Source organism: Bombus affinis, chromosome 5 (genome assembly GCF_024516045.1).
Source record: "Bombus affinis isolate iyBomAffi1 chromosome 5, iyBomAffi1.2, whole genome shotgun sequence".
NCBI lineage: Eukaryota > Metazoa > Arthropoda > Insecta > Hymenoptera > Apidae > Bombus > Bombus affinis.
In genome coordinates, this window is record NC_066348.1 from 16176786 (window position 1) to 16248874 (window position 72089).

The 72089-nt window shown below is 46.6% G+C and overlaps 1 protein-coding gene across 1 annotated transcript; it reads right to left on the reverse strand.

The window, feature by feature from the left end:
- Nucleotides 1–338: 338 nt before the first annotated feature.
- LOC126916980 (homeobox protein B-H2-like) lies at nucleotides 339–27023 on the reverse strand. Its single transcript, XM_050723357.1, has 3 exons — nucleotides 25026–27023; nucleotides 12964–13186; nucleotides 339–3192 (listed from the first exon to the last, which is right to left on the reverse strand). The coding sequence occupies exons 1-3, from the start codon at nucleotides 25474–25476 to the stop codon at nucleotides 2286–2288; spliced, it is 1581 nt and encodes a 526-aa protein (XP_050579314.1). The 5' UTR covers nucleotides 25477–27023; the 3' UTR covers nucleotides 339–2285.
- Nucleotides 27024–72089: the final 45066 nt, after the last annotated feature.

Consider the following 72089-nt stretch of genomic DNA (forward strand, 5'->3'; position numbering starts at 1 on the left):
TCGTTTTCGTCTAACGATCCAGTTAATTTTAATTGTAATCTACGATCGCTTCCGGCTCGTCGTTAAGTTTCGCGAACTAAGAAGAAAGTGTTAATTCGAGAATTCAATTAAATTCTATACCAGCCGCTGTGCAAGATAATGCTGGAAATAATGAAATTCGCTAAATCTCCGAGTTACGAGTGGTTGGTCGCGCGGACAGGCAATCAAAATGTTTCTTGCTACATTGCTCGCCTCGATAACATCTATAACCTTATGAATACTAACGAACTTATTACCAGCGAAAGGATAGGATATTCCGTTTAATAGAAAGATGAGAGAGAAGTAAGAGAGGCTGAGCGTTAAATTTAGTATAATATATTTTCCATATAATAATTCTCGCTATACAGACATTATTTTACAAAGCATGATTTATACTATGTACTTCTTGCTGCATTACTTAACGTTAAGTCACACGATACCGTGAGACTCTCCGATCGCGTCTCGTCGGATTTACAACAAACGTCGTCATTCCTTTAAAGTGTTCCTTTACTTCGTACAACAGCTGTTCTCGCCATCGTACAGCCTAATTTTATGCATTCGTAATACTGGTATTTCATCGCTGAACACGCAACAACCGTGTCTGCACCGTCGAACTTGATCTTTTCCCCCTATTCAACCAGCCGTCTGAAACATCTTTCCACGTATCGCGTATCTCTGAACGCTCCACGCGACCATCAAACGATTCTAAACGATACGACACCTTCCGACGGTTCAAACACGTCCCGCGCGTTCTTCTACGTATACTGGAATCTGAAAAATACTTCGGAATACCTTGTTATCACGGTTGGCTTCGACTTACGCCTTACAAGTATCTGCGATTTCGACTCGTCCAACCGGCCTACTATTCGACTTACATACGATTTCATCCTCGAACGTAGCTATTTACAACAGTTGTCGGTGAAATTATATGGACGATGCGTCGCGGCGAATCGCGCCGATCGAGTTCTAATCGTATTTACAACGGGAATTTATTCCCTACGCCGCGAGCTCGTCGCGTGGTAGAATCGAGGAGCCGCGCCGATATCAATCGGCCAATTTTCTGTTGGCGTTTCGCAAACCAACCAACGGTGAGCAAAAATGTCGCGTGGCGAGAAACGCTGTTTGATTGTTCGAACAGCCCAGCGGTCCCTCAACGCTATGTATATACCGAAATTCTCCGGCGTCTTCTTCTTTTCCGACCGTCCTTTTTTCCTTTCTTTTCTTTTTTTTTTCTTTTTTTTTTTTTTTTTTGTTCAGCGACCGCGTGTAATTTCGTGTCATTTCGGATTTCTTCCCCCGCAGGCAGGTCCCCCTAATGTCATATTAATTGTAGATTCGCGTTCGTGCGCGATTGGCTCGTTTCCTGGCGCGACTCCAGTCGTTCTCGATGGTAGGTCTAGCCGGCTCTCTAACCTATTCTTTATCCTTCCCCTTTCCCAGACAGGTGAACAGTTTTTATTTACACCGCGAAAAGTAGCCGCCTCGCGTCGTTCAACGACGTTTCTACCAATTAACAACCGTTTCCTTTTGGCGTTTACGTCCACACGCGCATTCGTACATGCACACACACACACACACACATGCACTCATGGATATACAGACAGGCACACACGATCGACGAACCGTGTGAGCGTTACGATAAATCTGTCGAGACGTCGTCGATTAGTCGATTCGCTCTCTTCCGATCTACCGGTATAACGATTATTACATCGAGTATGAATACTGTGTTTCAGCGTACCGTTGGTTCGCTAAATGTTCCAATCGCGAAACTTTGGTTAACCACATAACGCTTCCTCTGCTCATTCTCATTATCTAGGAAATCCCGGACGTCCCGTGCCATGTCACTTCCTGTGTTCCACCTCACGAAATTCATTGCCAGTTCCATTGGACACCGAACCGGCGAGAAAATTTTTTATATGCGCGTTCTTGCTTACGTAACGTAGTAAGGATTCGAGTAACTGCTATAAACCAACGTGCGTTGGTCTATTAACTCGATCGCTTCTCTCCGCTTTGCCCCTCGATAGACGTTCGACCTCGCGTTCAGTTGGTCTGACGCGAGAGACTGAAACGCGTTGTCGATAAAGCTCGTATCCGCGTTAAATATCGCAAGTTCGTGGAAGTTGAATCTCTGCGTCGAACGCGCCAACCTTTCCAGAGGATTAATCGTCCTCCTCTTGGAAAGAGCCTGATCGATCCTCCTCGATCTCGACGTAGCTGCTTCCTAATGGTTCTCTTAGGTCGTCGAACCTTCCTTCGGCATCTATACCCTAGATATCGTGTATACTTTCATCGTCGCTGTCCGCTCTTATACTCTGAGGACTGTCTTCTCTTTTCGGCGAACGACTGCTGCTCCTATCCCTCTGTCTGGTCGCTCTCAAGTGTTCTCTCTCCCTTCCCTCGATCATGTCGGGACTATCTCTGTAGTAGCTGCCCAAACTCGACAGACCCGAATTCGCCGTCAATGATCCAATGGTATTACTAGGCCCTGCCTGAAGCATCGTAGGTGGATAGAGTCTATCGTCTTTGCATATAGGAGATCTTTCCCTCAACGCGGGACTCTTGCTCCTGTCCCTCTGTCTCGATGCTCTGTTCATGTTCTCCCTTTCTCGTCCGTCCACCGCTTCCGGACTGTCTCTGTAATAGTTGCTGAGATTCGAGAGGCTGGAACTCGCCGTGAGAGTTCCAAGGTTGTTACTCGAACCGGCTTGCACCATCGTTGGCGCGTACAGTCTTTCCTCTTTCATCAATGGCGATCTGTCGCTGAGCACGGGACTTTTGCTTCTGTCCCTCTGCCTGGACGATCTCTCCATGTTCTCTCTGTCTCTTCCATCCGGCATCTCTGGACTGTCTCTGTAATAGTTGCTAAGATTCGACAGGCTGGAGCTGGCTGTCAGAGATCCAAGGGGATTGCTAGGCCCTGCCAGGATCATCGTCGGAGGATACAGTCTGTAGGGAAGGGGTTTCTGCAGGGTGACAGCCGCTGACGCTTGCTGGTAAAAGAGACCGTTGGTTGGTAACGCGTGTGCACTAGGATACGGCCAGTATCGTCCTGCAGCAGGATGCGCAGGAACCGCTGCCGCTCCGCTTCCGTACAGCTGCTGGAAAGCCGCCACCGCGAAATTGTTCTCCGCCATTATTTCGAAGCCCACGATCGTCTGCCTCTTCCACTTCGTTCTGCAAAGAGAATACAGGGAGGAACTTAATTTCGATCGTACGATTCCTCGCCGCTCTGTACGACGTTTATATTTTATCGACGTGCCTCTTGCAATTTATTCGCGAATGGTCAGGAATTTTGTCGTTGATCGTTCGTAGCTACCGCTTGACAAGTCAACGCCTCAACGATATTCAAAGGCATTTACAGGGGAAAAATTCTTCGTGGATTTTTACGATTTCTTCGAATTCACCCCTAACTGTTCCCCGGTTGATTCGATCGCCTCCCAATCTCTGTCCGCGTATGTAAATCTCGATCTGGGACAATTACGCTAAAACGGGATGGCGTGCCGTCGAGTGGTTACGTTGGCCACACTGTTGGCGAGCTTATTATACTAACAAATAGCCCGTGGAGTTTCACCGCCTAATCATCGCGTATCATGCCACGCGCGCAACTTCCTACGCCGTGGTTGCGAACGTTAAAGCGCCTTTGGACGTGCCTGGAGATGTGTCGGTGTGTCTTTTCCACGGGTTACCAGCCGATGGACAACGCGCACGGCCCGATAAAGGCAAAGTGCACGGAGAGGTTAGAGAGTGAACTATCGCGTGGGGTGAAAAAAACAATGAACGATCCCGCGATACGTGTGTACGCAGTCGTGAGTCGCGAGACCAGCACGATGACTCGAGGAAAATTGCGATCATTTGTAAAATAAAAGGGTAGCATTCGTTCGATCCCGGTTAAAGATAGGGAAATGTTTCCGACTATGAACTTGGAAGAAAAAAAAAAAAAAAAAAAGAAAAAAGGAAAGAAAAGGAGGGGCGCGATTTCGTGCTATACGCTTTTCACCAGCGTTATTATGGAAATGCGGGATAAACGAAAAGGGCGAAACGCGTCCGTGAGGCTTGCGACGATGATAGCAGTGCACCGATTGAACCAATTACGCAACTCGTTGCATCGCGCGTAATTATCAAAGAGCGGAGTGGAAAATTATAGTCTCGCGTCTGAACCGACACGTGGTGATTTAGCTCTCTCGCTCGAGTTGCAGCGTATTACTCGTTTGTTATTACTGTAAACATAATGTTACGTCTCATTGTCTGGTGGACTATACACGCGCGGTGGTGTACACGATGGTAAAATGTCCCCGACGTAGCAGCGCGTCGTAGGCGAAAACGAAGATCAACGTTGTTAGTCGACAACGTTGGAAAAATTAGCGGAACACGAGCAAAGTACAGACGAGTATCTATGCGTATAATTTGGTGCACGCGAACGGTTGATAAAACAATTTTTCATCGATGCAAAAATAATTTGGCCGTGCATGCTGGTTATAATAATTAACGGCAGTTATACGCGTAATCGATTCCCGTTTAAATATGGATTCATGCTCCAGTAATCGAGGATCGATCGACCCGTTCGAGGTAATTACCGCGAGATAATTAGAAAACTTGGCAGCATCGAATCGCGAATTCGGGAATAGAATTTCGGGCAATCTCGACCGGCTCGACGTTGCGCCGTCAAACGTCACGATTATCTACGACGATAAATCAGCTCGGCGGTCCGCTACCCTCTCAATTAAAAGCCGACGATCCGCTAGCTGCGGAATTCGGGACGATAATTAACGAGCCCCCCAACGGTCGACGGGGACATTCGTTACGTTTTTCCATAAAAACCGGCGGCACGGGATAAAAATTAAAAAAATGAAAAAAAATAGCAGAGGAAAAACGTTGTGCCTTCGAAACGAGGCCGCGAATTTCACGGGAGGCCAGGCGAGAGGGGGCGAGCAGGGGGACGAAGTTGGTTGTCAGGGTAATTAATAATCAGGAGATCCGTGGCTGGCAAGGGACAAAGCGGCTCTAACGGATATGCAGCTCGCACGGAAAATTCGACAATTAATATATTTCGTGGGGTGCATGCCTCCCTGTTCGCCGCCCCTCCCGTCCACGACTTGTCTCTCTTACTCTGCACGCGTTGTGTGCATCGCTCGAAAATGTGGGCCACTCTCTCTCTCGATATGCCCCCTAGCTTTCGGCCTTTTGTGACGCTCGACGATAGGGGAGGTAGCAGTAAAATCGTTCATGAATTTTAAACAGGGCCCTGCCCGAATCGAGCCACGATCATTTCTCATTTTTCCGCTGGCATGCTGGCGAAAAGGAGACCGGCCGATGCACAGGCACGAGAGAACGAAACGGCAGAGAGGAAGAGAGAAACAGAGAAGGCTGCCGTGTAACCGAGAGAAGAGGGTGAGTTACGGGCTGAAGAACGGAGACGACAAGTTGCAATGAAAACCACTCGTGCGATTATATGATGAGTAATGTTTTTTAATACCGCCGCTAGGGGTGGCCGGTCATTTTCGAGTGCAGCCACTCTAAAACACCCTTAATTGCTGTGCCTGCTCTTTGTAGCGGCGGTTGAATAACCGCGAGAGCGAGCGAGACAGGCCAAGGGTCGGAAGTAGCTGCGGAAAGAGCAAGAGTCATTGATTTATCGTTCTCGAAAGGTTCCCGCGAGCTGCCTTCGCGTCTTGCCTCGAATAAAACCAAGGGTAAACTGGGGAGAGAGGTCCGAGGGAAGTGTTAAGAAAAGTGTAACGATCGCTTCCATCGGGCTTAATGATCGTCGACTTTTCGGAGACGAAGGATACCCCAACCATCAGGGTTCCTTCGGTGACTCTGTCAAACGTTTCTCCGATCGTTGCATCTTTTCAGACTCTTCCAGAGATTCAATCGGCAAATGTCTTGCTATTTTTTCTTCGATAACGCGCGACTCGTAACGATACGACGAATAAAGAATTACGCGAACGACGCGCGTTTAAAAGGTGTGTGGGGGAGGGGAGGAGGGGAAGGATAAAGCCAAGGGAGAGAGTTAATGCATTTATAATGGTGTTTGGGACTGGTCGGTGGTTTTGTGGTTACGAGTCCTCGCGACACTAATGCAACCAAGCTGTCGGCTCGGTTTGCGATAATAATGGCGACAGACAGAGAACGGAGGCAAAGAATAGGGCGACATATTTTCAAATTATTATTTGCTCGACTGACTATGGAACACATGTTCCACCGGATAGACGGCTGTAATATACGTATCAATTTTCATTCGCGATACAAAGGGATAAAAGGAGAAGAACTCGAATTAGCATTTGCCATTACGAAACGCGTTTACGTTCTGCAACGCTCGATCGTCGCTATTATCGAGTCGTGTTCACCCTTTAGAAGTGTACGAAGTTTAGAAAAAGAGAGAAAGAGAGAGGGAGAGAAAAAATGACCGCCTAAAGGGTAGGTTGTAACGAGCCGAGAAAATAACGATAGAATTGTACGAGACACGCTTTCTCAGGCAAGATTGCCGTGCTATTTAGTATTTTTAGATGGAAAACTTAGCTGGAACGTTACAGGTACCATATAGGCGAACAAACGCGCATGCAAATATATCGTTACACCGCAAACTCCCCTCGGTTATCGGGTACCGGCCGGTTAGCCTCGTTTTTCTAGCTATTTCGCGAAATTCCTCGGCCACCGCCCATTCCGTACTTGAAATCGTGTCGGTGCTCGGTGGTTTCGTGACACGAATTTTTCTTCAATCACGCCGACCGTGGATGGCTGGTTGCCTCGGCAAAAGATCGCCTCGAAACCAGTGCATTTGACTAGCCGAGAAATCAAGACGATCCGTTATAAAGCGGTTTGCTAGAGGCGTGGGAAGCTCGTGTGTTCTTCCGGCTGGTGTCGAGAAGCCTCAAGAAACAACGAAGCCGGATTCTCACGATTGCGATGTATCACGACGCGTTAGCGATGTCGCCATGCTGTTACGGCGCCGTGGCTTCGAGAAAAGAGGAGAGAAGAGAGAAAAAGAAACGAGAGAAAAAACTGCTGTTTCTTCGTTGCATTTCTCCTCGTGTTTCTTTCAGCCGGTCCCGCGGTTAAATTTGCACCTAATTTACCGTTTCAATGGAAATGTTTTGCGCGCGTCTCTAATTAACAGATCGCCTCGGGTGAGCCTGTTCGTGTTTAGCAGCGCCTCGATCCGACGCTTTAGGTAATTGCTATATTTACGAGAACTTTCTCTTCGTTGATCGTGTCCTTTTCCGTGTACCCTTGTTTGCGGCACGTTGAATAATTGGTTCGTTAATTCGAAACACGGACGGTGTAACGGTACGATCGGAACGAGACGCCGGCTACAAGGAAAAAATATTAAACGATGAAACGTCGTATTTACCGTTTATATAGATGAAACGGAATATTCATATACGCGCGATACATAGACGTTCGAACGATATTCCTTATCGTTTCGTTGAATAACTGGAGGACAAAGGAAAAACAAATTTCGATTCGTTTCGAGTCCTTGGACGAGTCGTTTAGTCGTAACTTAACCAGCGGGGCACTAACATCGTCGCGTTATTAGTTTTGTACGTCGTAAAATTCTATACCGTTCTGTTTCGTTTCGTTTTAACGACCATTATATACCATACTTCGTTAGCGTAATGTTCTCAAGTACGTGACTCACTGTTTTAGTTTTACATCTAAATTTAGCGTCAAACGTTCAATGTTTCGCTGGAAGATGGAAGATGGTCGATAATCCCTTCCTTGACCGACCAAAAGGTAAGAGAATAAACACGTAATTAGTCTTAAAGCGTAGAATCGAACTCTTGGATAGACGTAAACGCGTAGCGTGTTGGAGGGCAATTTTTAATTTCCTCTTGACTTATCGGTATCTTATTATCGTACCGGCATCTCTATTGCGCGGCCCGTTATACGCGTATCACTCTTGCTTCTTATCCAATGTGTGTATGAGGTATTACTTCTAGATAGCCATGTAGTAAAATATTATAGCGTGTTCATGGTTGATGGTGTTTAGCGTTGATGGCATATAACGAGCGCAAAACCGTGTGAAGGACTCTTGCCTCCCTCTCGCGATGATCCTGCTCGCTCGTGACGTTTTCACTTGCTCGTATTTTCATTTAACGCGCGATAGTTTCGTCTCTCTTAACGCAACGGAATTCTTTTCCACTTGAGATTCTTCTTCGTCGTTCTTCTCTCTGCAAAGCGTGCTTCTCAAACGGTACGATACAGCGGCTGAGAAAAGCGACGATGATAAACCGTTTATAAATTTCATTACCACCGTAACGAGCCACGACCGCCGTATTTACATCGACAATAACTCGAAAACTTACATTTGCACATTCCCTTGCATCTCCGTTGACGTCATATCTCGCGTAACGCGTTCGCGAGAGATTTCTGTCAATGCACGAATACTTCAACGAGCAACTATTTTGAGTGAGAAAAATTTGGACTTTTCTATTTTTTGAAAAAAAAAAAAAAAAAAGAAAAAAAACGATAGATTCGAAGATATCTGCTTTTTATCGTAGATGTGGTCGAAACTTTATTGTCTGAGATGACGTTCTGCGCGTACGCGCGTACCGTCTACCGTAAAGGCAAAGTCTCAGCTTCGGCGGATTCGGCAGCGCGGCAGATTCGTGTGCGTGCGAGGGAATACTACCCTCGGGACGTGACTCGTAATTCTAGAGTATTACGCGGTGGCTCGATGCTGCTTTCCAGCTCGGCTTACAGTTTTTCGAAATCGTTACCCGTGCACCACCCTCTTTTACCTGCGCGTCATGCTGCAACTTCTCCTCCACGATCGAATCTACACGTTCATGGAATATTTCCTACCTCTGGTGTTCTCAATTCCACGTAAGAAGAACGTCAAAGCGTTCCATGTCCATCGATTTGGAAACGATTAGATTACAACTAATCCGGATAGACGTAACGTTGCGTCGATGCGAATAGAATTTTCCGCTAAGAAGGGTAAACGTCATCGAGGAGGGTTAAGGCCGCGATTCGAACTAATTAAAGTAGCAGGGCTTCCGTAGTGGATTTGTAGCGATAAATCCAACCACGAGCGCATAAATCCGCCGCGGATACATAAATCTACGTGTCCGAATACATAAATCTCGATGCGCGTCGCGAATTACATAAACGAGCGAGCGAGCGGGTCTTGTGGCGTTTCATTAGAATGCAGTTTCTGAACGCGGAGGTAAGTGTGCCGAGGGGACGCTAAAGACCGAAAGCGCGCCAACGATCGGCCGTACGGCGTGTGTGCGCGCCACTTATGGATCCACCGATGCACCGACCCGTGTACGGCTGTGTACGTAATTAGCCGATAAGTAGGGACTGTGCGCGGTGAGTAACGTAACGAGTCCTAATGACTTCTAAATAACCAACTTCGCCGTTGCGTATGGCCGGCATCCAGCGAAGAAAAAGTGGCGAGCGTATCGCTTATCGGGACTCGACGAGGCAATTTAACCGAAGCTGCCGGGCCACGATCGATTTCGCGGAAAATACGTCCACCGCGAGAAAATCACCGCGACTCGACGACGGTTTTAGACGGCGATCCTGCTACCGTAGATTCAAGAACGGGGTAAATACCGGTCGAGCCGAGCATTCATTACCGGCAACGACCTGTTCCGTTTTGCCTCGTTTCTTTTTCTTCTTCTCGTTCTCTCTCGATCTCGTTACGAACGATCTGCCAATTGCTGCACAGTCGCGCAGGCTCGCGTCAGGCTCGAAACGGTTAATTAATCGTCGATCACCGCTCGTTTTCCAGTAGAAATTAACTGAAAACGCAGGTACGCGTATACGAAGAGACGGCTGAAGGTAGTAATCGCGTTGAAAAATCGTTTGCCACCTTTCGAAGGTGATAGTTTAGCCGAGAAAAAGGGATCCGAAATGCGTCTAGGTGGCGCCCGAGGTGTGGTCGGCGCCTCCGCGAAAAGGCGCCGAGTCACTGTGGCCGCGTACACCGAGCAACAAAAGTTTAAGCGGGCACTTAAGAAGCCGGCTGACAGAAGCGTCACTAATTTTCCCGGCTTTTTGCGCCCTCTTACCAGCCTTTCGTTCTTTCATCCATACCGGCGATAATCATGGCACGCGTATCATCATCGTCCTTCTTCTCCTCCGTTAATTAATCCTTTTCGATCATTCGTGAATATATTTCTGTGTCATACATGTACGTATATGTATATAATTAAACGAAAGTTACACTTAAGTATCTTGAACGTCGTAGATCGCCGTGTCTTCTCACGGCTTCTCTCGCCAAGTGGCAACGATTCTTAACAAATTGTCAGGTTGCCGGATAGACGCGTAATACGCGGCCAGTTTGCTCACAAGATGGGAAACGATTTCAGGCTGGCCGCAATTAGATCCGAGAGACTGAATGGACACCGAAATACAGGTCGATGCAATAGCTGACAGCGTGCACGTCTGTGATTACGGCGTTCGGTCGCCTCGTAATTGACAGTCTAATGGCACGGTTTAGAGTCTAAGATTTGCCCCCCTTGTCCCGCGTTCTTCGCTTTTTGTTCGCCGCTATACGCGAACCATCACGAGCCTCGGAGATTCTCATTAACGATTCGCTTTCTTTGAGCTCGATGGGCCGCTTGTCCAAACTAAACGGCCACAGAAGTCGCGTAGTCACGAGTTGTGGGTGTTTCGAAGCTAATCACCCTCGGAGGGCACCGAGCCACCGGGAACTAACGACGGGGTGGAAATTGGCGTGAAGCCATTTCCAGGACAGAAAGTCATTGGAAAGAAATTTTGTTCGTGATAAACGAAACGTGTATTCCGACGAGGCGATGATTCAGGCAACTTTCAACCCTTAAACGTCCAGGCAACTGATTTGTTCGTCGCGTGACACCCTGGGCTCGAGCTTTCGCGTTCTCTCGGCTCTTTGAATATTCCTTTGTGCATTAACCACGGGCGCTTTGAAATTCACATTTTCTATAAATTTGGAGGTCTTTGAACGCGCTCAAACAACTGGAGGACAAAAAGAGCGGATCCTCGAGGCACGTTCGTTTCAATGGCTTCGTTTTAAAATGCAAGCAGCGTCGAGTTTAATTGAATTCGCTTTGATTAGAAATTCTTCTTCCACCGTTGAGAACGCCGTTAGACTCTGGAAGGATTATTTACTGGTCCAAAGAAGTTTCAACCGAACAGTTTGTCGGATGGAAATTATTTTCGAAGCCCGTTTGCAGCCGGTTGAAAAGCGATCACAGCGTGGACGGATTGCTGCGAAAGACAATACGAAGCCTACGAATTTAATTTTCCTCGCTCGATCTTAAATACCGGATTCTCGTGACTAACGAGCGTGATGATCGAGGAAAGATAGGACCGCGAAGTATCGACAGGACGAAATTGCAGGCGCCACTGAATGACTCGGTAGAAACGTTGTTCGAATACAAAGGATGCCGCCGAGGATTCGAAAATCGAACCTTCGATTACATGTATTGGCCTATACCCTCGTTCTTCCGATTTTTCTTCCTCCGTTTAATATTAGATTCTCGAGTAATGGAATTTTTTTGAATCTCTGAACGTTTGAACTCTTAAATTTCCAAACGTTCGAGTCTTGCAACTATTTTTTCTCTTTAAGATTCGAAAATTTCTAAATCTTCGAGCGTCTGAAATTTCTAAATTTTCATCTGAGACTTAAATTCTCCAATGTATCAAAGTTGAATTACCGAAACGGTATTTTGGTCGATTCGTGAGATCCGTGAGATTCGTGAGCAACGACTTAGGTGGTGAATTTCATTTTTGTCAAGTGCCCGAAATGTATCACTCTTTCGCGGTAAAAAGCCACGGTTCCCAAGAGTCGCTGTTTTTTAAAGGATCGTTCACGCTGCTACGATTATCGACGTTCGCGAAGCTCGCCAGAAGAGCTACATGACTTTCGAAATATTGGAGCAGAAACGTCCGTATGGCCGGTGATCCTTGCGTTTAACCACGTAAACAGCGCCTTTGTTGGCCGCCGCGATTTCCATTTACGGATTCGATACGGGTTGTCACGAAAGGCCTCGCCGCTATGCTACTCATTCCGAGATGCCTTGATGAGGAGCATCCTCCGATTGACATGCACAGAGTAACGAAAGTGTCGAACCACCCCTCGATCGATCGCCTTCTTCGCCCGCTTCTTACTTTGCTCCTTTAAACGTTTTATAAAGTAAATTCTCCATTGTCTGTCCGGTTTCTTCGTTCATCACGTATCGAACACGGTCGTGATTCGCGCGTTTCTTTGTTACGTGCCAATAGGATCTTGGTAGTTTATTAAAACGTCGGAACCACAACATCCTCCTCTGTCTGCTTGCCTTCTCTTTAGAACTCTACGAAGCTCGCTCTCGTCCGAGGTTATCCAAGTCCGACCTACTCGAAACAGTTGGCGTATCGTTCTTCGCGTCATGTCGATTTTTCTACCTATTCTTCGTGTCATTGTACGTTTCTTCGACGATCTTCTTAAAGTCAACGATGCTTATCATCGTGAATTTGTATTTATAGGGAACATAGAAATGCGTATTATCGCGCGAATGATACGAAATTTTGTAACATTCAAAGCAGAATATTCGTTATATCATCTAGCGAAAGAAATAAATCACTATCTAGATTCCGATGGCTTATGAATTTGCATAAATATTCACGATCCAGTAGTTACGATATTATAGCTAGGCATAACGCGTCAATCGATCAAGATTTCTTCGCTCGATGCGATAAAAACCTTTCACAGCAATGATTCTCTAATTGTTTCGCGCGGTATATTATTACGCGAGGCAGTTTATTATTAACCAATTTAGACTCGGCGGAGGCTTGTTTCGTATCGCACGATTCTAAAGGAAGAAGAATGATATTTTCCATTATATCTTCGTACAGCGTTATCACGTCACAGGGGGTTGTTTACCGCTTCCGAAGATTATCCACCGCCATTCTCATCCTAGACAGCTGTAATCTGTCAAACGAACGATACATTTTTGCGAGTGGTAATCCTACCTTCTATTCTGGTACCACGTCTTCACTTGGGTGTCGGTCAACTGCAACTTTGCCGCCAGTTCCATCCTGTCTTGCACGCTCAGATACTTTTGTCGCTCGAAACTCTTCTCCAGAGTTTGAAGCTGATGATCCGTGAAAGCCGTGCGCGCCTTTCGCTGTTTCTTGCTCTGCGCCGAGCTGAGCGTGCTGGACGAGGAACTCTTTGGATCGTCCTCCTTGCCACCTGAAACCCCGACAATGTTCGATTAAGTCTCGCGGCGAATCAAGCGGTTCGTTACTTAATTGATTAGCCACGTTAAAAACTAGATGCTTTCTATTTATCGAGTGAAAGGTCTATATCCTTTCTTCTTACTCGAACGACATTATCTTCTGTATTCTCGTTTTCTTGCACTCCGAACGAGTCAGCTTTCCGTCAGTTAGGCTAAGGACGGAGGAAGCAAATGACAACTTCGCTGTTGCTATATGTTTAATGTTGTTTATTACTCGTTTTTTTTATATTAATACATAGAAATACATGCTTTCCGTATCAACGGTTAAAATTGTATTTCAATTCAAATATTCGCTTACGGTTATAATGGAAAAAGGCAGCGAACAAAATCAATATTTCGTTTAAGTACGCGATACCCGGTCGATCGACATTTTCGGATATCAATTTTTATGTTTGTTCCGATAGAATCGATCACACGTAGTTATTATATACCACCCTGTATATTATTAATCGAACAGCAAGATTCTTTTGTTATTTTCTAAATTGAAGATATTCCGCCTGGACGATTAAAAATTCAGTTTCTTATAATCTAACTTTCACAACGCATTAACTTTCACGATACAGAATCTACGAAATGTTTCATTATCCTAAGTTATTTCGAAATGCTGTAGGAACTAGTAGGAACGCCTACCATCCATTCTAAAATCCTAATTACACGCAATCAGAGATGAACTCGTATCTGGGAAGAGAGTAAACGTGGAGATTCCATGAGCCGGGCCGTGGAAGTTTGTCAGGTCGGAGTTCGAAGAGGCTTTATTGCAACCCGTAGGGGAAGTAATCGATGCCGTGGTGCGCTCCGTATATACGTAGCTGGCGTTTTTGCTGGTCCCTGCATGGCGATCACGGCCGCCTCTCTCTCTATCGGCAGAGATCCTTTTGTTCTCCGTTCGAGTCCGCGCAGCCGTGAGCCGATTGGCTGGTATCGCGGATTGGACCACGCAGCCGCGTCGAGACGCCGCAAATTATCCCCCCGGTTCGCTGGCACCCACGGAGAGGGTGGGATTCCCCGAGGAAACCGATTACACTCGATACACGTCGGCAAGTTGCGCTTCTCCACGCACACACGCTCGTTTCCCGGATCAAATCTGACGCGAACCACGCAACAACCCCTCCTCTCTATTCGTCTCTCCCTCGAATCTCGTTAACGCTGCTCCTCTATTTTTCTCATCGTCCGGGAGACGCAATTCGCCCGTCTCGATCGCAGGAAAACGCGTATCAAGCGATATTAACTCGATCGAGATAAACGCGAATCTACGACGAATGGAAAAATTGTTTCGCTGGTTCGGAGATCGCCTACGTCTTCCGGCAGACGTTTCTAGCGATGAAAGGCGATCGTTGTCCGTCGTTCGTGGATGCTTTGACAGGTTGATACGAAAATGCAGCTCGATAGACGGGATTACGGTCGGAAGAGCGTACGTTCCGGTGCAGAAGCGAAGGATCGGTTGGCGAAGTTCGGGGGAATCCCGTCAGGGGACCGATCAGCCGGCTGCAACCCCACGGGAGATGTTCTGCGGGCTTCTAAAAGTATCTAAAGGACTGTTGTCGCGAGCTCATCGATTGGAACGGTCGTGGGTGGTGCGGAAGAAACAGCACCGAAGGGCTGCAGTAGGGGAAAGGATGTGGAGAAACGAAAAGAAGAAAGAGAGACTGGTGGGGTGGGGAGGACTAGGAAGAGAGAAGTGCAGGCGCGAAAGGGACAGAGAAAGAGAGGGAGGGAAAAGTGGGATGGTAGAGAGCCAGTGGATTGAGTTAACTCGAACGAAAGCGTGGCTCTTAGCCTCCGTTTGATCGGCCAGATTCGCTCGAACGGATCCAGGACTGGTCCGCCATGTTGGGAAACATGGCCGACGATCCCCGAGGAAAAGCTCGTGGAGGAATTTCATCGTAGACTGCAGCTCGAGGTCGACTCGCGAGATTCGAGAGAAAGGGAAAAAGAGGGAAGACGATAAAACGGAGGTTGGAAAACTAAATTTACTATGTGATACACTTAGAGCCCGGGTCTCAACCAACGCAGTTCTCTTTTTTACACACTTCCGAGATGTTGGGCTGGAACTTTTTCAGCCCCTCTGCTCTATCCTCTCGTGTACACAGTTTGAAGTAACTCGAGAACTATCGCGAAACACACGGTCGTTCCTTTTCGTCTCCTTCGTCACCATCGTATTCCGCTCCTTTCTCTTCTTCTCGTTTCCGCGTAAAAGCGCTTCTGCTACTACGTTTCTTCCACCGCTTACTCCCACAGCACGTACTTGCAAGCTTTGTCCGTGTGTTGGCTCGTCTTTACGAGCCTGTTCTCCGCTTTGTAAGTATGTTTCACTTTGCCTCGACCGGTAATAGGAGCCGATGCTCTCGAAGGGGATTCGCAAAAACGTTTTCTGCGATGTACGATCGCGATCGAAACGACGACGACTTCTCGAAATGAAAACGATCAACGTCAAGCCGGACGTTGAAAGATATCTTTACTGCTTATCCTTTTATCTTCCTCCTCTTCTTTCTCCTCCTCTGATCAACCATCGGTTTAATTCGATGAAAAATGAAGAGACTCTTTTCTACCATGGAAGCACGAGTGTACACCGACTCCGCAACCGTTCCAAAGTACTCATTTTTCTTCCTTTCTCCGGTGACAGTATTCTTTTGACTTTTCCACCACCTCTTTCTGTTACAAGATGCTCCGAGTTTCATCCACTTTTTCCTCGAGAACCGGCCACCGTCTTCTTCGCGACTTTCCAACAAACAACATACATCTCGCGCTGTCCACCTAGCACACGTTCTCCATAAACTTTATTGTTTTCGTCGTACGAATTTGAAATCTAAGCGACGAAACTCTCGAGATTATTTAGCGACATGTTTGCCACGAAAATGTTATCCTCCTCGCTGTTTAAGTCAATTTTTCATCGCGTAAGTTCGCTTCGAAATTAATGGATCGCAGCGTCGAAACTCTCGAAAATGTCACTTAGCGGTCTGTCCCTCTTTTCCGTAAAGACAAGAGGAAGATTACACGGCCGTCGTAGAATCGCGTTACTTTAATTAAGTTTGTACAGGTAATTGTCGCAACGGACATAAAAAAACATGCCGGTGTACCGGATACACGGCGTGTATGCGCCAATGAAAATTGTCGTGTTTCGTGTGCGAAAAACAGAGAGGGAAATCGAGGCCCTCGCGTGCTACATCAGCACGCCGACGCCGTACAATGTATGGAACATAAAAGTGAGATTAACAGGATGTTTATCGAGCAATTATTCGCTGCCGTAATTAGTGCCAGCACGGTCGCGTCCACGTCGTTGACCAGGTATCGTCTTCGTTTAAGTCCATGCGAAGTACTGTTTGTCCGGTTTACAACGAAACGCGACACCTGCAGGATGTACAGACGATTACGGCGGAACGGACATACTCGGGCGGCCGACTACGTCGCCCTGAGAGGCCAACCACGCGTATTTTTCACCGATCCACCGCGATCGATTAAATCCGTCTACCGTGAGACTTTGTAGGTTACGTTCGGCAATTTCACATTTCCGACTTTGGTCTTGGAATTGCCGATTATTTGTCGGATAGATTAGTCTGCATTGGTATAGATTATATGCTCGAATTCGTGCAAAAATTTAGGAGGAGCGTGTCGATCGTTCAACGACTTTGGTATTGGGATTCGATAACGATCTATTAATTAGACCGTTGTATAGTAAATTAAAAATTGTAAAATTGTATTCCGCCTGGATATGGCAAAAAAAGAATTTATTTCAAAGATAGATCAAAGATCAACTATCGAGACAACGATACTGCAAAGTACAAATTAAGACAAATACTAGACGTATCATCGCGTAGCAATTAAAATCTACGAACCACGTTATGCCTCGATATTACTAAAATAAAAGCGTGAAAGAGACGAGTTAAGCGTTTCTGATCGAAGGCGACGATCGCAGCCTCTGCCGCGTGGCGGTTTTTATCGCGCACTGTTACGTGCGGTTTACATCCACATTCCGCGAATGTTAACGGCATTGCGCCAGCTTTGCGGGTAAAAACGCACACCTGCGGACTAGTTAGCCGCGCGGCTCAGCCCGCGACGAAATAAAGCAATAAGCAAATGAAATCGTAGCTACCGGCGCACAATGGAGGACTTTCCACCCTTCCGTGCCGCCCCCCATACGTCCGCCCTCTTTTCTCCGCTTTGTTCCTCGTCTTTCTTTCCAGCTATCTCCGCCAGTCATAAAGCAACGCGGAGCAACGGTTTGCGAAACTTTTATTATCGCTGCTTTTACGATCTGTCCAGGTTAACTCGAAGCTATACCGAGTTCTGCCAGCACGTCGAATTTTCACGTTGCGATCTCGTCGTTTATTCTTCGTACACGTATAATCGTTCGTACATGCGCAAATCGTTTAGTTGGCCGTACAGTATTTAGTTAAAGTTTAGTCATTGACAATTAACAGGTCGTGAGGAGGATATTTGATAAAAATGGAGCAGAGAGATTCCGGGAATTTAGCGTAGGAATTTAGCTTTCTCCATTCGAGTCACACACCTCCTTTCTTACTTTGCCCTGTACGCACCCTCTTTCGTATCGTGTACGAGGGTGGTGGTCCCCGACGGGGGTAGAATTTGACCCCTCTTGTGTATTGTGTTACCGTGTCACCACCTTTGGGGGTAGAGAACACCGGAGATAATGTTATAGGGTTAACGTTTTATTGCCTGCCCACTCTATTTGCAGTCACCCCGGCGGGGATAAATCGTCAGGGCGAGAATTTGAAAAACAAATTACGCCGATGCTGGTGTCGAATTAGTATCCTAACGTACATAGTCGAATTTTTAATTGCCATGGTAAACACGGTGGAAAATAAATCTAGGAACGCCTCTCGTCTTCTTTTATCGTTTGACGAACAATTTTGTTCGCGCGAAGCCTCGCGCTCGTTTTTAAAGGGATCTCAGCGGTGGAATAAGGACGGCGAGGTGTCGAGTGTCGGCTCGCAGAACGATCTGTCGCAGCGTGGAAACATTATAGGGAAAAATGCAATCGGGAGTTACTGTCAGATCGAATTATGCGAGCCTAAGGTTTCGCGGGGTCCATAACGAACGCGTTTCTCGAATTTCATCGGTGCATTCCGCGTGACCGGTGAATAGGAATACGACTACTGCACCATGCGATCGTTCCGAGGTAATTAGCTAGGACACCGGAGAAGTTTTACGCAGTTTCGTCGACCGCACATATTTTCTCTTATTCGTTACGGACCGGCGATATTATCGTTTCGAACGTCGATGTAACGTCGACGATTCGATCGACGAGGTTTTCGAACGCAGTCCCCGGAAGAGGCCAGGGGCAAATTAATTCCATCGCCGGAGAAACATCGTTTGCGATACACGAGGCCGTGGACGATGAAAAGGCAGGAACAAGATGGAGGGTGAAACGGGGACACCGGGTCCGCAGAGTTGCGAGCGGAACAAAGTACAGAGCAACGAGCAGGTTACCTTAATTGCGAGTGGCCGTCGGGAAAGTACATAGTTGCGACTCGTTTCAACTTCAAATCGGATTTACTTGTATCGAAAAATCGAACGTTCTGCGTGCGTTGACCGAAAACCGGTAGGAGCTTGATCTTCCTAAAATTTGGATCGTTCGTTTAATCGTAACAGAGACTCGAGCTAGAAGAGTCGAAGCGTGGACGTCGAAGAAACAGAAGGGGAGCATCGGGGACGCGGTTGCGGCGATCCCTAGAAGGTGTTAGCGTGTAAAAATTCGTAAGGCAAAGTACAGGTGGAATAATGGAAAGTTGGTCGCTGAAATGGCAGCACGTAGACACTCGTTGCTCGTTCCTGCCACGCCGAAACTCGGTCCTTGTGATATCAAGGCCGGCCTCCTGGTCACGCAAAAGTCGTGTTAGCGACTCGCCAAGTGGCCTCCTAGCAGTCGTCAACGTTGCTCTAGGGGGTTCGTGTACACGTGTCCACCTTCCTACCTTCCTGTACGTAGTCAGTGGTACACATTGGCGACAGTGGTTGTGTGGGTGTGTTACGTTCGTGACTATACTCGCGTGTTAATTGCGACTGCATTGGGCGTAATACGTGGAAGGAAATTTCGGCAAACCGAGATACCGGTGCCAATTAACCTCGGTGACGTCGACGAATGGGGCGTTCTTTTCTCTTTCTTTTTTTTTTCTTTTTTCTTGCGGCGCCGAGCTCCGCTCGGTTCGAGAATGGCTGTTCCTCGTTATTGAGTTAATAATAAGCCCGTCAGAGAATGGAGGAGCCGAAAATTACCGGAAGAGGTAGTTAGAAATTTCTGTAAGGTGTCGAGGAAAGGAAGGCACACCGTTTAGCGATTCGCCCGATAGTAAATAAACTCTTGGGTTGAAAAATGATCATAGCGTTATAGAGTTTTCACGATACATAGAAATATCGCGAGATATGTAATCAGGCTGGACTATCGGTACGGTTAATTCGCAACACGTGGAAAGCGTCCAGTGTTTACAAAGTGGCCGATCCTAGATTAAGCGAGCATGATTAATTATTCGAGCGCTTGCGAAGTCAGCCGTTTGAAACAATACACCCTGACCCGATTAAGTTGGCGAGATGTTCGTGTACAATGACGTTCCACGAAGTCGTTATGCTTGTACGATGCGACGACAGTTTAACCTTACCCCTCTCGCGATCAACGTTCCCGCTCGCGTCCTTCAAAGTTCAAGCACCATGACGGCGGTGCCTTTGCACCCTCGTGTTCGCAACGTTTCTTTTCACCGATCTCGATTCGTTCGATTTATACTTTTTATGGATGATTTACTTAGCAGGTTGCATCGTCTGGACGATCGCTTTACTTCCAGTCGTATAATTTCCAGTGCACCAAACAATGTAGAAGTTGGCTGTTTAAAGGTAGCGCAAAGCGAGGTCAGCGTTGTCAACGTTGGAACAAGCTAGTTAAGAGGATTTGCGATCGCGAATCTCATTAAGAGAACGTTGAAAACCAACCGCACGAATCCCAACGACAGCAATGTAGCTCACTGGCGTTTCAGTGCTAAGGAATGTTTAGGAAATCTGACAATTCGTCGTCCGCCTGTGCTACCATAGTTGGAGAAGTATAGAATCCACGACGATGTTTCTTACGCATCGACTAACTAGTTTCCAACGATCTAGTTTCCAAGATGGAATTTCTCACTGATATTTACGCGAATTTATGCTTCTTTGGCTAGAACTAACCAATAAAATAGCGGCATCGAGTCAGACGTTCTTTCCACCCGTTAAAATACCACTTTGCACATTTTTTAATTTCCCATCAATGCGCAAACACAACGTACTTCGATGCAGGAAATCTCACTTCTTCGGGTAAGAAATCGTTGCGTGGAACAGACTGAAACTTTTCCTAATCTCGAAATCTACGCCATTCCATTTTCTCGCAATTAATTCTTCTCGATTCGAATCGTTGAGAATCGAATTCGAAAGGCTCCTTCGGTTACCCTTTTCCCTTTTGATTCTTTCAGAAATCTCAAGCCCGTTCCTACGATGTTCATGGCGATATCCTTTGACGTTTCTATAAAGAAGCGCGTACCAGGCCTCGATTATTCGGAGCACGGATTAATCCTGGGCAGATAGTCTCGTCAGAAAGGTGACAGCCGGTTCTCGTTTGTCAGGCTGTTCTCGTATGGGGCGCAAAAAAAAAAAAAAAAAAAAAGAGAAAGAAATAGCAAAGAGGAACGAAGAAGTCAAAGTCGCCTTTCGTCTCGGCGTCTACGACGCCTCTCATAGAATTCCTAATCCGCGCCGAGATCTAAACGGTTGCCAATCATTTCCGGTTCTCGGATTAGTCGCGCGCGAAAAGTCGGTTCCCTTTTAAGGGCGTGAAACTGGCTGGCCCCCGGATCCTTCCGGCCCGACGCCAGAAACCAACAACAATGAGTCCCAGAAACGAATGTTGGCTTTGTAAGCCGATTACAAACGATTTGTACACGCGCTCGAGAAACTCTCTATTTCGCGAAGCATTTCACGCGTTTGCCCGCTCTCCGAAGATTCCATCGAACGCACCGCTGTACTCGATATCTCGCGAGCAGATCGCTGATGCTTATGCATTTATGGGAAATTAAAAATGTAAAGATATACGGAAGGCGCACAACGCGCAAAAATATTTAAATATCTAAAGTGGAACAACGATCGTTACGATGTCTATCGAGTGGAACTGTACCATAATTATAGGTTCCATCTTTTTAGTTGCTTTTATAAAAATATGAAATTGCATAAACGTGACAGAAGTCGAGTTACGAGGTATGATTTACCATCGAATCTATCTCTATTTTCATAGTAAAATTACGCGTAATAGGTGGCAGGGAGGAAAGTGGAACTAGAAGGAAAGACGAACATAGAAGCTGCAGAGAATACGAGTTTGATTTTTGATTTCGCAGCGTCTTATCGTATAGGTTCTATCGGAAAGGATAATAGAGGCGCAGAGGCGTATAAAAATGTACGATTGATCGAGGAAAATTGTGGAGCCCGACGCGGTGCGAGCGTGTCCGACGGCAATTACATCGGCGTTACTCTTCTTAATTGGCTTTCATTAATTCTTTATTGGAATGAACGAGCAAGATGGACAACGGCGCATGTACCGACAATTACTCCCGCGAGATTAGATATGCACACAAAACAGCTGTACGAGATAACACATCGCGTCGACAACGACGGGTTTTTTCAGTATTAAAGAGGAATTCTGCTTTGATATCGTCGCGAACGTATCTCGATACTCGTTCTTCCTCGTTGAACCAGGTGTTGAGGATGGTTGGTCGTGTTTAGTTTAGGTCGTGGTAGTTTAATGACGAGATTACTCGATGTTAAAACCGTCAAATATATTTTTAAATAATTATAAATACAGAGTCAACCGTAGATTGCTCGCTACGGATCGTTAAAAGAATGTTCGCCAAGACGATCGGTACTAACCGATACGCTAAACGACTGTGCGTTGATCGCTACTAAAATCGTTCGAGACTGAGACTGAAAAATTGCTCGTCTTACGATCGTGTTCTTTCATTTATACTGTTTTACACGATTGACATTGTTTTACCCGGAGTTGGTTTATTATTACACGGTGTTTATCCTAACGACGTCGATACTCCGAGGCAAAACAACAACGTGATACGTATTGTCCTTTAGCTCGCGCGCAGCTACACAGGCAACGAAAAAGTAAAAGAAATTATAGGAAAAAGACAAACAAATCCTATTAAGGGATATACGGGTTAAGCGAAATAATTACGAATCGACGTTTTGTAGGAAGATCGGCGCGCCTGTTAAACGATCGGGGTGGAAAAAGTTGATCAGGCGAGAAAAGATATGGGAAGAAAGGATGTTGGCGTCGAAAGCGCTGATAGATCAAGAGGATGGATCGTGTATAATCACCGGTTCGATCATCCGGAAAGCATGTTCACCGGCAATTACAACGGCGTTACTCCTTCTAATTGGCCTTCATTAATTCTTTAGTCGACGCCGGGGCGACGATTAGCCGCGTGTGAGGTTAACCGCGACTGATAACGGCCCCCGAGCATACGTTATTCGGTCGAGAGAAAAACGTCGACCACGATATATCGGCCAGCTATCGCGACACACGCTTTCCCAGGAATATTTCAACTTTGCGAATCGCGATCTACGATCGTACGGTGCGTTAGAGTAGACGAGACAGCGGAGGTTGCTCTGCTGTTGTTTTATCGCGAATCGCACGCTTCGGTTCAGGTACGCGGGTCCGGCAACGACGACGACGACTATCGGCGATTCGGTCACGTTGAGGATCGCCGACGAAGGAATCGCGAAACGGCGGATAAATTCGCAGGTGTCCCGATTTCTTGCAATTTCTCGTAGTATATAACACGGTTAGACGACGAGAGATCGATGTCGAGGGAAGAAACGAGGGATCCGTGATTTTACCTAGCGAGAGTAATTGTTTAGAGGAGGATAAAAGGCTGTTTCCGTTTTTGCGAGAAACTGTCTATTCGGTTCTCACAGTCAGAAGCAGTATTAGTGCTCGGAACCGTGTCTCTAATCACGTAGCCGTAGTCATGCGCGTAATTGTTCTTAATGTACTTTTTGTGCAAAATAAGCCGATTACGATGTAAGCGTATGAACTTAGCCTCGAAGGAAAGTACCGTGGAGCGCCGATCGACGGCAAACGTAAAACGGGAATGTACAACGCGGAGAGAAGGGTAAAAAGCTGGTTGTAAATTGACGGAAATCGTCTCGAGATGATTGGTATTAGCCGTGCTCTCCCAATGCCTCTGTCAATGCGGCTCCGAAGCTAGCTGGAAACTGACAAATGCCTGTAATTAGCGTTTTTCTTCCCTTTTTCTCTAATAATCGTAACTAGAGAAATATCACCGTGTACCCGACGTTTAATCGCTAACGCGGCTCGAAACATTCTCCCTGGGAGGAAGTGGCGTTCGATGTTTGTATAAACAAAGGAGAACACGATCTCGCGATTACGGCTGTAATTTCGAGTTACGGGTCGGTGAATCGGTGGAAATAAAAAACAGATACGTCATAGTATCTATAAAGGAGAACGAGCGTAGAATAATGGACGGAAGTGTCGAAATGGTAAGCTTCGACCGGGTAACGATTATTCGGGATTCCATTAACTCGAAAAAACCGCGATGGCCTCTAATTAGCGGACGAGGGCCGAAAACGAAAAATCATTGGATCGTTAAAAACCGCGGCGTTCTATGAAATTTCGAAAGGCAAATCGATCACGGCAGTAGGTACGTATTACGCAGTGGCCGATGCCTCGGCATCCTTAAGGGTCAATAGCCGTGAAGCATCGGTCAATTAAAGGATAGGACCGAGGTAAACTCGCGATAGGTCCGTAACAGGTCAGAAATGATGAATGAAGGAAGCGTTAGACACCGACTGCCCGTTCCCTCTCTTTTTTCTTCTCTTAAGAATTGATTGTAATTTAACCGTGGAGATTTATCTCGTGGAAAATGGTTCCTTTAACACGGAACGTACACGTATACGCGGCGTTTCCCTTTCCGGTAAAAAGATTTTCTTGCGCGTCCCCTCTCTAGCGGTCGTCTCGCGGAGAAAACGTTTACCTACTTGCCTCTCTGAACGGATCGGCAGAGTGCGAGCGAGAACGGTAAATTCACTTGGCACTAGGAGGCCCCGAGGGTGCTAAACGGCGGAAGGCGGCGGCTCACGAATACAAGAGTTAAAGGAAACAAACGAGGGTAACGTAATTAAAGCGTTGGAGCGCCCAAGTCCAAGATTCCAGACCATTAAAATCCCTAAACGATCGTCGGGACAGAGGCGGATCGAAGACGGAGAAGGGGACGACCCTGGCAGAAGGATGTTCTATCTCCCGGGAAATATCTTTCGATTCTCGAAGCACGGTCCGAGTTGCGTTTCGTGCGCTCGCACAACCACCGACGGCCGACACGATCTCTCACCGAGTGGAACATCCGGTCGGGACAGTCCGCCCCATAAATGTCCTTGACACCTTCGTGAAAGTCCACGCGAGCGGTCAGGTGAACAAACCGAGTGGCGAAATTAATTTCGCGCCTCCTTCGCTTCTCTCTGTCTCCCTCTTTTATTTTCTCCCCACCCCCCTCCCCCTCCCTCCCCGTCCCTCCCTCTCTCTTTTCCGTTTCTCGTCTCCTTCTACCATCGGTCGGCCAATTAGCCAACGTGGACGAACAACGATTAGAGGCTCGTGTCGAGTATACCGTAGGCGGCGAATCTCTCGAATTTCGCTGGACACGATTCCAAAGCTATTCCGCGTAACGATTTAATCAAGGTTGGTTCGCGGAAATATTTACGCGCGACGACGAAACCGAGATAAGGACATAATTGACCGCTTACCATTAGAAGTAACGGAAGCACCGTCGTGATGACTCGCGTCGCTATCTTCGTCGAGGTTGCTATTGTTCAAGGACGTTCTCGACTGATGCCTGACACTGAGGTCCCTCGGTGTGGAGGGCGGACTGCCGGGCGGTTCTTGAGTCTGCAGACCCGCCTGGTGCATCTTGCTGGACGCGCCACCGAGGATATCGGTGATCATAAATCGCGATCTCTGCGGCATCGTGGTCGATGCGTCGCCGCGTTCCACCAGACCGTTGTTGTTGCTGTGATTGTTGTTCCTGGCGTCGAGCCCATTCGACAGACGTTCCACGCTCACTCCGTTCCTCTCGACGATGTTCTCCAGCCTGTGCGCCTCGAGGCCGGACATCCTGCTCAGATTCAGACCGTTATTGGCCACGGCGACGCCGCTGCGAGCCGCCACGTGGTGATTCTGATGATGATGGACCGTCATCACGTTACACGTAGGTGGTTCCTTCGGGCTACGGGCACCTGCAGGTGCCTCTGTCGCCACCCCAGGACTCGCCCGATACCTGGGAGACAGAATCTTGCCGACGGTGACGGCGTCGCCTCGAGTTAGGAACTTCGTTTCACCGAATCCCCGCGGGCACCTACACTTCACTGTATCCGATTTATCCCACGGTACGCCGTTCTCTCTTCTTCCAGTGTCTCTCTGCGTCCTTTACCAACATTCCTCCCATTGATCGGGACGCTATCGTTCGAATTTACGGTAACGTTACACGATCTTTGCTTCCGTTCTTTCGCGAATTCTTCTCGAACGCGATACTTGGCGTCACGGTGCGGTCGAACCGTCGTCGATGTGAAGGATTCGGACGGAGAATCCTTCTCGACGAATCTCGTGGTCGATTTCAGAGCGAGAATAGAGAGTAAATGGCGCGTGAGATGGTTACGATGCACCTTGCGCTTCCTCCCGTTCACTCGGTCGCTCCACCTCCGTCTCCACCTTCTTCGTCGTCCTCTTGTTCTCCGCAATTAAGGGGCCGCTCCGCTGGTCTCCTTGGTTAATTGCTAATTGGCCACTTAACATAATTGCCGCGCGTAACAGCCAGTTCGCCGGCCATTTCCGCTCTCCTTTTTCTTCTTTTCTTCTGCCGTTTAATTATTAATTATTTTTTATATAAAACATCCGACTTTATCTCTCTCTCTCTCTCTCTCTCTCTCTCTCTTTCTCTCGTTCTCTCGTTCTCTCGTTCTGTCTGTCCGTCGCTATTTTCCGTGATAGCGCGTGTCCCAAACGATCCGTACACGTACACAAGGTACACCGTCAAGAACTCGCTGTCGCGTCAAACAATCGCCGTCGCGTTAATCGCGCTCGATATACCTGTTCCGCTAAGGAGAACGCTTAATAGAGCTGGCTCGTGTTGCCGACGCGATTCCTTCCAACCATCGATAAGACACTCGATCGTTCGACCGGCTAGAATCACTAGGATCGCACTGCGATTAACGGACAGTCACCGAACCGGTTTACTACCTCTCTCTGTTCCTCGTCTCACGTTCACCGAACTTCAACGTCTCTTTTATCCCATCAACTGCGTCACATCGATCAACCGGCTATCGCTGGAAACTCGATGGTTCACAATATCAGACTGTCTGCCTTCTCGCCGATGGAACACCGACGATCCACGTAACCGTTAGCGGACGTCATCCTCGAGCCCGGTCTTGTGGATTCGCGCGACTCACGCTTGGCCAGGTTCTCTGGATCTCTGATCGTCGTTCTCGTGGCACCACGCACGAAGGAAACACGCGTGCAATCGAACTCGCGGGTGATTTCGACGCGATCGATCTCGCTGGGATCGCGCTCGAATCGGAGCGATCGTCGAAGCAGAGAATGCGTTGCGTCTGGTGATGAGGTGTCGGGAGCGTTGGCTGGGGCGAGGCGTGCGTGTGCATCGGGTTGCCTCGACTGATCTACTCGCACTGAGCAGACCAGGCGCCGCCGTACGTTCCTGGGCGGCCATATCGGCGTCGTGGCACGCCCTGAGCATTCCCCTCTGCTCCTTCTGCTCGACCAATCCTCGAAAGCGGCGCTAACTAGCCAGCCAATCGGCAACACGACAACCTCGGCGCCTCCGCTACGTGGCGCGGCTACGCCCAACTAATTTGAAATGTGTTTCAGCGGTAATTCGATATAAAATTGTAGTTAATATCTTTCATTACAGCGCGGGGAGGGAGGGTCAGGTTGCGCTCGCAGCGCAGCAAAGTGGAGGGGTTTCGGTACCGAGGAGGGCCAACCGACCGAGAGAAGGGTAAAGGGAGAAGGGGTACAAGAGGCTAGAGGAGAGATTGATACGAACGCTCCCACTTCGACCGCTTTCCGCCGCTCTCGTTCTCTCCTTGCCCGTTCGAGATCGCTTCCCGGAGCAGTCGAGCGGGAGGAGAGGTCCAACGCGTCCACCTGGAAGGGGTTGAAGAGCCATCGAGGCCGAAGGGTGGTCCTACCTCGAGCTTCTGCCGCGAATCCACCGGCCGCCGTCCACTTCTACTTGCCTCGCGCTCTGTCCGTGCCACGGCGGAAGGTTCTACTTACGAACGAAGCCACGAGCGCGCCGCTCTTGTTTTTCCTCCATCGTCGTTTAGTCGATTCGATCGATCGACCCCGCTCGGTTGGACCAACCTCGCCAGGATCTCCGCGAAGCCACGAAACGATTGCAACGCGTACGAACGAACGAGCGTTGGTAAATGCCAACGACGATGCTTCGGAAAGGGAACGCAACTTTCCAGCGAAAATTTCACCACCGATCGATCACCGAATCGGATCTAACGACCATCTGGTTCGAAGGTGTTTCCACGCTCTTCTTCTTCCGCCCCTTTTTCGCCGTTGTTCCGGCGTCGGCCAACTTTGTCCGTTCGAATCGACGAACCGCCGTCGCTTCTCTGCGAGCTGCTCGACCGTTTCGAAATCGCCGCTGCAAGTTCGTCCAAGCTCGGAAACAATGCGCGCAAGCGTATCCGCCGAGGAATAATTACGGTAGCGTCGTATCAACGCTATCCGACACCAAATCGAATTAGCCACGCGACGGTAAACCGAAATGGAAGAATCATAGAAAATAGAGGTAGCGACGTCGCTTAATCAGGGCAGCTGACCACCCATAGTTGCGCTTATTTATGCGAACAGCCCATATGGCGCGCGTACTCGACGCCGGGCGATCCTTTTCGCGACACGCCACCCTAACGTATGCGCGGTTCGATGTTCGCCTGGAAACTTGTCCACGCATTCTCTGCCAGAGGTACACCGCGAGAAGACGTACGGTCGTATAGTACGCGAGAATTTGAAAAATTCGCGAGGCCGAGGTGACCGGATTGCTTTATCGGTCGAGCAAATTGCGAGACCGAATTGCGTCTCGGAAGTGCTCCCGTCGTTAAACGTTGAGCTATTTGCGCTAACTACGCTGCGTGACGTGTACCATTAAGCGACGATTAGGTATTGCACGCCGTGGAAAAAAAGCCAAACGGTATATCAACGTCTCTTTTTTCGCCGTTATTTTCCTCGCTTTTTCCCCGGTTTGTACGAATAAGGTACCGAACGAGATGGTCTTGGTCCGATGAAAAAACGGGTTAACGGAGCCTGTAACGAGACTATCAAACCGTGACACGGTTTAAACCGCTGCAAGGAGGCAACGTTCAGCTTTCCTTCCTCCCTTCGTTCGCGCCACCTACGCCTCGCGTTCCACGCTGCCCTTTCGCGGATGTCCGTACAGCCGCTCGCGCGTTCTTCGCTCGACTAGTGCACGTGGAAAGGTTAACGCGTTCGTTCGTGGGCGGCTCGTTAAACGAACACGAGAATTAGTCACGAGCGTCGCGACCAGAAGGCGACGAAACAAAAGCTTCGCGTCGTTGAACAACGGCGCCGCGAACAACGACTTTTCCACGAGTCTCTTCCAGCGTAACGTGCATCCATATCGGCTGAAAAGAATGGGAATTTCGTTCGTGTTTCTTGCGCGGTTCAATTCGCTCTCGTTCGATTCTAAGGGAAATCGGTTAAAGCCAAGAGGTGAAGCAGCTAGGTGCGAGGAAATGCCCTTAGGTCGTTGAATGTTTTAAAGCTCGACGTCGCTCCCAGAGAATTAACATAGGTACACGTATCGCGTTGGCAGCCTTGACAAGTGTATTCACGTGTCGGTTATTAAATATACATGAGAGTCTCGCCGTCAGGTCTGAGACACCAAGTGAAAAGTTAAGAGCGTTAAAACTGTTTTCATCAACTTGCAATTAACCCTCATGAATGCCGTAGCCTTGCGCCATGGTTCGCGCTAGAACGAGCTTTGGATATTCCTCCGAAGGGCTTTTAAAGATCTTAGACTCGATGCGTGGTAAGAACCTGGTCCAAGAGATCCGCGGATTTACCGATATAACCGCGACTCGTGTCCAGTGGAAAATATCCGCGTTTCGATTCCGCTTCTTATTCGACTTTTTCCAAAGAGACGAGCACCGAAAGCTCGCGCGAGGCGTTGAAACAAACTCCAGCCCGATAACCCAATTTCAACGTCGTTCGAAGATCGGGCGGGAAAATATCTTGAAAAAAATATGTTACAGATCGGTCGTAAAATTGGTTTTACGAGCGAATGAAAATCCGTAAAAGCGGCCGTGCTTCCGACAAATGGCGTCACGAAAGGTCGCGCGGTCGGCGATACCTGAAATAACCGCGGACAACGCTGCAAAGATCGATGTTCGAATTTTCATCTCGAGAAGGGGAATCGGTCGACCGCCGACAATCGTTCGTAAAGGGAGGAGGAGGCGACGTGGAAGGATCCGCGGCGGGCAGGCGATAAACGCTCGAAAATTAACGATCCTTTAAAACGGTCGTAAAATTCGACCAGATAAGGATCCACCTTCCACTTGCTTCCTCCGTAGAGCCGTATCGGCCGGCACGCACGAAACGCACTCGCGAGCTCACAAATTACTCCCACGCGCGGTTAACAGTGTCTCGCGCGTGCAACCTGCGCTCTCGGCGAGCGGTCAGCCTACGCGCGAACCCTCTCTCGCGCAGCACGAGCCGGCGCGGCGATCCGCTCGCAAAAATGAAATCCTGTTGGCCGGTGAATTACGACCGACCAACCTTCGGGACGAAAGCAACGTTTACGCTGTTTAAATGACCACGCGATGCGTAGGGATTAATCGCGGCACGCGATTGGCCCAACCCTGTACGCGACTCGGTTCGATTCTTCCGATTCTCGTTTTCAGCGTCGCGCTATCTCGTATACCTACGTGTCCGACGTTTAAGTCGAAGTTCGTACGAAGGAACGCGAGTCGAACGAGCATCGCGGTGATTTTACGCGCCTTCCTGTCCGGTTTTCTCACCAGGCGATTGGCAGCGCGCTCGCGATCAGCCCGTGCACACATCGTTCAACCTCGTGTATAAAAGGAAGGCGCGCGGCTCGACCGCGTGCACGCTGGCCGGCAAACCGAGCGTAAGCAAACACACGAACGAGGCAGACTCGCAGGGGCGAACGGTTGCATAGGTAAACGTAGCCGTCGCTATACGTGGCACACGTACGCGCGCGTTTACATCGGTGGTAGACCTCATACCGTGTCCAATGCATATTCATACGGCCATACATTATACCGAGCAGTGCACGCGGCAGGCCAGAGCTGATCTTAGATTAAGGTAAACGCCGGTTAAGTTAACGGCTAAACTTCCATAAGTCGGAGGTGCTCGCATGCGCATCGCGTGGTATAAACCAAAGCCTGTCTCCTTTCGATTCCCTATTTCTCCTTTTCTTTCTTTTTTCCTCTTTCTCTTATTTCTTTTTCTCCCTCGTACCGCCTTTAAACGTCGCGCGTTTCCACCTTTTTTCCTTCCCTCGTTTCCACCCCTCCACTTTTATCTCACTTTCTGTCCGCTTCTTTCGCCTTTTTTCCTTTTCCCTTCGTTCGCGAGCCCTTTTAACAAACGCGCGCGCGCTCCGGTAGTCGAACCAGGCCGTGCGTGTACCGTACAACCTGGCAACCCGATCCGATCTTACGTTTGTTATGCTAAGTGCTCATTAAGATCGCAATGCGTTCCCGCGGGTGCGATAGCGGAAATTTGGCGCACGAAAGAGAAAAGCAACGACGATGTTGCTCGAGCTAGTCGCGAGTAAACGCGGGCTTAATCGAAGGTGAAACTACGTCGTGTTTCGCCATCAAACGCCGCGGTTTTGCCGATGCAAATTGCATCGTGCATGAACGTTACGTGTCTTTACGCGAGCCCACTGTTAACACGAACGTTTGGTACTCGATGATTTTCAACGAAACGTTTTTGCGGCTACTACAACCGTCCCATTTTCCACTTGGGCTTTTGCAACCCGGTTGATCGCATGCAAATTGCTATGCGATCGCGTTAACGACGCATTATCGATCGCTATGCGATTTTCCTGCGATTACGCGGCTACTGGAATTGATCGATCGCAACGAAACAGAGAAACGGAGAATCCTCGCAGCGTATAAGACGCGAGTTTAAGAGGTTCAAGAAACGCGTTGCGATCACGCAGCCGATGACGACGATTAGTCGATGATAATCAAAATTGTGCCGAGGACGTTAACGAACGAACGTGTAGCCTGTTGCGATTTCTTCGCTCGATGCTCGCGTCGACTCATTATGCACGAATTCGCGCGAGCTATCCGAGTTTCCACGGGCCGGTATGCATGAGAAATTAATTAAAGGCAACGCGCGGAGAAGCGCTATTGACAGGATACGCGGCGGCGGAAGTTGCCTAAAGAGCGTTGCCAAATACGCGATTCGTCATCGTGGGTGTCGACACGAATTCGTCTCGGTCGTGTCGTAATTGCCAAACTTAATAACCGTCGCATCGTAATAGGCGGATAAAAAATTTTCCATTTATTCTGCGGCCCCTTCTTCTCCTTCGAATTAAAGACTCTTGCGTTCACACGCGAACGCGTTTTGATAGCATACGAGATTTTCCGTCGACGACACAATCGCGCAGGTGAGACGATTAAAGAGAACCGACAAACGCCAGCTCCCTTATTCCCGTACGTATCCGATTTCGTCTAAGAGCCTCCATTACGGGCAATTTGCATTGATAGCGAGCTAGATAACCTTGAAACCAATGTAAGAGCCACTTTGCGCCTCGTAGCCCGTCTTTTAGCCGCATAACGTTCTACATGACAAACAGCCGTGGAAGTATTCGCGAAAATTTTCGTTCGAACACGCGAAACGTTCAAAGTATCTTGCATCTTATGTTTAGCCTGTTCCTCGTCGAAAATCTGCGACTGTTCCCATGGCCATCGACGAAGGGATTTATTATTATTTAACGTTTCACACTCGAGTTTCTACCGAGTCATCGTTCGCTCGGGATTGTGCAACGTGTGGACGGTTTCGTTTAGGGGTTGATAAGTGCGCACCCTATGTTCATCGGCGGAGCAATCTCGACCCGGTCACACTCGTTAACGCGACGCAAAGCTGAAAGAAAAAAGCGTTTCCGCGTAATGGCGGTACTTTTCTATAGCAATTAAGATAATATTTGCATTCGGGGGTTGTGATTTCCTGCAGGTGTTTCCACCGGCCAGGGGTTGAGGTCTCTCGTTAGTTATACCGTGTGTTCCGCCTGTTACACATACACGCGCGCGCGCTAGCTGTTCTCTCATGGTTAATGCTTTGTGTCGTACCTTCTGTCGCATAGGCGTCGTTTCTGACAATTATCGCGATACAACGATATTTTATACCCTCTGGAATAAACGCTGCGAAATCGTTAGCGCCTGCTTCCTCTTTCGAATAAAAAGCCACCGAGCCGACGTCGATCAAGCGCAGTACACGACCACGATCGAATCGTGCGACGTTAATCGTTTCGCGGTAACGATCAGAGCGCCGTTAAACCGCGACCGTAATGGTCGCGTTACGGCCAACGTGGAAGCTAGAAATCGCGGAGAATTGTTACGCGCTTTTTCGAGCACCGTGTCACGACACGCGCTAATCACCTTGCGACGGCCTATCAATCTCGAAAATTCTACGCCTATGTCCCGTGTAACTAACTACTTGTAACGTAGGTACACGCACACAAGTAGGCGCGCACGCGCGCTTTCCAATACACGTACGCTCTGGTCTGGGCCATTGGCGTGCTCGCACTCATCGTTCACGTTCGATAGACGAAGAGGCGCGAGCGACACAAGTGGCGCGCGTATGACACATCGAGGGGGTTCCTTCGCGCGTACATACACACGCGACACCGGAGAATTAGCGAGTTGAGCGAGGGCTGAACGAGAAGGGAGGTGTACGCTCGCTATTAGATCTTTCTCATGCTGATAAAACTGTATAATGGACTTAATCGCTTTGCGGCCGGCCCTCGACTAAATTTTCGTTATTTTTCATGGGTGCCCGGGCAGCGGTGGCCGCAGACCAGCTCTATCGCCACGACAGATCTACTCCCGTTTTTCGGCCTCTCTATCGGCCTCTGTTACGTATCTTTCTCTCTCTTTCTCTCTCTTTCTCTCTTTTTCTCTTTCTCTCTTTCTCTCTCTCTCTCTCTCTCTCTCTCTCTCTCTCTCTCTTTCTCCCGTTGCCGCGTCGGATTCGCTCTTTTCTTCGTCCCCTTTCGGCCGTTTCGCCTTCCCGGCCCTTTGTTCCTCGGCCGCGAATCCATTGATCCCGCGGGGCGCGGAACACGCACGTCCGGTGCTAGCTCGCCGATGAAGCACTTTTACGGGCATCCATCGTTCGGGAAATTTCGAAACAAAGGAAGGAACAACGGCAGCTACCTACCCTCCCCCAATCGTGACCAAGATTATTTGTTACTTGTCGCGTCTCGTCGATCCCAGCTTTTTTTCGCTTTTTACACTTCCCCTCTGTCTGTCCAAAGCTCTCTCTTCTTTCTCTCCACCCTTCGATGCCTTGTTTCGAACCTTTCGACTGAAATTTGCGTATTTATTACCCGCTAGGGTAGGTATTTTACTGCCGCGAATTTTAGAATCGTACGATTTCGAACAACCTTTGTACGCGTTTCGCGTCGTTACGAAATGAAGGAAGTAAATAAAATCTCGGTTCTTTTACCCCGCAAAATTTCTGTAGCGTTGCATCGTCGATATTCCACGAAACGAACCATCATTTCCAGGTATACGATCGCGCACAATTTTCTACGGTTTCACGGGTCGGTCCCGATGCAACTCTTTTCTCGTTTCACTCCTGGGCCGAACAACAGGGAACGGGCCGTTACGAGTAGCCGACCAATGCAGGAATCCCGGGATCCCCCGCCGGATCGAACAACCGACAATCTGCATGTTGCGTTAGCCGATGGCGCGCGAGACCGCTTTTTAAGGTAGTTACGACGATTACAGTAATGCTCGAGGTCGTGCGAGTCAATTCCGAGGAATCGTCGTGCAGTATCTCTTTGGAGTTAGGAAGTCGAAACTGCGTTCAGCAATGGATGCGATTGCCTTGGAATTATAACACGTGGAATAAGATGCTACCGATTACTTATTTAATTACTTATTTAAAAGCAATTGGATTGCGCAACAGCAAAAACGCACTAGATAAAGCAACGATAAAAAATATTACGACTCTGGCGTTCTAAGTTAAAGAAAATTTATACGCGAGCAAAGAGATAGAAAAGCGAGTCGCAAGTTTGCTTATCCTTTTGGCAACGAAGTCGATGAATCAATGGATATTTCATGCAGTACGCGCGGATGAGACTTTTTACATAAATAAAATCCACTCGGGATATTATCGGACGTGTCTGGTGCGCGTCAAGGGTTGGCGCAAAAGTGGAAATTGAACGGAAGGGATATACAATTACGAGGCACCGGCTACGAGGTACAGATGCAAATGCTTCGCGCATATATTATCGTGGCAATTAAAATTGCCTCTGCAGTTGCGGGAACGCGAGAACCTTATAGATATGCGCGAGCAGCCAAGCTACCCGCAAGGGCGAACCAGCTAATCCCGAGCAACTAAACTAATATAGAAACTTGCTCGTACTTATTCGCGGTAACGCTGGTGACAAAACGAGTACTTGGGCAATACGTGCACGTGACCTGTGTCTATACGCAACCCCTTTGGATTTGCAAGCCAGACACGAGCTGTCGAAGGAAAGTCCGTGTAAACGAGATACCGATCGTGAACGAAATTTGCACGTTTACCTATCGTCTTCGTTAATTTCTCTTTTCCGATATCTTTGAAAAGTTAAAGAGTTTGACCTTCGAACGAAAACGGATCGATTTTGCGATTAAATCGCCGATTGCGTCGTCGTTGCTCCTTGAACGCGCGTTATCGTAAAACATCGTAAGTTTATCGGTCATTTTCAATCGAGCTTATATCTTCCTATTTATCGGATTATTCCTTTCTTCGATTATTTTATCGAGTGACACGAAAGCGAGTAAATCGATAGAGACGGTCATCGGTTGGGATAATTGCTTGAGAAATTCGTTCGCCGAATACATGTCAGCGAAGTCGCGACATCGATCGGGGAAGCTCGAGTGTACGTCATGCGGTTCCATCTTTAACTAAATTTGCGCGTGACGGTTGGAAAGCAAGGTGGTCCCGGCTCTTCTGACGAAGTTACACGCGTATATCGCGGCAACTATTCCCTTTGGGCGAAGTTAGGCCGAGAGTTTCTGTATTAACCAGAGCTGTTTGAGAGACTCGGAGGGAAGCACGGTCTAAGAGTGCTGCCGCTCCCGCGACTTTAGCCGCCGCGCTGCTTCTCGCTGGCCGCGTGTTTGCAGCTTCGTTCGTCTTGGTGTGGCTCATTAGCATAGAAACAGCGGTAAACTCGTGGCTAGCTTACCGAGCTAACAGCGTGTAAAATAACCGCTAAGTTGTCAAGACAATGCTCGTACGCGTAGCACGCCTTTGAACAGGCCGAGCCTGAACACCGCCACGGGCTAAGTCCTCCGCGAATTACTTCCTTCGTCGCGGCATTGTCCGAACACCAAGAGAGACGTCGTGCAACTTCCGTTTTCCAGCCGTCTTCCGTTTATAACTAGACCATTCGAGAATCAAGCAACGAAAATGAAAAATACTGTACTGTAGATGGGTCTGAAAAACTCGCGAACGATGTAAAACCGGCGTATCGTAATGTACGATAAATATTTATACTCGTTAAGGAATTGGAACGGACTGGAAGGTAATTCTTGCCGACGAGACTTATAAATTCGTAACTGTCGGTGTTCTTTCTCGCTGGTCAAAGCTGCAGATTCACGTCATTATCGAGCGTTCGTGCGTTCATGGTTTGCTGAATGCGTGATAGCGAATTGAATCGCGCTAGGCGTAAGAGCCGGGGCCGGGCAATTTCATATAATATAAATCACCGTAATGGCGGCGAATTAGTTTGATGTCAGGAAGTAACTATACTTCATTATGTGCTACGGCAGTCGTGAAAAACTTTTCGCATTGCACGGCGATTTTGTTGCTAAATACGAGCGATCTTATCCGTGCCCCGGTATATTTATACATAAGCACAAACACGAGCGTGTACTCGGCTCGGTGCTGCTAATTCGTTGTTTCATTTTCTTGCGCATTCCGCCTTCCTCCGCGGCCGTCCCCCATGAATATGGATCGCGGATGAGTTATGAAAAGGGAGAGAGGGAGAGAGAGAGAGAGAGAGAGAGAGAAAAGAAAAACAATGCAACCGCGTGCCCGTTATGTGCACACGCGTTGACGTGTTTTTTAGCTTAAACCAGGCCAAGGGATTTCTGTACCGCGAATCGTGGCCAATTACAGCGAAATCTCATTCAGGTACCTCTGCTTGGTTTTGTTTCCCCGTTTTTAGAAATTTCTAATCCAATTACCGTTGTCGAAACTTTCCATTGCGATCGTGAATAGATAGGAGCGCGGTTAAGTCAAGTACCCGTCGTAATGTAGTGCGTTGGAACGAATAGCAAGGCGACGTACGAACGCAGAAAAATCGGCGCAGCCGTAACGGTGTGCATGAAATTTAAAAGGCGCCTAACTTTTTCCCTATATCAATCGTCGGTGCTTTCACATTCTGCCAGGCGATTGAAATATTTCGAAGCGGGTACCACGGGCCGACCCTTGCGAGCATTCTTGGAAGGCAATTAACTTTCTGGTTGGATATAGCTGGTCGAGAGGCACGATCGAAACGATTACCGAGCGTCGCGTTTACGAGGACAGAAAATTCCTCCAAGGACTGACTTAATGATAACCTAAAGCTCGCCTAAACGCGATACCATCTCGCAGGAAGCCGTGAATGCGTTTCGCCGTCCACCGAAAGGAGAAAAAATATTGAAACGCAACAAAGTTTCGTACGACGCTGCCGCCGTGGAAATCGCGTGATACCGGGAGGAAGAAGGAGGTCGACGAATCGCGATCAAAAGCGGCGGTTCTTAATTGCCGTCAGAAGCGCACACACGAGCGTTCTCCTTCGTTTCGTTCGTTTACGAAAACAACGTCACGGAATCCTTGGAAAAAGGAAAATCACCGAGCAAAAGGAGAAAGAGCGAACGAAGGAATCTCTTCTTTCGAACGACGCTCGCTTTGTAACGTTTGGAAAAAGTTAGTTTACCGTGGCCGCCAGCTTTTTCGTCGTTCGTTTCGCGCACGATAATTAACCATTCCTTTTCCCTTTTTATCGCGGAGAAATCAAAGACCATCGAGGAGAAAGTTTTTCCGTGGAACGCCGCTCCGTTTGCAATTAATCGCGGGCAAAACGAATTTTCAATAGCTCGCTGGCACCGGAAACGCGCGATCGGCGTTGCTATCGACGTTCGTCGTTCAAGGAAACGACGTTATCGTAGACGCGTGAAACGTGCGAAACACGCGTCCGCGTTTACTACGTGTGCTACGTACGGTTTTCCGAGATGCCCGGAATGGAAATATGCGCGAAGACACCTCGCGATAAAAGTCCCTTGTTCGTTGTTCCGCCAGCTCTTTCCAATCTGCGCCGGTTTCCTTTTTTTCTCGTTTGCGAAACGCAATTAAACCAATTACCGCGACCAGAGCGGAGAAATGAAGGCGCGGGAGTTACGTAAAGTAATTGGACGGCTCGGCGATGTGCGCGCGGATTTCCTAAAACGATAATTAACGAGTTATTAAGCGCCGGCTATCCTGGCTTCGACGTTGCTCGTCATTATCCGCGTTTCACACGAGCGCCGAGTGAAATCGTCGGTGATCATTCGTAGATAGGAGGGGAGAGATAAAAAGAACGGAGTTAGTCGAGGTAGCGAAAGAGGAACTCGAGCCAGGCCGCGCGAAAACGACGCGATTTGAAATGTCCGCGTGAAATATGGCACGACATCGGCGGCCAACTGGTGCCGCGTGTGGACAGACCTTAAGCGTACAGGATGCAATTACACACGAGCTTAAGTGTTATCGTTAAAAGAAAAATATGCGCTCATAAATTGCCGGTTCTCAAGTCGACGCGCATCGTGCTGCGGTAATGTATCATGCAAATACGCGAGTTTCATGCCCGTACCTTTGGAATTCATTAGACTTAATTGTTCCCGATTGAGACGCTACCGCGTTTTCATCGAGTCGCGGTAATTGCGGGTGCTTCAACCTCTGTGAATTCTCGACGTCTGTGTCGACGTCGTCGACGTGTTCTTAAAGCTGTAATTTAGAACAACCGATATCGTACGTTGTTACGCGATAAATCCAGATTTTCTTTCTCATACGTGCCGCTGTATCTTTACAGCGTTGGACGATTTCAAATTATTTCGAGGCAGTTGTCCGGAAGCAAGGCTAATTACTCGAACAACCTCGAACCAGTTCCAATGAATAGCCGTTGCCTCTTAGAGCCTCTAAAAGACGAGTTGAGAACCGTGAAAATAATTAACGTTATAGGGCTCACTGCTCATCAATGATGGCTGTCGGATAAGGCGTACTTGTTAAATTACATACGTTCGCCGAACCACCGTGCGAGGCTACGGTACGTGAAAGCGGCCATTATCTAGTTTTGCTTTTGCGCAACTGTGTTACACCTTACCAAAACGCGTCGTCCCCTTCTCGAGGCCTAGTTATTCTTACGTGACGCAACACCGCCGCCGTTCCATGCAGCTACAATAATTTGTCACGAGGGAAAAGTCGACGTTCGCGTCGTTAGATAGAAATCGACGCTTTTAACTCGTTTCGAGATATCCAGTTTCATCGTTCGTAAACTTCCAAATCTGGATTTTTTCGAAAAATCGACCGCCTCTCTTTAAATATCAACCGATTGCCAAACAGCTCGACCTATTCGAGTCGCAATCTCCAATCCCAACGTTTCTTTACGGACGTCTCGAGATCGAGCAACGTTCCAGACGTTCGAACGCTGATACATCGTTGGTAAGCTAGATCGAAGGAGGCAGACTCCGGAACACGCGTGCCTGCAGGAAAGACGAAACCATCCCGTGGCTCGCGAGGAAGATGCTGGAGAACCGCGTGATTGCACGTCTTCCCTGGACCATGATGGCCGCTCTGAGCACGGCTATTGGTCGATGGGTAATCACACGGTCTCCCTTCTTCTCCGGACCGTATGCTCAAAGATAGCCAGAGCCACCGCGAAGGCACCGGTGCTGTCATTACTCGATCATTTTTTGTTTCAACGGCATTTAATTTGAATCGTTCCCATCTTCTTCCTCCCTTCTCGCTCTATTCCGCTCCTTCTATCTGCACGTTCCACCGAGCGCAGCAGAAAGCTCGGTTGCTTTATCTCTCCCTCGAAACCATCCTCGTATCGTTCTCCCTCGTCCGACGATCTTCTTATTCTGTGCCCCGCGTACCGAACCCCAAACCCGTTGCTTTATCCGACTGACCACGATTCATCCTCCAAAGACGACATGTTATTACAGAGATTCCGGTAATGGATGTTCCTCCGATGGACGAACGCGTGGATGTAATAATTTGCTCGTTTTACGATCGAGTAATTAGGCACATCCAGTTTCAGACAGGATTGTCCTCTTCGGCCAACTCCGCTTCCCTCTTCGGCCAACTCCACCATCCGCTTGATGCTACGTAGTACAAAAAGTATATATTCGTCGTAAGCAGCCTTTCGTCGGTCATGCGTTACAAGCGGAGAACGCGACAAGAAGGTGAAAGCGATCATGTTGCCCATAGCATTTTTATTTCACCTCGTTACCTCGATATTGTTTGTCTTGCATCTTCTCACACTAGACAACGTTACGGAAATAAGTTATACCTTAGGATAAACCAGACGTTAATTACGCGTATCCGGATAACGATGAAAAAGAAATTTGCACGAGACGGAGTCGATCGATTTGAATTTCGACGGGCTCGTACGCGTTTCGGTCTTCGAATATCCCATTCGTCGGAACAACGATCCCAGCTCCGTACCGTATTGTACTTCGTCCAAGTACATAATCGAATCTTGTCGCGAGCAGCGAGCGATCTTCCACGGCGCAGTGTGAGTTTACGATCGATAAAGCCGAACCACACTTTGGAATTCGATGGTCCATTCCATTGGATTGTTGCATCGCGTCAATTAAGGCTCTCGGACCGTATGATTCCCCGGGCTTCCAATCCGGGACGAAATCGCTTGGCGCCAGGTAAAGTCCTGAAATCGTCCCACGCAAAGGAGACACGGGTCGTCCGTCGGTTCGTCTGGGCGATGAAACAGGTACACGACGAGCTAATTTCGTGGTGCAACTGTGACCACGGTGTTCCTTCTAGAAGTCTTTCCCTTTCTGTTTCTCTCTCTCTCTCTCTCTCTCTCTCTCCCTTCCTCTCTCTTTCTCGGACGCTGGTAATTCTTGCACACCGTTTCGGACCGCTTCTTCGCTGGAGCGATGTGAATGAAAGACTCCCCGGGGCCACGAGCGATGTTTCGATCGCCGCGTCGCCGGGCAAGGACGGAAATCCAGCCGAGAAACCACGATCCATTCAGCCAACCGAGGAAAAAAGACGGACCGCTGAAAGAACCAGCCGAAATCTCTGAATGAGTGTAATCTCGTGGCTCGAAGGGCGAAGGAACGGGAAAAACGAACCTGCTAGACCAGCGTTTCTCAAACTTTCTAGTATTCCGCGTGTGTCGGGCTAAGTGCGACGGATGTCAACTCGACGGAGTCATTTCTGTATTTTTCAATCGGACTACATTGGTTCGCGAAAGTATTTAGAACCTTGTCGCGGCAAGTAACGTTACGCTTGTCATTGAAACAGAAGTATTTCGCGTCTGTGCACGCTTAATAGGTTTAGAACGTATTTACGAAAGATACGTACAAGCGTTGCGATACTCTCGAGAATCCGTGCTTGTCCAGTTTCATCGGGAGACAAACAGATCGTATAATCGATGCAGTGGCATACGCGATAGGAGGTTCTCTCTAAGAAAGGACTTGGGGAAATGTATCAGGTCATCAGAAAAGTTTCTTTCGTTCTATAAAGAAATAATGGATACACATTTTGCGTTTTATATTATTTTATCGAATTACGAATGATTCGTTTTGTGCTATCGAAATAAATATCGCAACGTTCGACAGATTGGATTTCGTGTTTGTATAAAGATGCGTCGTTGTAAAAGACGGGTCTGTAAAAGAAACACACTTTTCCGAGAACCTAATATGTAATTATCGTCGTTTAGTTATTTAGTTTCAACGTATCATGAATTTCAGCTGCATAGATATAGAAAAAGAATTATAATTCGCTGTGAGAATCGCTGTCGAAGAAGAAGAGTTGGGTCGAGAGGGGACGTTAGAAACAGAGATGGTCGCGCGAATACATACACAGAATGGGTATCTAGGCGTGTGTCCGTAGGATGTCTACGGCGCACGACGGGGACGACGAGGGTGTTCATCTACGCGGCATTCCGCGTCGCGACCAACACGAAATTACAAGAAATCAAATGACACACCCGCCGCGGATTATCTTTCGAAAACGACTTATTAAGCCCTCCGAGAGCCGGACGATCCACACACGAGAACTCTATCTTCATCGGTCCGTGTTGAATCGCGTACAATTACGTCGATCGAGCCGCTCCGCTCTAGCATTCCCCTCTTTCTCTTCTTCCATCCACGTCTCTTTCTTCGTATACCGTGGTCGCCGACCGCCTCGTCGTTCCGCAGAAAATCCGCCAGCGGACGATTCGATGATATATAATTTCGATAATCAATCGTATGAACGTCGTTTAATTTTTATAATAACGTACGCGCCGCCTCTATATCTCGCATGGGAACCACGCTGCGTCTCGATGCAACAAGACGCCGCCTATTTAGAAACTCGTCCAAGACGAACACAGATCATCGAAATATTCCATCCGAGAAATATCTTTTTTCCACTCGATCTTCACGGAACGTTAGAGATCTAACACATCGAGGACCAAACGATGGGATAGCGGGGAAAAGTTGCGCGAATTCGTTTAAAAGATATAAACGAAGCAAATTATCGTTTTATCAAGTTAGAAAAAGCGTATCGGAACAACAGACGCGTCGTAGAAGCAAATTCTTGAAATTTCGTTTCATAATTACAAGGCGAATCCGATAGACGTTAACGCAACTTTGCGCCTTAATGGGTTAACTGGGTCGTATTATCATTCCATTAGTCATATCCTCCGTCCATGAAAGCGTAACATCGACTCGTAAAGTTCGCGATGTATAATTTGTACTAGAAATTGCTGTTTAAGAATCGATTTTTAAGGACACGTTGAATGGACTGGCGGACGTAGTTCTTGTCGTTTCGACGAGCACGCTGATCCCACGGGCAGAGTCCATTCGCCGGACTATCTAAACACGGAAATAATGACCGTGGCTTATCGCGGCCGCGAAGGAGGTACAACTTCTAATTATGTAGCAAAGCCCTTCCAGCTCTCTCGTTGTGCTCGCGTCCACCTCCTTCCTCGATGAGTTCTCCTCTATCTGATTTATCCTTAGGAAACCGCGCGGTGCCTATATCGTCCGTGCGGATTGATGGTTTCGCGAACGGAAAAAGGGTGCGCGTAGCTCCTCCCATGCGCTATCTCTTAATTAGGCGATCCGAAACGCTTGTGGCGCGTCTTAATTGAATCGACCAATTATCATTCCTGCTCGAACGTTCGAAAGTCCAAGGAACGAACGTCTCTCCGGTTAACGACACTCGGAACTCTTATCCATCCGTCTGCCCGGCTATAGAATCAATTTTCTAGGCATTTCTTGCGCGAGCCCGTTCAACGTCATTGACTTCATCGAGTTCTTTTTCGTCGAAGGTAACTCGCACTTTCTGTGTTACGTTTCGACTCTTTCATTACGTAGCTTAACATGTCGATCCGGCCGTTTCGATCGCTCCGAGAACTCCAACGATAATTTCCCACTATTATTCGCCGTGACTCCACCTCGATCCGACTGAAACAACTGTTGTTATTGCTCGACCATATTACCGTATTATTATTATTGTTGCCGCTACGACCATGGCTAGCGCAACACGTTTCGATTAATAACGTCCGATTTAACGTAATTAACTCGACGATACGGTGCCCCGTAGCCGGTACTTGGCGATTGAAACATCTTACGATTTATCGCGGCTAGATCGCCGCGTCGAATCGCCTCGGGAAACGTTTTACTTCTGAATTCGCATAAGTACGTATCTATCCGTACAGGTTCCATCGAGGGACGGAACTAAGATCTTGATATCGTACGCAATACACATAATACGAAATGCAATTACCACTCGGCTAGCGAATTATCTTCATTAAGGGTGCTCGCGTTTTGTAAGTCGTGGCACCGTGCTACCATGTAAAACGGGGGCGAGCGGGTACAGGGACGGCAGTCTTATCTCTGGTTACATAGTTACGTTAATTACAATACACATTACGGTCTACGGAGCGAACTAATTCGGGCCGTTGGCGAAGGAACGCCGCGGAAAGGAACGATTTCCCGCGAACTCGTTCGCCGCCACCATCATTTGCATGAGCATGGGTCGCGCGATCGTTCTCGCGTCACCTCCGCGATTACGATTCTTTTGTTGTTTTGTCGAACGGCCATGGTAGGGAAAGGGAACACGGCGGGGCGGGGGGAAACCGGCGGAAAAAATGAAAAAGAGCAGAGAGAAAAATACGTTGCGCACGAAACGGCGGTGCGTGAGCGAACACCCGCGTGTTGGACATTCACATACGCTTAGCGAAACAATTAGACGATTTTATCGCGGTACACCACCGGTGCATTCTGTCCCCTTGGCGTTGCGTCGGTGAGCCCCCAACCGAACCGGAAGCTGCGAACCAGCCGCAGGAGGTGCCGTTCTCTCTCTCTCTCCCTCTCTCTTTCCCTCTCCTGCTTCGTATTTCTCGCCTGCCCGGAATTCCCCTCCTTCGCGTGCACGCGTACGCTTCCGGTGACGCTCATTAACGCCCGCCATGGATTTGTTATTCGTAATCGCGTACGGTTAATTCGATTTTCACGGATTTATCGCGCCTCTAGCTTCTTCCTTGTTTCCCTTGCTTTTGTTCTCGAGTTTTATGCCGGATGGTCTCCATTGTGGATCGTCATTTACGATCGCCTTTGTTTGTAAGCATGACTAAGCGTCAAAAGTTGAACATAGCTACGTGCAAGTTGCTGTGTAAAAGTGTAAAAGCCAATACCTTACGTCGGTGTGTGGAATTTTTCTGCGGTAGGCATTCGAATCGTTCATTAGAAAAATACGAAACGTATTTGAATCTGGATCTGCCAGACTGTTCGGCGTTGGTTTCAGCGTTCGATTAATCTTTCGCGATCCTACCGTGCTTGGATACAAGCGTCACGGTGGTTGATATAAAAATTTTCGTCGAACCCGTTCTTGTTGAGCATGTTCAAAGATTCGGAATAAAATACGTCATCGCTGTATTCTATTAGGTCGTCCCATAAGTTCGCGCCGACTTTTCTGTGTACATTTCACGCGTCGATTTATAAACATACGGCGATAAGGGACCAATGCGCTTGAAAAATGGGAAGAAGTTGTACAACGAGAGGGGGATTACATTTTTTCGTGAAACCGAAAGGTATGTGAACAATCTTAACGTATATAGCCGCTCGAAAAACGGAACAAACTTATGGGATGACCTAATATTTTACGGCATAGGCTTATTAAGAATCCTACGTATCTAAAGCGTGACTTTACGATTAAAACTTTGTATTAATTATTTCTACGAGAGATGCGATCGAAAGACTATGAAAAATTTCTTCGCTGTTATATGACTCTGTGTCGGACAAGCTGCTGCACCTGTTAGGGACCATCAAAACCGAGTGAAACTTCCTGGAAGATGCTTTTAGGTGTTTCGTCAGCGAAATTACAGGCATTTCCGAGACATCTCGGAGCGAGGCGAGGAAAATCGAGGTCGATCGGTTCGGATAATTCAAGAGGGGTCCCGGGACGAGGTAAAACCTTCCGGTTAGTTCGATGGGCGTCCACTTAAGAGGGCTTTTCATGCCGGTAATCGAGAAAATTGGTAAAGTGGAGCACTGGAATCCGCGGTAATCACCGGCCACGGCTGACAGCGGCCCGTTAATTTATCGACCAAAATCACAGGCTCGTACGGCCGCAAATCGTTTTTTAAACGCATCGTTTCGCCACCAAAACTTTTCTATTCGATCCATTTTGCTAATCGATCGTTAATGGATTTCCTTCGTTTCCCCGATTCTCTTCTCTCTTTCCATACGTTTCCTATCTCTTTCTAGCTACGTGAAATTGATTCATAGCCGGTCTCGTGAGAAATGAAACGCGTATCCGTCGTAAAGAAGATCCAAATAGTGAAAACGTAACGTTTTCATAGAGAGGGACGCGTCTAGACGACCGGAGATCGACGCATCCTCGATCGATGTTCGACATGGGAACAGACGCCAGCGCCGCGTCGCTCGTTAACGAACACGTCGTCGGTCGTGTCGATCTTTTAATTTCCTCGTAAATCGTGCCGGATGTGACGTAGGAAAGGATGGCGAGAAGAGAATGGGACACGGAATCTAGGAGGAAAGAACGGGTCGATCACGCGGCACCCGTCCATTAAAAAGATATTTCGAGATGCCCGGAGGGCAGTCTGACGGATATACGTGAATGGAGCCACGTCTAATTGGAGCCTGATTCGGTCAGCTTCTATATAACTACGTGGATTTTCACTAATTTCGACCAATCTTTGGAGACATTGTCTACTTTCTTTCTTTTTCTTCCGCCGGTTGTACCGCCCGTGGCTTTCTTCGTGACTCTGGACAGCAGGTTCCAAAAACTCGCGGACTCGATCACACACCCACACACGAACTTGGACTTTTCTCAACGGCCGGCTATTCATAAGAAAGAGGACGATGTTCGGTAGCGGCAATTTGTTCACGATCCGCTCTCGAGTGGGGCGAATAAAAAGGTAACGGGCACCCCTGCGGTGCTGCACGAGTAACGTAAACGAAACCGGTGAATGGTTGTTCCCACCTTGTAGATGCCGCGCCTCGGAGATGATTTAAAAAAACGTGAAGAGTGTAGCAGATGGCGCGTTTAATGACGCTTCGATGGAAAATTTTCTCGTTTTCGAACAGATTGGTCGATTCTCAGAAAATGTTCGTTATCGCTGTTCGGATCGCGTGCTTCGTCAGTGGTTTACGTATGAATTAAATAACCAGGATTACGCAATCGATTCGTTTCTTTTCTCTTTTGGTTTAATCGCATATTTGTATTTTGGGATTTCTTTATTCGTCGTAAAATTATCAGAATTTTTCTTAGATAATTGTAGTTTCCCAAAATAGATACGTATAGCCATCCGTGAGAATACACAACGTTATCGTAATTTTTCGAGGTTATTCAGCGTTCGAGTTACTTTGTTTCGCTCGACGATATCCAGGAACGATATTCTGGCGGAAAAACGATCTTCGTGTCATACAAATTTCCATTTTTTTCATTGGCGTGATCGTTTATCCGCACGGCCAGGGTCGGCCATGTTGGTCGGGCCGACGCGTTAATCGATGCCCAGAAAATTAGATTAACGCATTTGGACGGCACGGCGCGCATACCGACGCGGAATATAACACTGACTAACGACTTTCGCCGGTGCGTTAAGCGCTCCCATTGTTCTGCCGCGGAAGTTGGCCGGTGAGCCGGAAACACTCCACTCGGCTGCAGTCATTTTCGCTGTCGTGAATGACAGAGCGTGTTCGTTAACACCAATTACCATGCGCCCGCTCGGTCGCGTTTCTATTATATTGAATTATCGGAAAACTCGTCCGAAAGTGAATCTGCAAAATTTTCACCGTTACACGATTCATCCGTGCCTGCACTCGTGCAAGTTAGCCAATAAGCTCGCTTCGAAACGAGCTTCGTAATTCCAATTTTCACGCTCACTCTCGTTTTAATCTCTTTGTCTTTGACCATACAATACGAGCCAGCGTATCGTTTCAAACGTATCAACAATTTTTTAACAGATTTGTATCGATAGAAATCGAACAAAAGATAAAGCGTACTTAATGGCTCGTTTACATTATTCCAGTTGCTTGAATTTTAACTAATTGGAAATATTTTTAATCTGTGCGAACTCGTTGTTTACTGGACTTGAAATATCCTTTCAAGTTTCACGTCGATCGAGATTCTTTGAACGATCTATTCGCGTTCGAACGTCGCGTACTAAACCTATTCGTATATTTTACGAAAACAAACCGCTCGAATCTCTAAAAACGAATTGTCGCAGATTTCTGAAACGTTGGTAACGAGTTATGGATCAGCGATTCTGATAGTTGTATCGCTAAAACTCGGAACACGTCACGGATGAATAAGCTTGTCCCTGACGAGGTTCAGTTTCGAATACAGCTTTCGATCGTTGGCATCCGATTACGAGTAACTCATCGAGCAACGAGTATAATATATCCTACATACCTACTTCCACTCTATTTCAACCTCTATGCCACTCTTCGTATACCGAACAGCGAAATACATATCCGATGACGTAACTCGCTAAACTATCGCCGCTCGAATTCAAAGTAGCGCGTTCGAGATCGATTACGACGTTGCTCGGCGATCATTACCGTTTCCAAGAGTCATCGCGAATCCTTTTAACTTTTACCGTCGTTAGTGTACGCCGATCACGCATCGTTGGAACAGCAATGAGAGGCATTAGACCGATGGAAAGGCAGGATCGAGGAAGTTGCGGTTACGGGTTGTGGTGCCGTGTTTTCGCGGCCGAACGGCCACGCGAGCAACGAATAATGAAAAAAATATGGGGGAGACTGGCTGACCGATGACAACGGTGACGGCCAACAGGGGAGAAACGGCGACAAACAGAGCGAATAGGGGAAAGGTGGAAGAAGAAAGAAAGCCGGATGGGGCAAGTGAGAGGGGCGGAGAACGCGCGCGGCATGACAGAAGTCAAGCATCCCGAATGAATCGTCGATTTCGAGGCTTTTCGAACAGCGCCAACTCGAACGGCATAAAGCGGCCATATGCCGGCTTTTTTCGCTTTTTATCTTTTTCTTCGGCCAAGGCACGTTCCTACATCCGAGGTCTAATTGTTACTTAATTATCCGTTGGTTCGCCATGTTGCGGTTTATACGCATTGCCGAGTGAATTATTACGAGGCAAGCGAGCGTGGCCATGCAGCTTTTCGATTCCAAGCTTCCAGTGTACCTTCACCCTTAAATACACGCGCGATATTTTTTTCGCATACAACAAAATTGCCGCTTTACCTGTGACGAAATCACAGGTAGGAAAGTAATTTTGCGAAAAAGAGGCTATACACAAGCAACATGTAGTATATATAAATAAATTAAACGTTGCTTATCTTTGATCTTACCGGTTGTATAGCATAACTTCTGAAATACTTTACCTTAATAATAAACGCTCCAAATATCAAAATGAAGAAATAGCTATGAATAATGTTAAACTATTCTGCTCGTGAAGATAATAAGGCAATAAATTAAAAGTGATTTATGAAGCTTTATATTGGTAATCTAAATCCATTCGAGAACACTCTGCAATAATCATATTTCTGCTATAGTAGTTACAATACTAAATGGCAACACTATGCATTTAAGAGTTAGACGCTTCGTTCGATATCTCTTTCTCCATCACGATTGCTTAGCTCGCCTTTTATCTTCTGTCCTTGCCCAGTTTATGATCCTCCGCGGGATTAATAACGCTCGTATCATTGTCGTTAGTTCGATATCGCTCGACCCCCGTGAGCTGCACACCATTTTCGAAGCCTCCTTTTCGCCTCACGGTTCCGAGAAAAATCGTAAAACTGTGTCGGTCGTTGTGGAATCTCGGGTTAACCCGATGGATGGAAGGATCGTCGAGCTTTGACGATTTCGCAATGGACGATCGAGCGTCTCTCGCCGGAGGTAAATGGCGTCGACGACGCGATCGAACACGACTAATATTTCATCGAACGTTTCCCTCGCCGGCTACATTATCGTCGGACTGCGGCGAAAATGTACGAGCGGTGTTTAATAAAAATGACGATAATATGAGCATCTCGTGTCGCGGTAATGAGACCCGTGGATCGACTATCTTCTTTGGCCCGTGTCCCCGATAACCAGGCTGCATCAATCATCCCCCCTCCCGCATCCTGCATCCGCCCTCGACATCACCTGGTAATAAAGACGAAACTTTACGGTATCCCGGCGAGGACTCGTGGGTCGCTTGTTCTCGTTCATCCAAAAAGAAGTTCGAACCCGAGAAGTTGACTAATCGTTCTCCATGCAGTTTCACGAATTCGGACGATCGATCGATCGCGAGAAGTCGATTAAGCCTGAAACAACGAGGACTCGATCACTTCTGACTCATTCAGATATTTCCAGTTTATTCGATATATCTTAAATTATATTTACGCGTTGTCAGTAACTGAACCAAAAACTATTGTTCACGAAGGATCTTATTTCTTACGTAAATTTAATTATCTGATATTTTCATACTTTTACGAATAGAATCAAAGAGACGAAACGATAACAGAGATTTGTTTCAGTGTTCGCGAGGCATTACGACGAATACTATACTTGTTAGATATTTTATACTGCATTTTACGTATTTATCGTGTGCATTTTTTATATTTCCCATGTAGATACCTGTCACTTTTTTCCCCTATAATCTTCGTGCGATATAATGGTAAAACAAAAGACATAGGTAAATCGAATGCACGTTTGATCACACCGTTGCAATTATTTAATTGAACGTCTGACCGTGTGCGTATTGACGATCGAATGGAATTTCCTTTCGACCTCGAGGCGATCGTGGCGCGGATCGAGAAGGCGACGAATGAAAATCAGTAAAGCGAACGAAGGTAATCGCAGTGATTACGTTGTCAACGATACACCGACTCGACGACACGTAATAACGGTAATGAGAGAAAGAGACGGGCCGGTTAGATTCGATTACCCGAGGTTCGAGGCGAGAAGTCGTATTTTCTCGCGGTCCGTTTACTTACGTAAGCCAGTGGAAGCGCGACGCAACGCGACGCCTCGATTCATCCGCGCGCAAATCGTCGAATCCGCTTCGCTGACAGCTTCTTTCAAGCGTTTCGCGCTACGCATGTACCTCGTGTTATAAGATGCCTTTAGGATCTCCACGGAATCTGTTTGCTCAATTTTTTCTCACCGTGTTACAGCGTGGTGTAACTTTAAACCCGGCGTAGCTCGGATTTTAGCGTGTGTTCGGCATACGTGATCTGTCTGAAAACTAACTAAAAAAGTGCATTTTTTAAATCGCTTCGAATTATATAATTTTTACTGTAATTCGATGTCATATATATTTACATAGAACAAATTGCAGTTACTTAAAAAATATACGTTCACTCGGTTTCGTTTTTCCTATCGACTTCTTCTGTCTAAAACTCAACGTTCTTTGCATTACACGTTCTATGGACTAGAAGCTTAAAAATCTAGAAAACTTATCCGTATTAATTAAATGTATCCAGAAGGTCCAGAAATCTATCGTTACCTGATCGTTTCCAATTTTCTATCGAATAAAATTTGCGACAGAACTAAGAAACGTTTGAATCGACATACAGACAATGCCGTTACATTTCGGACGATCTACGTACGCGAAACGCAACTTAGATCCAGCACAGCATCGACTTTGCAGAACGTAAATGATGGCCCGCGGCTAGCGTAATTCGGGTTTAGCGTGGTTCGAATCTACCGAGTGACTTCGACTCGACTTATCGTGGATCCATAAATCAAACATTAGCAAAGCGTAGGCGTAACGCGAGTTAATTTTGTCGTAAGCTGTGGCTTACACTCGGCCCGAAGTAATTTGGATTCAAGGTAGCGTGGGCGTAATGGAGAATTCGATTCCGAGTGGAAACTCGGGATCTAGAGCGGGCGTGGAACGTAGCGTAACCAAGATCGGAGATAATTCGGAGGTCACGCCGCTACGGACACGTGTGTATCCGAATCCGAGTGACTAATTCGTGTTTAATACGACGTCGGTAAATTACGCGGTAATTTATGGGAATAGGTTGATGTTTTTTTTTTTTTGTTGGACGAGCGTGTGTTTCGCCGGCACCGATGACGAAATCCACGAGGTCGTGGAACAAATTTGTACGAACGCTCGAAGGCGCTGACATAAATCGTCGCCGAGATCTCCGCGAGCGAGCTCTTATATAAATGGGAACGATTTAGTCTAGCGGCCTCGGCGGCGGATATCTTAATTTCGTGTACATTTACCTGTTCGAAGAAAGGGCGATCCGAGGTGGAAAGCACGCGTATACTACTTTATCTGGCTACGTGGTCTTGTAGCTAATTTATAAGGCGAGTTAACGGACCGATAGGACGACCTGTTCACAAATTAAACGTCTCCATTCACCGGTATCCCTCAGATTCTTCGAAAAACGAACACAATTTCGAGAAAGAATTTTTTCACACCTTCGACACCCTCTATCTTGCTTTTATATTCCATAAAAATTGCACTTTCGTCCCGATTTGTTTCGACAAGATACAAGTTCTCAAATGCGTATGATAAGTAATCTTCTCGATTGGTGATCACCGAGGTTGACGAAGAAACTCCATTTCTTGGGAGGATACGAGGGAGAGAGAAAAGATCCGGCAACGTAACGTAAGGATCTGATAATAAGTTTCTATAGGTCCGCAGCTATCTGACAACGGTCGTTTCCTCTGGCCATTTCTCTCGCATGCGTGTCGCGCGAAACGCATTATCACCGCGACAGACTTTCGTAATCTTCGCGCGTAGCGTTTATACTTTATAACGGCTCGTCCATCGCATCGTTTACTGGCATGACAAATGGTAATCGCGCTTTGTTCGTTCCTCGTCCTTTTATCTCGGCCTCCCTCCACGTCCCCGTCCTTATCGCCGGTTCCCGGTGTAATATTATTTCTCTGCCTCCTACGATTGTCTTTCGCCTCTTGCCTCGAACCCATCGAGACGCGTTTTTCGAACAAATTATTTCTCTCGACGTTTTCGCCAAACGAAAACTGGATAAATCTCGAACCGAACAACTTTGTCCTCCTTTCCTTCTTCTTTTTCTCTTCTCTTTGCCTTTAAAGGGACTAGCAGAGAGAAGTAAATTTCAGAGAAGGCGAAATTGAAAAGCTTAACGTTGTCAGAGGGATTCAGGCGGACGATCTAGCGAGATTTCTAGAGATCTTTTGATCCAAAGGATACTAGATACTACTCGAGGAATCGAATATTTACGCTTATCGCCGCGACATATTTCGCCCTCTTTGCTTCCTTCGAGCACGGTTATTGCGAAACGTTGTTGCACGGCGGCGGCCTTTCGGAATCAGAAAAATCGCGTAAATGACGACAGTTTGGTTTTCATCGCGACCGATGGGGCACGGAAATCCTGGCGGTGATTCGCGGTCGGCTACGATCGTAAATCGACGTGTAAGTAGATAAGACCGAGCGTTCGTAAATCGGTAGATGAAACGGAGTTACGAGCCCAAGACGAGTTTCGAGACGCCAAGGTATAATGGTGGTACACTTTCCCCAAAAAGACGACCGTGTTCCAGACAGTATCGTAAATTTTGGATTCCTCTCTTATTGTTCGAAATTTGTACTTTCGTTATCGATTCTTAGTCAAGTGAGACCAGACAGCGGGTCTTTCGATCAACGAATAATTAACGCGAAGACGCGATGTAAAGGACAGTCGTCTTTTAAATATTCAAAGAATTTTTCTTTTATCCTTTTAACTTTGTTCTTTTATGATTCTTAGTTGTACGCAACCATTAAGCAGAAGCTTTTTATCCTTAAGATTTTTCCTTCCAATCGATCCACAGATCATCGACCTAAAGGAACGTTTAAACGACGACCGACTTCCAAAGAGCGCTGTAAACTCTGGATCCCTCCCTTTTTCTTAATTTTCTTCTTCCTTCGTTGATCATCGATCGAACGCAGCCAAGAAGATACTTACTTTACTTCTAAAATTCGTCTTCGTCGATTTACGCGAAGAAAAACTTGCTTAAGAAATAATCGTGTTTCACGGAGTATTGTGAACGTTATTCTCATATCGTTGAAACTTGCTCTCTAGAAATTGATTCACGGATAATTGGTATAAAGGAACGTTTAAGACCGTGCCGTGTAAATCGATCGTTTCGCACTTTGGAGTGGACGAGGGACTGGAATTATTTTTGGTTGTTCTTGTTGGAACGACGCGACGGGTCCACAGGCACGAGGGCCCAGCCTAAAACGTTCTATCTTCGAGAGGAAGGGACACGATTAGTATAAGGCACTCGCGTTATCTTAACAGAGAACGGGTATTCGTTGGTACCAGAGTCTCGCCTTAATCTCTCCTAATCATGGCTCTATTTAGATCCACGGCGGAGCAGAGGATTCCTTTAAGAGGATATCCGTGTTTGACTCGACCGCGCTCGCTTTACGACTCTTTAATCGTCCGAAATTTGTTGCTGACCACTAAAAACGTCTTCTTGTCACCTTGTCCGAGGATACTTCCTCAAAGTTGCGCTCACGATTACACACAGTGGTCCCGTAAAATTCTCCCCCTGTTGTTGGAGGAAGAAACGTTTTTACCGAACACTTACCGACCCTTCTTGTTTAAGATTACGCTAACAGGTATATATTTACGAAGTTTACGCATCTCGAATCCGGAAAATCCTATTTCCCTACGAATCCTTCTATACGTTGTTTTCAATGCGATTTTACCTGCATCGTACGTGTACATATCGTTGCCTGTCTATCGACGATGCGACGCTGCAATGGTAAAATCGCGCGAGATAAAACAAACTGTGTAGAAGAAAACACACGATGCGAGATATAATATCCAATATGTAATAAAGAAACTGCGATTGTTTACGTAAAGTCGTATTTTGACAAGCATGATCTAACCTAATTGAAAGAATCTTTCATCGACGACTCTAGATGATACCGTTGATCGAAAGTTTCGTTGTAAATACAATGCTAGACCGAAGATGTCAGTAACCATCGGAAAAGTGGATTGTGACGAAATTTGGTCGGTTGGAGTCGCGCGATCGCGGTAATAAAATTAATGGTATCCGCCAGCACGAGTTTCCGATGGCTGTTTCACCCTCGTTGGCTCACGGCCTGATTGCCCCGTCATTTCGTTCGATCCGTCGATCGGATTCCACGTCGAACGTATCCCCGGATCCATTGAACGACTGATTACGATCGTTTCGCAGTTATCGCAGTAATAAAAATCATGCTCTCCTCTTGACTATCAATTCAACTGAAATTGCTACGCTCCCGCCGCCGCTCTGTCCGGCGGATAATGTACTTCCATCATTAACGTCACTACCGATACTTCATGATCGTTACGAACAGGCCAATTACTCATACCATCCGTCGACGATCCTGCCGCAATTCGTATCTACTACCTATCCTTGACAATCATCCTGATCCGTTCACCGTCTTTGCTTTTTTCTTCCTTCCAAGGAATCTTCTTCTTCTTCCTACGCTTTCACCAGTCCCATCCATATCTATCAACGCATTGTTCTTTACCGATAGCCTCAGAAGAATATAGACATTTTTTCATCGAACAGTTCAACGAGGCCTTACGAGTTACGAGTTGCGCGTTTACCAACTCGCTTTTTTACCATTGCGAAACGGAATCGTTGCTTGCTGAGTAACTAACTGCAACTGGTGTCTATCAACGCAGGGATTATTCTTAATTTTAACTTTCGCTTCCTTCGTTCCTCTGTGATGCACGAAATTCGTCGATGAATAAAAAAGCAGGTGGCAGAGCGAGTCGTTTTGTTCGAAGGGCCAGCCAATTTCAGGTGGCCAGATTAGATCTACCGCGAGTTCGAAATTGAAGATCGCGCGATCTAGTTACGTGGCCGCGAATATTTCGTCAAGAACACTCGCTGAAGGTTCCAATTTACCGTTATCTCCGTGAAAAATTAATACCGGCCGCGGTTGATCCTCGAGCGCAGATACCGCTCGCGATCCAACCCCTCGACCACAGTCACTGATCGGCCTATGATTTCGATCGGCAAGAACAGGGGAGGGAAGGAAATGTACTCGCGGGCCGCGGTCGCTGCGCAAAATCGTAATTGCGCCGATTGCACCGCTGCGGCCGGCCGTCATTAGCGTGGCGGCCAAAGAACCTAGCTAAGAATCGAAAGACTACGAGGGAGGAAGGAAACGGCTGCGAAATAATGAAAGAGGGTCAGGAAATGGGTATATTAATAATATCAAATGGTAACAGAGCGGTACTTATTACTACTGGTACGAAGAATTTATATTTTACATGGTTAATAATTAAAAGACAAACAGGTTTAGTGTATTTTCTGATATTTATATTTACGGATACTCGTGTTTACGATATTTACACCAGCCACCTGTACCGTTATTCGCGCTGGTACGTTTATTGTGAGTTAGAATTCGCACAAAAGTCCTACCGTCGTGTCTGATGATATCTGTACCTGAGAGAGTTAAATTCTAACGTGGACGTCTTTTTTCCTGCGTTTTAAAATCCAGAAACTTCCTTTTCCTCTACCTATAAAGATAGAAGAGAATAATAGAGATAGAAGAGAGAACGGGCGAATACGCGAAAGAAAAACCAAAAAATAGAAGGAAGAGTGGGAGGAAGAAAAAGGAGAGAAAAGTGTCTGCATCGGGACGAGGTAGCGCTGCCGATCCGGGCCGATTCGTTCGAGCGTAGCATTAAAATTAATAACATTTCAGCCGTGCGTTATCGTCGTTATTGCCGGGACAGGTAGTGTGGCGGGGCACTGTGTGCATTCGTAGTTACGATGGTTTGATTTCGCGTGACTAGCCGATATTGAACTGGACACCCGTACAAATACAAAGCGTACGTACATAGCCATTCGTGCTTTCTATGCATAGTCTAGACCCGCGATTGTCTGGATATCCGAATACTAATTCGATTCGATGCTCGTCGACCGGTTGCTCCGAGATTGCCCGACGGATATTGGAATCTGCGCGAGTACTACGTTACACCGGTCGCTCGATGAAACACGAATACCGAGAGGAAGAGATTCTATATCCCAACTATCAGAATTATTTGCTCGATCGAAGAAACGAGATCTTACTTTTTCCTAATTTCTTCGAATCTCGATCTCTTCGTCGTCCATTGACAGATGTGTTTTGCTCGCGAAGCGACAACAAGGTTCCCGAAATGTCTGGAGCGTACGGAGTAGCATCGATGTTGATGCGCTACGTGATTTGTCGAGTGAACACCGATTGCAAGAATATCGTGACAATGGTAAGTCGTTTGCCGATGATATCGCCGTCACGTGCCGCTTGATCGCACTTAGATTTCCTCGATTGCCCCGGCCATTAGACGTAGCTACGTAAGTCGAATTGTCGCGACCTTCGAGACTTGGCCGAAATCGCTGTTTTATTTCGAAGTAATCAAGGAACGAATAAAAAGAAACGAAGGACGATTCGGAGGATCGACTGCGAAACGTTGGCATAGACCGATAAATAGCTTCACCCCGTGATATTATCACGACGTTCAACCACTTCTTCCGCGTTCTTTGATATAATTTTTGGTCGAGCGAAAAGATATTCCAAGGTAAACGACGATCGCGGTGAAAACGTCTCGTGATCGTTGTCCTCCGTGGATAATTCCTTTCTTCGAATCGGTTTCCGTAGTTATCGTCGTGGAATTCCTTTCTTTTTAATGTTACTCGATGCACGACGAACATGTCTGTGTTCGACGATTCTACGATCGAAGAAGCAATTAGGAATTTTTTTACGCGCAACAAGAGTTATAACTAGGAAATACGCGGAATAACGCCGAGGAAACATAGCGACGCGAATAATGGGTTCTAAAGTAGCAATGTCTCGTCGGTGACAAGGAGCTCGTACCAATTACTAGCGTCTCACGGCGGCTGAATATAAAAGAGCGAGACGAGGAAAGCGCGAATTGCTTGCCCCCAAAAGCGCGACGCTTTGAATCCATAATCGGGCGTCTGAAGCTTCGACGGTATTAAAACCGCGACCGCGCGAACAATCAACGCGTTTCTCGCCGCCTTTGAGGGATACAGAGCTGTTGATATCGAGTCGCTTTGAGCGCGGAGAAGTTCACCGTATGAATTTTAAGCACCACATTCGCGGCAGAGTTGCTCGCGAATGAGCGCTTCTGCGACAAATCGCAGAAAACTAATTTCGTTTCGCGAACTTCCTACTACTTCGCTGCAATTTCATTCGTATAAACTTTGCGAACCGGAAGATTTGCTTTATAGTTGTTAGGGTCGATACCAAGCTTCGACCTTAACGTGCCTGACATACAGCTTTGAAGGTTACATACACCTCCGTTCTTAAGTAGTAATGGGACACTTGCAGACAGACGAGGTAAAACCGATAAATTATAATACACGTTAGGAATATTGGAAATATTCTAAAGATAGGAAAATATTTAGAAATTGGTAACTCGTTTGGAAGCTTAGATCGTAAAGATCTCATTCGTTCGGTATTGTAATAAAAATCCTATTAATTAGAATTCCATATCTACCGCATCCATTGACTGTTGATTTATTCCATTTTAATATTCCTATTACCAGATTTCCCATTGCAATTGTTACGTCTTAATGTATTCGTATTTATATCAAATATTCCGTTATATTTCTTCTACGCTAGATTTCGTCTATTTTATTCGCGTTGAATTAATTCAATTCTGCCAACTCGACATAACTGTTAATTCGTTGTTTTATTTTCCTCTGAAACGTTCTAATGCCTATGAACGAGAATGTACGTTAAACTTGCCAAGATCATAGTTCTCTAAGCTTTAACCACGAAGACCAACTTTCCAAGATATATCGGGCTTTAATTCTCAATTTCGTTTGAAAACGACAATGGTGGTAAATTTAACGATGGAAGTTTCGCGTGACCGGTGGCTTCGCCACTGATCGACTCATCGAGGGCGAAGAACAACGAATCGCCAGTTGCTAAATCGTTGTCCGAGCGCGAGACGTTTTCGTCGGAAATGAGCTAGCGTGTCTGCGAGATCCCATTCAAACGACAGATACAGTCCGCAGAAAACTAACAAGAGCCGAGGCCTGTCATAACCGCCTTTCATCGACAGCCTCGATGCCTCTCAGCGAGGCCGGCGCCACTTTCGTGACCGTGAAATTTTCGCTCGACAAAATTCGCCGAGTGTGAAACTATTTGCTCGCCGGACAAAGGACCGAGAACAGGTTGCCGCGCGAACTCGCGTGACGAATCGCGTTACCAAAGGACGCGGAATTGCTGAAATTCTAACCGAACGTCGATCGGGATATCGTCGACAAACGCATCGCATTCGGACTTTGTAATTGTCACTTGCGATCGCGTGACGTTGCTCGGGGCTTCGATTCGCTTCGGGGTTTCTGCATCGAGGAAATTGATTGCTCGAAAGACATTTTCTTTCCTTTTGTTCTTAGACGTCTTTTCACAAGCGAAGCGTATAATTTCTTGTGTCAGCGTTTCTCACGTACGTTTGTCAACGTTTCGGTAACATTTACAAGTTTGTTTTTTTGAGAAAAGTGACAAGAATGGACGATAGTGTGAAATTTTGAAACGCTTTCGATACCGCTAAAACTATATTTCTTTCAAAAGATACAGAGACAAGGAAATTGATCTTTTCAAAGGATGACGGTAGAACAATCCGTCGATGTAATGGGAAATAAAATTTAAAGGCATAAAACTCTACTTTCCAACATTTATAAAGAAATTAAAGGATACGCCGTTCTACGCATTCACAAATGAAATCATTCTCGATATATCCGTAACAATACTCGACTGCACTTTCGAGAAACCCTTTGAGCGCGCGCATTCATTCTCATTTTACTCGCGTGAGTCCGAAAAACAGTTGCGAGAATAATCGCGTTGCGGTTCGTCCGTCATGTGTTTCGGATATCCGGTATTCTTTTTGCCCTTATCCTTGCTCTCATCCCTGTTGAATCTGCCAGTCGAGGAAATCACAGGATCACCGGTGGTCGATGACGCCCGGAGCGGGAAGAAGAGCACCGGCCGGCAGCTGGCCAACCGAGATCACGAAACACTGCGAAGTGCACGCGCGTGCAGCCTGCATAATGCGTTTTTGCAACATATGGAGGGGCGAAAAAGTCTGGCGGAGACGCGCGTGATTCCTTTACCGGCCGCGCAACACGAAATTCGCGGTTTCTCGATTTTGCGTTCGGATTAACGCCGCCGATTCTTCCGTCTCCGGTTCGTGACGCTACGATCGTGCAATCATCTTTCGAATAAAGGAAGCTAAATCGTCCAGTCGATTTTCGAACTTAAACCGATTCAAAATTGATTCGAAACACTTGGCAGTGTAGAGCGGCCACGAAAGTACTTGCACGCTCGTATTTTCTAAGGAGGTGTTTCCTCGACGGTATTCTGCATTTCGTTCTAATAGCATCAAACTTTCGTACGAAAGTAAATACTATGAAAGTAAACGACGCGACATTTAACGTACTTGGACATAATTAATTAGCGCAGTAATAATTACATCGGCGTACAAATACTTTTCGTAGCCACTGAATCGAATTGAAATTTCGTCAAAGTCCATATTGATTGACGTTCACGGTAACCGTGCCCAGAGGAAATTTTCGAGGAATTTTCTTCGATCCCTGGTGACGCGACAACGTTGAATTTCATAGGTTGACTCGTCGATGATCCTTTTGAAGCGGAGTTCCGTGTCGTCCAGTCACATGCCCCGACACCGCCCGCGATGTCGTTTCGCCTTCGACAAACGAGAATAAAATATACATGAATCTCTTTTTCCGAAATATTCAAATTTGCAGTCCTCAGATCAAATAACTGGCAGGGTATCGGGTCGCCGTGTTGGCCCCGAGGTGGTCTCAGGCCATGAATATCATGACTGACCAAACTCGGTTCCCATACTAGTCACGTTCTGACGATTCCCGTAAGGTGTGGTCCGCAGAGTCGGTTTCCGGAAATCAGGCTATCGGGTTTCGCGCCTGCTCGCGCTCGCTCTTCGGCTACGTAGCCTGGTTTCCGTTTGGAAACCGCGCGGTGTGATACATTTCAAACGAGCCTGAGACATACACCGTGAAACTCCTCGATTACCATTAATTATTAATCGACTGCCTCTAATGAAAAGTGATCGATTTTATCGACTTTAGGGAAATTCGAAATTTCATAATAAACGTTCCCGCAATCGTATCAACTGTTTGAACTGTGATTTTCTTTTCATCGTATCGATAGAATCTTTATAGAGATTGTTTTCGCAGTCGGATAAAGAATAAGAAGAAACGAAGAGGGAAAGCATCGAACAACTAACCGTGTCGTCGGCTGCTCATTTATTGCGTCTGCAGGAAAAAAGGCGCCATTATTTCGCGAGGATAAACTGGCAATAACTGTCGTATTCAAAGTTCTTGCTAAAGTCGTTAGTTTTTCGGGCTAATGTCGAGTAACCTCCAACCGTTCGCCACCCAAACGATTACATAAATAAACGTCTCATTCCTTCGAAGTGAATTCGACTTGGATCTCTGCAGGAAAACTTCGCAAAACCTAGTGCGTACACAATATTGACGACATCTTTGACAGTAGAGAATAGAGAATCGTCAGAAAGGTCGAAAATCACGAAGCTCCGAGTTTCGCTAGGCTCGTAAATCGGTACTCGTCGATGGTAGATGAGATTGTTTGCCCTTCTTTCAAAGAGATCGAATACACCTCGTTTGCCTTGTGTTTGAATTCCGGTGTAACGAGACCTGACTGACGTTGAGCGTTTACACAAAGCGTTAGTTATTTTGTTAATGGCGCTTATCGTCGACGTACTGTCGATAAATTCGTTCGCCTGTGACATTTATCGTCAACAGTGGGAGGATCGTTCCGCTGGAAGCTCATTTCTTTTCCTTTTGTCAAATCGTAACAGTGACAAAACGACGATCTCTGGTCTGCTATATCGGTCTGTCCGAACCTGGATGATTGATTTTCCTCGCGACATTAGATAACGAAACGTATGCAAAACGCTCGCGGCTGCGTGATCGCCTGGGCGGAAACTATTTGGTCGCGCTGCCATTATCTTCGCTCCCGTTTTCGTCTGCCGACAGAGGAACGATTAGTCACGAGTTTAACGCGTTTACGTGACCGTCGCATGGAAATTTCCGATAAGTCGGGGAAAAGGGGCAGAAGAAAATGCGAACATTCGCTACGCGTCTCATTTTTCTCAAACGTCCGCCTTCCAACGGTTAATACTCCTCGCGCGTCCACCAAGATCGTTAAAAAATGTTTCACCTCTTAACTGCTAGATTATTTATTTAGATACTCGAAACGATTAGCAAACAATTAGATTATGTAAGAAATATATACTACGAAACGTATTCGCGCATATTTTTATATTCCAACGAAGCATCTTTTATCAAGTTTTACATTCCGTTTTCGTAGTGAAATTTTTCGTAGCCATACGAATTCACTGGCTTTTAATCGAGAATTTTTCGTTTTCTGTTTGCAAAGGATTCGGAGGCAGCGATTTCAACGTGTTTTTAAAATCATCATCTTGCGTCGGTATCGCGATTCTCAACCCTCTCCCTCGCCGTATCGAGGCCATTTTGCATCGAGGGTGCTCTCCTCTTCGCACTCGTGTCGTCGTGTTCGCTCTTAACGGATAAGAGCTTCGAATCGCCTCGTAAACTGTCTGACGGTTAACACTCGACGTTCGAATGGTGGCGTTGCTACTTAACTACTGTACAGCCTTTGGTTGATCCATCCTCGCGCCTCTTTCCGTTCCTCTTCGATCACGCAGCTCTCGGCTTTACGGGCATCCATTCTCTTCGAGATCGAGAATATGGTCGTCGAAGTCTGAATACAATCGTGCTGTTGTTTCAGTCGCAATACCAGTTGGTTACACCGTGTTGTATGCCATTTAGCTTGGACTAGACTTGGAGCTACTCGTTGGTGTAATTTTACAGTTAATTTTTCAGAATTATCATCGTATGCATCGTATGATTTTTTATTAGCATTTTCGATCATTGATTTTCGTTGAGGTTATGAGATGTATAAAGAGAGAAAACGCGTGGATAAAGTGTAAGGTAGAAAATATATATATTTAATTTAATAGAGAAGTGTAATAATAAGTAGGAATACAATTTGAGCTGGTCCAGATCCGCACGCTAGCAGTGTTACCTTATAACTGAAAAACCCCGAAGCCAAAACGTCGCCTGTCTACTGTTCATGGTCTGCCTTCCTGCTATTCTTTCGTCTATATGCTGTCGATGGCTTCAGCGCTTAAGAAAACTAAAAAGACCAGATGTGGAGTTTTCGTAGAAGTGGTGATCACTTCAACAATTTTGAATTAGCATCGTACGATCCTTTTCATAACATTTACAATTCGTGTCGATTGCGTCGGGAAGTTTCACTAGTCGACCGAGCAAACGCGCAAGTTTCTCAGTAAATGACAGTTTTAGTAACAGATCGTCGATAGGTGCGATTTCGATCGACGAAAGCGCGGATGATTCTGCCGTGCAACAAGGAAAAATCGGGTTGAATTGGGAGAAAATCTCTGGAACGTCAACGGTAGCCGCTCTTCCGCGTTCCATCGTAAACTCGGTCGTTTCCTATTCCGCACCGATTCGCCCGTGGATCGAGTTCTCCTCGTAGCACTGCCATTAACGTCGACCAACGCGACCACCTGCGAACAATTCGCGTAGAAACTATCCACGGGATATTTAATTGGTTCGTGGCTAACCTTTTCGATTAGCTGAGATTTCTCCTGGATTCCTCGTTTCTCGGATTTCTTCAGACAGATTTATGCTCGAATCGTCAGTTAAATCGCTCGAAACCAAACGTTCGATAATACCGTGTTTTACATAATTACATGACTTGAAATACGGGCCAGTTTAACGCACAGTCAACCGGTCACGATAAAACGTTTCATGCAAATTGCACCAGAAAGAGTTAAGCTTCGTTAGTTTCTCGAATTCAAAGGATTTACATTGGTTCGTATGATTATTTCAACTGTTTTAATAACACGTTAATACGTGCCGATGTTTGTACATCCACTGATATTCTTTTATCACTCGATATCTCTTTCTGTCTGTCCCCATCTCGCTGTTAATATTCGTAGTTATGTATCTCGCCACACACACACATATGTATGCATATAATATATAATATAATATACATTTTACTAGTGAGTTTTCCCGCAAATAAATAAACTGGTAGCTTGTAAAGCATAAAACACGACAACTTCGTAAATCACTTAATTTATAAATACTATTTCACTGGCAAGACAAGAGATACGTTCGAATTGTATAATTACGAATATAGTAGTTTCGAGTGCAACGTGGAGTCGCCAGAGCGGTAGGTTGCCGATGGCAACGTAATCGCGATCGGGCGCCACGCTATTCAACCGCGTATCCAATATTCGACAGGGACCGGTGAGGTGTTACGGTAATACACGATCGAGGAATGCCATTTGCCGGTGCTTGATTTATGCATTACAGAATATAGAGACACCGCGGCGTGTCCGTGGGGACTCGAGCGTCGAAGCCGTGGAGCGCGCAACGTGAGTATTATTCAAAGTGTTGCTCATTTGGACACGTGGACAGGCCAGGAGTAAATCGGGCTTTGACCGTAGTCAACGACACGTGACGACACGTGCCACCGCGTTGCACATTTCGTGGTCCGCGCGTTCCAACGATCCTTCTCTTCGAAGTTTCCAAGCTGATCGAAATCGCGGAAAGCCAATCGAGTCTAAACGACGATCGCTTCAGTTAAGCGTCCATTTCGGAATTTCGTACGATAGCAGTCGCTTAATTACCATTTTTCTAGTACATATCGTGCATATTCGTCCAAGGAATTCGCGTTTCGACCCACGAGTTTTACGATATGCTGTTAACATTGCGAAGCAAAGTCTTTGACTCGAATCTTTCAATTTTGACCAACTGAATTTTCGTCGCTTTTCCTAGTGGCTTATCGAAAGGCAATAGATACGAGATAGCTTTTGACGTATATTTAAAAGGTACAATATCTTTCGTAGCCACTAGAGGCGTTAAAAAATAACACGAACGACGCGTAAGACAACCTCGAGTCCGGCTCAACGTACGATCACAAAGCATTAGCACGAAACTCGAAGGATCTGCCACAAAAATTGTCGATGATTGCCTGAAATTGGATGTCAAACGTATTCGAAGGTTTCTATTGCCGATGCATCGCCGAATTCCCCCTGGAGGGAATGTAAAAGCCGAAGATACGGGTGCATCCAGGTTTATCTGATTGTGCGTCACCGAGCAAATGATCGGTTACCAGAAAACAGTAAACCAACGAAAATTTCGCAGTACTGCTTATTAGCGATTTTCACAAAGCTATCATTAGTCGTGACACCGGTATTAAGAAGGTTGCTCGGCGTCGGAGGTCTCGCGAGGAAATTACAGTGTTTCGAAAAGGTAGAAATCAGAGTGTTCGGTCCCGAGACTGGTTCGCTCGCGGTTTCTTTCGGTACGTAAATCAGCGATCGTTTTGTTTTTGGAACGACGATCTATTCGACGTTCTTTTAAAAGTATCGTTTAGAAAGAGAGTTGTTCTTCTCTTTGAATGTCTCTGCCATCAGCGTTTTACGCTTAACAGACGCGTTACTATCCTTTTTCCTGAAAACGTCCTACGTACCATTTCGAAACTGATTTTTTCACGCTCTTTTTAATTTTCTCCGCTAAATTAGAAATATTTAGTTATCATTTCGCGATAGCCAGTACGATATAACCTAACTTCAAATATTCCCTTCGAGTATATCTCGAGAAACGAAGAAACGCTAAAATTGGACATTTTACATTTCTTCGCTTCTTCCATTCTAAAAATATGTACAAGAAATTTCTAATTTATAACTGGTGATTTATCAATTCAGTGATATTATTACTTGGCGAGTTGTTCCTCAAGAGGACTCGGAAAGTTAAAAGTTTCGATCCGATCGACCACGAAACGTTTGATCGAATTTGACGTGGTTAGGTTCTCATAGCCACAGTACGATTGTTCCGGGGCCCAAGCATTTCCAAGCGGCGACCTTTCAATGGTCGTTTCACTGGCTTTCGTCGTCAACTCGCGAAACCCTCCTCGATAAAAGACGCACTCGAGTTGCGCCACCGAATCGTTCGCTACCAGTTGCATGTTTGAGAGCCGTCGAGCGAGCGCTGCCACTCGAGCTCCACGAAATGAAAATCTTTCTTCGATAGTGTATTTAACGGCCGAGTACAGACTACGAGTTTGATGGTTGGTGTACGCACCGGGTGACCCGGAAATATCGATGAGGAGGAACACGCGGAAACGAATAGAAGTACGCTTTATCTCGGATCTTTAGTGTTCCACGAAAAATTACGTGTGCACGTTACGTGCTGATTCCTCGAAATCGCATGGGGAAAGAGAATAAACCGAGCGGAAGGAAGTAATCGCCACGCGATGAAAATTCTAAGTGGTTCGATGTTCGCGACGTAATTTCCTATGCTAATGTACTGACGATTAACCCTTTATTTCTCCCCTGTTCCTTCATTTTTTTTTTTCTTTCCATTGGAACGATACATCGTCGTACGTCGTTTCATCGAACGGCGATGCAGTTTATCAGTTTGACTATTGATCGGCTCGTACGTTTCTTGACCCGACTCAACACTTCCTTTTCTCCTCGAGTTCTACGGGATGATTGACTTTTTCCATTTACATATCACTTTTAGATAGCTCCTTTTTCATATTCTATTCACGAATACGTTATTAGCATGATTGTATATTAACTCGTACACCAAAGGGTTCTTTATACTCTTTTAATGAATAAATAAATGAATAAATAAATAATATTTCTGTTCTGTATGAAGAGGAAGCAAGTTCAAAAATGCACCCTGTACACAGACGAGCTGACGGTTCCTCGCTTCTTTTTTTCCACGTTGGCCATTTATGGGTGGCGTGCCACTTGACAGGACGCACGGCGTCACGGGGTAATCAAAGTGCCATTATCCATGGGAAATTGTAACCCCCCGATCTCTCCAACTCCTTGCTAGGTATTCATACGAGCCACCGCGACTCGTCTTTTCTCTTTCTGTCTCGAGCGTACCCTCGGTACCCTATCCTTCGATCCTCGTCCCGCCTATACTCGATACGGTGTATCGACGGGGTGGTCGTTACATAAACCTCTGTCTCCCTCTTGTAACGCGCGTTACACGGCGGCGAGGGTCGACGAGTGGCGCGGTGTCAAAGCGAAGTCAACCGCTGAAAAATGGCTACGACTTGTCACGAACGATTCGACGTAATCGTAATTCTTATCGTTTCGCCGACACTTAGTATGTAATTGTTTCCCTGATGCATCGTGATTATCCTTGACACATACGACACGTTAAGTATCAAGCAGATTCTACTTCTTCTCTATAAATTGCGAAGCTGTTTCATTCGCTAGGCTACATTAGTCTACTTGGCAGAAGTACCAAAGAGTCAGAAGAGAAAGATTCCTCCGAGAGAAAATTTCTTGCGACTAGAAAAATTGCGGCTTGGCTCAGACACGACTGTCATCCTCCTGAGAGGATAATTTTACCATGATATTATACTTTGTAGTTTTTATCGAACTCTTCGCGCTACTAAAATAGATGGCTATTTTTTGAAAGGCTGCCAACAGTTTATAATTTAGACCACGAGTACAGGAAAAATGATATTATTTTGACAGAATGTCGCAAAGTACTCACTGGCGAGCGATACGATGAAAAGTCAACGCTTCGGTTTATCCAACTGGTCGGTCGCCGTACGTTATTCGCGTAACCAGTAGGTGGTTATTTTTACCGACTCGTGACAACAGTCATAGGTCTCGAGACACGTAGAGCTTCACAGCTCGAACACGCATCGATAATTCTCTGCGTAAATACATTCGTCTATTTGAATTTTTAGAGGAATATCGAAATCCGGTGGATATTTTGGGGACGAAAAGTTCTGGAGCAGAGTCGACCAAAACCAGAGAACGGACTCGAACGATCCAGGAGGCGAGGAAGTATAGCAAGGCCGATGTAGCCGTTAGTCGGTGGCGTAGGAGAGAGAGAAGGTTAGTTGGGTTCAGGGGCTGTACCGTGGGCACGAGTCCCAGCCCATGCATACCAATCGAGCGGTAACCTAACAACGGTTAACCGCAACCAGTCGACCCGCTGCTAATCAGAAAATCACGCTACCGCGGAAACCCCCAGCGGAGGGGTTGCAGAGGCTGCGAATCGGTTCGTCTCTCTCTCTCATAACGCGCCAATTCCTCCTCCATCCTCCATCGAATACTTTCTCGCGCCACGATGAACCAGGGGAAGGGTTGTATGTGTAGGTGTGCTTCCGTTGAACGTAAAACACGAACTCGTGCAACTAGACTCGTCAACGACACTTGGGAATAACCCCTGCTATGGCTGACATCGCGCTAATTACGAGGTTAAATATCAAGGGGTTAACAGCGAGCCAATGTACCGGGCATCGATTATCGAAGTCTCATTTTCCGGTCAGCTTTCCGCCGCTCGACGTAATCGGACGGACGGATAAGCTTAAGGGGCGGTGATTAGCTCGTGGTACCGTGGAAAAAGTCGAAGGTTGCTCGTGACTCGGCCTGGATATGCACTATCGCTCGAAAGTTTGGCATCGCGTGTGATATTGATGGTTTGCGGAAGAAAATGAATTAAAATACAACGCGGTATTTTTAACTTTAGTTGGCTTTATTGCAAGCTTTATATATCGCGTCGACGTACACTCGTCCGTATATTAACTAATATACTGCGATTTTATTTTATTAAGAGTACGAGAGTAAGGGAAGCGTTGGTGTATTTTTTCCCTTAATTATCCACTGCTTCGTATGTATTATCGACTAGCATTAACTATTTCTTAACTCGGAGTATGTTCAAGGAAATTCGCCCTTCCCAGGAGTGCTCGATGCGACAGCTTGCAAATTTCTCCGACGATACTCCAGGACTTTTCATTTACAACGCTTCGACGAACGGTCGAACGTATGTATTTGCGCTGCACTTGCGCGTTACTCGTTTCTGTAAGTGCAGCACTCGTTTCCGTTTGGTTCGTCAACGACATTAGCCTGCGGGGCGAGAAGTCAAAGTTCCGGGTCGCACGTTCACCGTTTCGTTGCCTTTCCTCGTCAGTGCTTGTCATTGGACACAATAACGTGTCCAGTGTTTCGAAAGTCGAGTCCTTAAAATTTTCTTGGCGAGCGCACCCTTTCTTCGCGTGGACTGCCAAGTGAACGCCGGTCCCACGAGCGACGAGAAATTGACACTCGCATCGGCTACGTTTCGAGGGTGCGATCCCCTCGACTTTTCGAGAGGAGAGCCGGCTAAGCCGGTCGAGTGCAACCATGAAGAGCCTCCTTGACGAAGTATACGTTCGTGGGTAATAGATTTTCGAGATGGAGGAAGGTCATTCGATACTTTGGCGTTACGTTATTGGGGTAGGTTCTAATTCTTCCGGTAAATCAAAAAATTGAAATCGCGAGATCGTGTTTCGCTTTGTCCAACGAGTAGATTATAAATGTTTGTACATTTTTCTATCCTTGTAAACAAAATTAAAGAAACGTAACATAAATAAAAATTTATTTCATATTTATATTAAACGTCGTAATAAATATTCTACTATGAATATTTCACACGTGTTATAGATATAACTATTGAGATGTGTATAATTTTGCGTGCCAGACTAGATTGGTCGCGTAGTAGTGACACACGTATGCGAATACGATGGTGTGGAAGTATATGTGTCTCGAAAAACAGACGAACGTAACTGTTCCGTTGACAGTCTGGTATGGAAGATGCTGAGACAAAGGAAGCGCTGAGACGCGTGCAAATGTATATCGACGAAGATCCTGGAAATCGTTTATTAAATAGATGCAAAACTATTTTAATATACTTTCTAAGTGTAACCTTGGTGTTCCTTTACTATTATTTCGGCAATTAAGATCCACAATTGTCAACAATAACAACTGAACAGTTGACAAACATTGTCATTATATACGTATAAAGCACGTTCGTGTCTCTCGATTTTACCAAAAACATGAAAAATGCGCGCACTTCGAATATAGATAATCGATAGCCAAAAAATTATTCCGACATGCGCTACGATATAGATCAGAGAAGGAGAAACGATCAAAGTTATTTGGATACTGTATCTGTACCAATAATCACAGTGAATAGAGTACGTGGTAAGAAAATTTAAAGATACTCTTAAAAAATCTTTTCTTCGGTGGGCGGAACGGCCGAGGGTGAAGAGGAAACGAAGAAACTCCGAAGCTCTTGGAAAATGGAGGACGTTTGTCCACGCTTACCTCCTCTTTTAAGGTTCCTGTAGCGTCTCGGAAGTACGAAATCTAATTTAACCTCCCGGCCGATCGCTTCACTTTTCCCTTGCCTGCGAATTTCCCTTCCACGACTCTCCCCTGTAAACCGGACGCCGGTTTAAAAAGTTCCACGATCCGAGGAACCGATCGAATCACCTGGGACACCGGAGCACCGAGAGTGCTTGATTATTTCCACAAAAGCGACAAGCAACGCCGTTTTAAATTGCGTTTTAAAAGTCGTTGCTTCTTTCCCCGGCATAAAAGAGGGGGAAACTTCGAACGTTTGATCTTTGTTTCGATATCTTTCTACTGCAAGACATACTGATAATAATAATAATAATGATACTTGGACTGCAGATACTTATACCGGTTTCATACTTTTATGAGAGAAATTAAATGAAATTTACAGATTTATCTATTATTCCCAGTGATAGACACATAGTTAATAATAATAATTCTAAGGATTCTCGGGGATCCTTCAACATTGTGCGATCGTGAAAGTAAAAAACAAGATGAAAACGATCGTTACTTAATCGCACGCGGTTCTCTTTCAATAAAACAGCAACTTTTTATTTCGGTAACAGAGACTGTAACGTTTACTCGTTATCAAACTTTTTGCTGATCCTGATAGAAATTCCAACGAGGAGGTGGGAGGGTAAAAGAACTGCGTTTCTAGGGTGTACATGGAGGGGATGGTAGGAAAAAGGGGGAAACATGGAACAGGCGTACGTAGAGAAAAGTTTTCGCCAAACCGGATACAAGGAAGTTCCACCGTATTCGCGCATCCGGTGCCATAAATCCCGGTCTCTTCCCGCCTTCTCGTGCCCGCTGGCCAAGACAGCGAGCCCTCACTCTGTCCGACGAATAAATTTGCGATCAAGCTTTTTCCACGTCGCCGTTCCTCTCGATCGGTCGGTTCTATCGATTACGAATCGCAAGCAATCACCAATGATCGACAGTCGCACGACAGAAATCTTCGAATCGATCGATACTTGCTGTTTTACCGACCGATCTATATTCCAGAATCGATTTTCGATCAATTAAATAAGCCAAAGTTACACGTACGTATTCGTATCCTATTAAGATAGTAAAGACAGCTTTAAGAAGAGTATGACGAGGAATTTTCAGTGTTTCAAGTTTCGTAGATAAAACAGATATAGATCTTTGAGTTACGAGTTTCTGCAGTACCAACCGATTGCCTTTCCGCAATCGCAAATGCAAAAGATCAAAATGATCGAAGCGATTATACGTATTATATTTCGTGGTATATCGTGACGCATCACAAAAAAAAAAAAAAAAATCGTAATCGTTCGATAATCCTAGAAAAGATTCTTTCATCGCGGAGACAACGAGGCGAGACAAGTATTTATGGGTTATTGATGATACGGGCGCTTTCAGAATCTAAGAAGATCGTATAATAACGTAATTAACGGCGCGCGTTGACAAATTGAATCGACGGCGAATGTATTCTTTTCATCGTGACTGTACGTCGGTGGTCCTGGTCCATAAATATTTCATGGCAGTCGGGCATCCCTGTGTTCGTGGAAAATCGTAGAACGTTCAATGATCATCCCCCCGATGTGGCAGCCGCGCGACACACCCTCGAAAAATCTTCACGAGAAAACCAACGAGGAACCGATAATCTTCCATCGATCAGTATCAGCGAGGATGGAAGGAAGCGTTTCTCGAAAATGGAAATCCTAGTTAGGCATGAAATATGAATGGCGTGAAAGGTTTGTCTGAAATAGTCGAAAAGATCGTGCACTTGCCATTTTTTTAGATTCGCACACCACGTCACTTTTGACAACATCTTCAAGGTGTACATGGTTACGTTTTTTTAACGCTGGAATTAAAGTGATGTAATGAAAATAGATAGACGCGTGTAATCGTGTTTTTATATCGATAGATATCAACGTCAATTTTATCGAAAATCGATCTGCATGTTTCCAGCGATTAATTTGCTAAACCAAAACCATTTTCTTGTCGGACGATCTTACGAACGAAAATATCCAGAGAACTTGATAAATAAAATAACAAAGGAACCGTGTGTGTCCCTGGTGTACAAGGAGCCTTACACCGAGCTCTAAAGCGTACAGTTCGTTTCCATCCCCGTGAAGATTAGTTTGCAAATTCTCATGGATTCTCGGGAAATTTGGAGGTGCACGGGTGCCGAATCTCGATCTGGAAGAAGAGCGGACAACGTCGGGGTTTAGATAAGCGCCCCTACGGGAAGCCATTAACCGGGGAGAACGGCGTGAAAGCAAGGAGGATATTAGAGCGATCCGGCGATTGGCTCCGATGCAATTTCGCACGGTACGCTGGCGGCACGTTGGGCGAAGGTGTTAAATTCACTGGATGTACGTCGGACGAGCCATTCTGGGGTAGCCGACAAATCCGATCGTATTTTCATCGACGCCAAATTGGCAATATCCTCGCCGGTGACGATTCCTGAATTATGCATCAGCCTCGGGGACAGTCGCTTCGCTTCGCTTCGAAGTTTATCCATCCCGCTCGTTTCCATCCGCAGCCTCGACCTGTTCGACTCTCTTCCACGCGGGGAGTTTTCTGCCCTCTCGCAGCTTCCACCCTC

Excerpts from the sequence above, each read along its gene's own strand:
- LOC126916980 (XM_050723357.1), bottom strand. The coding sequence starts at position 25,476 with ATGACGGTCCATCATCATCAGAATCACCACGTGGCGGCTCGCAGCGGC. Across the intron at positions 13,187-25,025 it reads TGCTTCCGTTACTTCTAATG|GTGGCAAGGAGGACGATCCA; the intron begins GTAAGCGGTCAA and ends TCGGGGTTTCAG. Across the intron at positions 3,193-12,963 it reads ACGTGGTACCAGAATAGAAG|AACGAAGTGGAAGAGGCAGA; the intron begins GTAGGATTACCA and ends TTCTCTTTGCAG.